Below are 72089 nucleotides of genomic sequence, written 5' to 3' on the forward strand. Positions count from 1 at the left end.
TCTTCAGGTGAGGGAAAAAAAGAAATGACAAATTGTAAGACTCTCTAGAACAGCAGTTCTCAACCTGTGGGTCGCGACCCCTTTGGGGTCGCCTAAGACCATCGGAAAACACATATATAATTACATATTGTTTTTGTGATTAATCACTATGCTTTAATTATGTTCAATTTGTAACAATGAAATTGGGGTCACCACAACATGAGGAACTGTATTAAAGGGTCGCAGCATTAGGAAGGTTGAGAACCACTGCTCTAGAAGATGTAGATGCACATGTGTATTATTATACATTCAGCTTACACTCTTAAATTTAGACAGGCTTTGGGCAATGCCAAGGTTATAAAAATAATGTATCACATGGGCTAAGAGAGACAAAGAGACATTTTTGCTAAAAAATATTAGGAAAAGGTGAAAAAAGAAGGTTACCGTGATACTTTTGGGGTCGGCCTATTAATCTCAGAAACTACTTCCCTATGACCGATTACAAGTGTTTTGTATTTTATAATGTGCAATATGGAATAATAGTAAACACACAAGTATTGTCAATTTTGTGACATACTTGCTCAGGAATAGCTGTGCTTATTATCTCAACAACCTTGTATTTGGAACAGACACATTATGCCTTTCATTTTAAGAGCAAAAAGTGTGAATTAGGAAGTGGTTCAGCAACAGGGCCGAGACTATAAATCAATGCTGCTCTCTTGGCTCTAATCTATTTGACCTGACAAACTGGAGATGGTTGTGAAAGCAGTCTCCAGTTTCCGGGTGAGTTATATTCTTGAGGATCACTTGTAGGTCAGTTGTTTTGAACTTCACATAGAAATCTTCCTGTAGAAATAGCACGATGAATAAAGGTTATGCCTCCAGTCCAGACTGCCAAAGCCTTTCACCTGTGATGCGTCCATACTTCAGCCTCTCACCATTAATTTCTACCGGAGAATTAGTTCAGGGATCCAATTTGGAATGTAGGGAGCACATTTTCCTGTGCCCTACCACCTTCCACTTCAGCCCCAGGGCTGAGAGTGGGGCACTCGTCACCTTTAGACAGCAGATGGTAGCTCTTCTCGTGGTGGGGTGTGGAGAGGCTCTCACATGGGCACTCGAGGACACTTGATGTAGGATTGCTGGAGAGAGCCCTCACACAGATGCCTGGGCAAAACAGAAACTGGAACTGCGTGGGGGTGAGTTTGAGGAGGGGATACTAAGGACCGGTGGAAGCCTGTGTGACAAAGGCAGACGGTTCTTAAAGTGATAGATCTCTGGCAATGGGAAGGCAGTCCCACTATGCAAGTCACGTAACAGCTTGTTAAATAAGATCCACAGAATAGATCTGCAGGCCCGGTGGTAAGAAAGAACAAAGTTGCTTTTTTGTTTTCTCCCTATCTCCTTTAGCTGACTCAATAAACTGGTTGCATCTCCTTAAATCTCATGTTGATTTTATAAAATGTACTGTCACTGAAATGGAAAATTAAACAGCACTGAAAAGTACAAAGAAAGATGTAAAAAAGTGCACAAATCCTTTTCATCCAGAGATAAGCACTATTAGTTGTTAGTTTAAAGGTTTCAATCCAAATTGGGGAAACTCTTTCAAGAAAGGACTCTAGAAACTATGTATTCCAGAAAATTTTTAACAAGGGAGTCTAATTAAATTTTAACATTCCTTCTCTATCAATATCCCAGATTAGGTAATGTTGCAGACTATTCCATCTTTACCTTCTCATCTAATACATTGGATCATGTAATGTATTTCCTGGACTTTCTTATCGTCTTGTCATCTTTTCTCAAAATGATATATGGAGCAGTGGAATAAGATTCAAAGTCAAAGAGTCTGAGGTAAATTGACAAAATACTGAGCAGTGAATGAGGGCTTGTGCATAATTATTCATGTCCTTGCCAACAGTAAGATTTGCTTTTATTTTTTTTTGTATATTGGCCCATCTGGTAAGGGGAATTATTTTTGATTGTTATTTCCAGTTGAATTTCTAATTAAGATTGAATAATTTTTCAATGTGTTTATAGGACATATTTGTGGGTGTGAAGCATGGCCAGGAATTGAGATTTGAAACCAGTGGTATGGAGGGTGTTTTGGGTGTGCAGGTAGCAGTGGATATTTTAAGGATTGATGGAAGCTCAGTTCATGATGGCATCATTAGCAAGGGTGTGTGTGTGTGTGTGTGTGTGTGTGTGTGTGTGTGTGTGTATACTGTAAGGGAGAGAATTCCTATGTAATCAGCATATATATAGAGTTCCTGAATCAGTGGGAAATCCCATGCAGTGGCTAGATATCAGGGGTCATCCATGTGAGTTCCATGTTTTCCCACACAAATTGGACAGGCAGGAGTTTTAATGAAAATGAAATCACCCTTTTGTAATTTCTAACCTTGGATCTATACTTAGTCTTAGTTTACTCATCTGTAAAACAAGGCTAATAACAGTGCTCATCTCATTGCGTTATGGAGAAGATTAATTGTGATAATACATGTGAAATAATAAGATCAGTGTTTAGAACATGGTGAACTCTCAATAAATGGTAACCATTGTTATACATTATTTTGTGTGTAAAACAAGGAAATGATCTAGGTCATCTCTAAGGCTTTTTCCAGAGCTACATATCCTTATGCATGATACTAAAAATGCATAGTTGTCCTTATTTGATCCATACTTTAAAGAAAAATTGAGGACACAGCAGCTTTAAAATGAGAAAAAATGAGAAAAAATGAGCTGGGTAATTGCTCTCAATTTAAGCTATATCTTCAGGAAAATGAATCGGGTAGATTGTAATACATATATAACAACCTGTAAGAAGGGGTTGTTCCACAGTCAACAGCACAATCAAGCCACCAGAATAGAACTGACAATACTTAAGGTCATCTATTTAGCTAAGCTTATATTTTTACTAAGGAAGATGGAAAAAATAGTTCAAAACTTTGCAAGCGGCCCACCTGGTGTGGCTCAGTGATTGATCATTGACCCATGGACCATGAGGTCACTGGTTTGATTCCCAGTCAGGGCACATGCCTAGATTGCAGGCTCAATCCCCAGTAGGAGATGTGTAGGAGAGCTGATCAATGTTTCTCTCTCATTGATATCTCTATCTCTCTATTCTTCTTCCTTTCTCTAGCTCTAAAATAAATAAGAACATATTTAAAATAAAAATTAAAAACACAAAAAAATCTTTGCAAGTGGATTCAGTAGAACAAGAACAGTTACCAATTGTCATTCTTTTTAGCCTCTACTGAAAATCAACAACTCTTATAAAAAGGTCAAATATTTGCAGAAATGTTTGGAAAAAAATAGCAACCTTATCAAACAGATTTAGAGCTGTTGACCTGTCAATATTTAGCCCTTCAAAACCAAGTCTTTGTAAGCTCAGCTCAGTACACTCAAATATTGAGCATAGCGATTTTCATACTTTAGGGAATTTCAACACCCAGAGTTATTTATTTGACCCTGGGAAACAAAATACCTGGTCTTAAAGGAGCTGCACGACAAGTTCGGAATCTAGAATTAGAGTTAATGTGACTGAGAGATTTAACCTTTTTTGTAATATTCTTAATGATGATTTGATCTCTGACGAAATGCTACTGAAAGTTACAAGCAACGACATCCCTCTCTTTCCAGACACTTGTGGGTATTGCATGCCCCCTTTTCCTTGAAATCAGACATGGCCATAGACTTGCTTTGGTCAGTGAAGTTAAAGTGGGAATGACGTGGATCACTTCTAGGCAGAAACATTTACGAGAAGCTTATGATTCTAACTCTGTTTCCCTGGTGTGTTGACCCCTGGAGATTTGTGTGCACATGGCAGTGTCATTGGATGGTGGAGTCTCTGTTATCTTGGGTGTCTGAGTGCTACATATATGAGCATGGCCTCTGGTAACCTATGTTGGACAGGCAGTATAAATAAGAAATAAACTTTTGTGTAATATGCCATTGAGATTTGGGGATTCTGTTTAGCTACTGGACAAATTAGACTAACTTGATCAATACTTTACAAAACTTTGTTTTTATGTAAGCCCCTTTTATGGCTGGGTAGGAGCATTATTTAATGTCATGTCTCATATGGAGCTAAGACATGACTCCACATAAGAGTAAATATTTAACCTTTTAATGCACTCTGAAGTAGAAGAGAATTGCCACTTTTGTTCTTCTACATGACAAGCCTTGAAATATCAGGACATGAATATTATGTTCATTCTAACTCATCTTCCTGCAAAAAAAAAAAAGAAAAATCCCCCCACACTATTTTCTATGGACACATGGTTTCTTGACTCTTTATCTTCCTGGTTACTCTCAAATAACTTGTTTTGATAATGTCCCACTCAAGTATAATGTATAGAACTGGATACAATTCTACCAAAATAGATACTGCAGGGAGAGGTCACTACTTTGGTGAGGTTTGTGATGATGGTGAATTATGGTTATTTATTAGAAGTACATTATTTCAGGTGATGTTTGGGGCTGACAGTTTTAGACAGGTTTTAACATTGGATTTGGTTCAGGAAGGGTCTACCTCACCTCTTTCCCATTGGAAAATGATAACCTTCAGAGAGCAACAACTTCAGGAACATAGTGTGGGCCACAGATGTTGTCTAGCTCTGGACAAAATAGGAGTCATTGAAGATTTTCAATGGTAGAGTGATAAGGACACATTTGCATTATGAACCCTGGAAAAAATAAAAAAGAATAATTAGTAGGTGATACATACTTGGAAGGGGTGAAACTAAATTCAGGGAGACAATTCAATTAATTAATTAAACAAACAACACAATGTATTGATTACCTACTAAGTATAACACATGGAGCTACATAGATTGGCCATTGGATAACAAACATACATATAGGGGACATCTGTAATACTTTCAATAATAAAGATAAATTAAAACATACATATGAACAGAAAGTAGATAAATAGTAAAGATGAATAGTAAAGATACATCTGAAGAGAAAGTAGATGAATAGTAAGGATGATCAATGATTTGTTATCCTGATCATATACTGTAAGTGTAAATGAATGGAGTGAAAAGGACAGAAGACTAATGTCTGAGGACAGGATTTCTAAAGTAGCAATTTAAGAAGCAGATGTGTCTAGTGATTAAAAAGTCTACCTCCAAAGGCTTAAAAAACAAACATAAATATCCAGAAATTGTTTGTGGAACTATTTGATCAGGACTTGTTTCCACTTCTTTTTCTATTTCTTTGGATCTTTACTTTATATGTTAGCCTTTCTTTTAGGCTGATTTTCCTCATGGTTACAAGATAACTATCAGTAGCAGTGAAGAACTCATACTTCCTAGTTTGCCTCTAGTGGGAGAAAAAAGTGCCCATTTTCTACAACTGACCAGAGTCATGAGCTTTGCTCTGATAGGTTTACTTTTGAATCAATCATTGTGGCAAGGTAAATGCACATATTTCTGGGCATAAATCTAGTGTCAGTTCATCAAAAGGCACACAGGATAAGTGGAGAATGGGTTATAAAAAATGAATTGGGTTATAATTAGCAAGGGCAGAGGGGGAATGAGTGCAGTGCAAACAACACACAAATGCCCTCTATAGGATGTACGTAAAAATTGACCAGACTCAGAGCGGTAGACATTTTTACACTCCTATGGGGTGATAATCATTGGGAAGGGACTTAGAGAAATGAAGAAGACATGGACATGAACTTCTTGCCATGAAATGTATGAAGTTGGAGAGAATGAGCAACCTCATTTTATATAAGGAGTGCAGGGAAGGCCGTTCAGTGGACAGAGCATTTTAGCTAGGGAGAAAAGTGGAGGTACAATCAGTGACAGTGGGTTTGAGAGGTTCAGGGAGAGTCTTGGGTTTAGAAATGGCTGCAGAGAAGTGATGATGCTGTTATTTCATATATGCGATGCAGCAGGAGAAGATCGTTTGAGGAGAAAATCTTTTAACATCTCTACCTGCAGATGGAGGGGTTAAGACATTTGAGCTGAAGCTCAGAAGAGAGTGAGTGATTAGGAGGATATTTATAATTTGGGGAAAATTAAAAAGCATCAGAGCAGTTTATTGGGATAAAGAAAATGGGAGAGAAGGCTCCATATGAAATCTTTTCTTGTTCTCTTCAGTTGGATGTGCTCTATTACATAGGTTGTTATCCACAACTGATAAAAATTTCAGTTAAGTGTAAACTAAGAGCAAGTGTACATTATGATCATATTGAAAAATTTGGGTGAAGAACCAATTAGCAACACTTTATTAGCATCCATAACCATTTTTACATAATTATCATTTGTTTTCTTGCATATCGGTGAGAGACAGTTTCTCCTTAAGTGGGACAATAGGTACCAAGTTGCCTTTGGTCCTTGGGCCACAAGAACACCTGCTCTTGCTCTGTATTTTGAGGACCCACAACTTGCTCTTCAATTCAGCTGAGAAGTGACATTAGGTTTGGACCTGAAAAGCTACCTCCTAGAAGCTGGAAAATCAGCTCCATTTTGCTGTATTCACTCAAGGTCTTCTCAGCTGCCATGAAAACCACTGTGTCCTCTTCTGTCCATTACCCACCACTCATCTTCCTCCCCCTATTAGTCTTCTTCAAGATGCGCACGCCTGGGCACATTCAGCATCAAGATGGGCATGCTGCCCATCATTCCATAAGCTCATGAAATGCTTAGTGCATGCCACTACTTCGTCTTCTCTCTATGTTCCTATTCACAACAGTATTGATGCATTTCTTCTCATGCTTTATTTGGTTTTCTTTACCATACCTTCTCACACTCTCATTCCTATGGTAGGTAAATTTATTTAACTATTATGTCTGAATATTTTATTCAGTGACACTCTACATTTTCTGACTCTGAGCTCTTATAGTAAATTTTTTTCAGTTATAGTGTTTTTCAGTTTCTGTCCTATGTAGCTGTTTGCATGTTTGTCCTGAGTTCACACATATAACACTCATAATACAATATCTATCATACTTCAGGTTTACTTTCTCTACTTGAGCACAAGATTATTTCCTCTATATTGTACTGTCTACAGTACTGACACAATCCCTTGCATTTAATTTTCACTCAAGCATTTGATGAAATAATTGTGGGCAAATGCATATCTAATTATTTTGTCAATTATAAGACATGGATAATGGAATTTAACTTATTTTTAAATGAAATATTATTTTATAGTGTTAGCAGTAAGCCAAGTGTTTTATATTCCTTTACTGCTAGGAACAAGGTAATGTATTTTATGCGCTGGCATTGCTTTTTGTAGCAGGGGAGCAAACTTGTAGGAGTGATGTCACCATTGTCCTGCTGTGGCCACACAAAATCTCAAGTACTCATCTATTAACCCTTCTTCATGCTATGTTATTGATAGCTACCAAAAGTATCTAATTTTACTAGATTCAATATTATGTTCCTATTATGTTTAATAACATTAAGCCCAGTAAAACATAAAATGGCTTATCAGACTAAGTGAGAATATTATACAATAATCCTTAATTAAATTATTAAAAAAGAAACTCCTTTCTATTCAAGTGACAACAAGTTCTTATGGGAGGAGTGAGTCTAATGTGGCCCGTGGAATTCATGAGAAAATAAGTATGGGAAGGTAAGATAATATAATATTATTTTTTGAAATCATGAACTATTGTAAACAGCATGTAAATAGTCCTCAATTGCAAACATAGACTATACCTACCTGAAGAGAAAATGCTATAAATTCTTATCCCTCATGTCCAGTAGTTATTCTAGAAATATGTTATAAACAATAATGTTAAAAGTTTTACTGTATGATGCAATTATATTCTTTGTGCTTTTTTTTTAAAAAGATGGAACTGCAATATTCCTAAGTGTATATTTTATTATTTTGTATATTAAAATGAAGGATAATGGTACTATGAACATAATGGCTGTTAATCTAATGGTACATTTTTTGATTTTACAGGGCTCTCCATGTAAACAATCATTAATCTTTGGAATATCAAGAAAAAGCCTTAGAGATGCTCTGTTATTAATTTTTAAAGATACTATAAAATTGAGCTGTAATGTCAGAAAATTTATAAAGCAAGTGTTGAAATCTTTGTCATGTTATGTATATGAAGAAGTAAGAATTTGGCTCAGATGTCTCTGTATTCTTTAGTTGTTTGTTCATACTCTCATTGCTAACCTAAATTTATAGATGCTTTAAATCGAATTTGAGAATAGTCAATCTCCTAAACTAAGAAAATATTTCCTTATGTAAACAAAAAGTAAATATTTTATTGGGAGAATATTTTATCTCAATTTTTACCACTCAGAAAATTTAATATTATTAAGAACATGTTTAAATAGGTCCACTAGATGCCCAGATTTTTCAAAAGGTCTTTCCCAATATTTCCTAGAAGAATAATTTTAAGGTTAAGATGATTATAATACAAAATGTTCCCCCTAGAGCAGTGGTTCTCAACCTGTGGGTCATGACCCCTTTGGAGGTCGAACGACCCTTTCACAGGGGTCGCCTAAGACCATCCTGCATATCAGATATTTACATTATGATTCATAACAGTAGCAACATTACAGTTATGAAGTAGCAACGAAAATAATTTTATGGTTGGGTCACAACATGAGGAACTGTATTTAAAGGGCCAGAAGGTTGAGAACCACTGCAGAGCAAACATTAAGAAAGTGCCTAATATTAAGACTTTAAGGAAATTTAATCCCAGAAACATTGAAGCATAAAATTGAAGGTATGAGAATAGGAACTGATTTGTTAAAATGGCCAAATCAATAAAGGTTAATGTTAAAGAACAAAACTACACATTCTGATGAATTCCCATGACCAAGCAAATTGATTTGGTGTTTCATTTCTTTATCATTTCATTTATTTTCAAGACTTAGAAATTGAACTGTGCTTCAACTGATGAAAATTATATTAACTTTGCAAGATATAAAATTCACAGACTTTTTACTTGGAGTGTTGAAAAAGTAATTCTATGTTTTTAAAGTAAATCTATTTTATGTAGACTCTTTAAAGATTTAAAATCCTACTAAAAGCTAAACAAACCAATGAGATTTTAAGAAAAGTGTTTTAAAGATATTTTAATGTACACTATACTGACTCTTAGAACAAAGGAAAAACTATTGACATTTTGTCATCTAACAATTTCCTTCTAAACATATTTCCAATTATTGTAGAACATAAACCAATATATTAACCTTCATTAGACTATTTTATCAAAATAAGATTGATGTAATTAGAAAACAGTAGAAATACTTAGTACCCTCTTATATCATACTAGAGGCCGGATGCACGAAATTCATGCAAGAGTAGGCCTTCCTTCCCTCGGCTGCTGGCACCGGCTTCTCTCTGGCACCCAGGACCTGGGCTTCCCTTCAGCTGCCAGCAGGCACCCAGGATCGGGGCTGCCCTCTCAGCCCCGGCTTTGTCGGGAAGGTAGTCTGGTCTAATTAGCATATTACACTTTTATAATTATAGACTAGAGGCTGGGTGCACAACAATTTGTGCACTTGAGGGGGCGGGGGGTCCCTCAGCCCAGCCTGTGCCCTCTCGCAGTCTGGGACCCCTCAGGGGATGACCACCTGCTAGCTTAGGCCCGCTCCCTGGGGGATTGGGTCTAAGCTGGTAATCAGACATCCCTTTGGCAGCCCGGCAGCCCTCGGGGGATGTCCACTTGCCAGCGGGGAGCAGGCCTAAACTGCAGTCGGACATCCTTAGCGCTGCTGAGGAGGCAGGAGAGGCTCCCACCACCACTGCTGTACTGGCAGCCATCAGCCTGGCTTGTAGCTGAGCAGAGCTCCTCCCATGTAAGAGCGCCCTGACCACCAGAGGGCAGCTCCTGCATTGAGCGTCTGCCCCCTGGTGGTCAGTGTGTGTCATAGTGACCAGTCATTCCCAGTCATTCTGCTGTTAGGCTCAGCTTGCATATTACCCTTTTACTATATAGGATAGAAGCCTGGTCCACGGGTGGAGGCCGGCTGGTTTGCCCTGAAGGGTGTCCTAGATCAGGGTGGGGGTCCCCACTGAGGTGCCTGGCCAGCCTGGGTGAGGGGATGATGGCTGTTTGCAGCTGGTCACACTCCCTTCAGGGTGGGGGTCCCCACTGGGGTGCCTGGCCAGACTGGGTGAGGGGATGAGGGCCGTTTTTAGGCTGGCGGGTGACTGAAGCTCCCAACCTCTCCTTTTTTTCTTTTTTCTTTTTTTAGTATGGGATTTATTTACTTTTTATGGCTGTCACTGGAACTGAGAGCTGGCTTTAGCTCTGAGGCTCCGCTCCAGCTCTGAGATCTTGGCTTCTGAAAGCAGGTATCTGGGTTTGTTTGGCTTCTATAATTGAAACACTGTTGCAGCTACAGCTGTGAGGCCTGGCTGGCTGAAAGCAGGTTTCTGGGGTTTGTTTAGCTTCTATAATTGCAACATTGTTTCTTGGAGTGCAGCTCAGAGGCCGTCAGTGGCAGGCAGGGAACCTTGGCTTCCTCCATCACTGGAGCAAGCAAGCCTCCTATTTGCTTCAGCTGCCTGGCTGCCGGCCGCCATCTTGGTTGGCAGTTAATTTGCATATTGCCCTGATTAGCCAATGGGAAGCGTGTCAGAGGTATGGTTAATTACCATGTTTGTCTATTATTAGATAGGATTGCCAAGGGAAGAAAGTTAATGAGGAAAATTTTAAGTAGAATTTAAAGAGTGAAATCATTCATAAAGCTTGTTTCATTTTTTATGGGATTATATTTATATGTATTTAATACAAAAAGAAACCGCAAATTATTTTTGGGAGATTAAAATTGGGTATCACTGTTTGGCAGGCAGACTAATGGCTTCCCCAAGTTGTCCTAAACCCCAGTATCTATAAATATGTTACAACACATGGCAAGAGTAAATAATATGGAAGATTGATTTAAGTTTGGTAATTGGCTGACTTTAAAATAGGGATATTTTTCTGTATGATTCAGGTGGACCCACTGTAATCACAGAGGTCCTGAAATGTGCAAGAGAAAAGCAGATGAGTCATTGACAGAATGAATACAACGTGAGAAAGACATTGCTGTTCACAGCCATTGCTAGCTTTAAAGCAGTCGGAAAACACAGGTGGCTTATAGAGGCTGGAAAAAGTAAGTAAACTAACTCTCCCTTGGAGTGTCCAGAAAGGAACACAGTGCTACTAACATCTTGATTTTAGTCCACCTTCTGAACTGCAAGATTGTAGATTTGTATCAAGATTGTAGATTTGTATTGTTTTGCACCACTAAGTATGTAGTAATTTGTTTCAACGATGAGAGGAAACAAACACAACTATAGTAATAATTTTTTTAGAAATCATAAATTTAAAATTTTGAGACCATTTGAAGGAGAAGTGCCTAGCAATAACAGTAGCCACAGTTACAATTAGCAGCATGCCTCTGCTAGAGCTCATAACGTTTGTATATGTGAGTATCTCCTGGGCTCTCCACTGTGACAGCCAGACAGGAGAGGCCACAGGGGTGCATATTTTACAGCTAAGGAAACTGAGCTTCAGAGAGATGATGTCACATAGACAGAGATGGAGTTCATCCTCCATCACCCTGTTGAATTCTTCGAGCTGGGCACTTTGGCCTGTGTGCCAGCCAGCAGTGATACACATAGAGAAGATTTTTAACAAACATGAGTTTTCTAATTCCAAGGGCTTAATTACAGTTTGGAGGGTTGGAAGCTACTTGGATTTCCCTATTCTATACAGCATGAGGAAAAAGAAACCATTTCCCAAAGTTGCCAACATATAGGCATTTTCACTAAAAACTTTGTCATAGCTTTATTTTTTCATCCATGTTATTTTTAAAATTGGTGACAATGTTTGTAAATAAGAAGAATCACTTTGCCGAACCGGTTTGGCTCGTGGATAGAGCGTCGGCCTGCGGATTCAAGGGTCCTGGGTTCGATTCCGGTCAAGGGCATGTACCTTGGTTGCAGGCACGTCCCCACTGTGGGGCGTGCAGGAGGCAGCTGATCGATCTCTCTCATCGATGTTTCTGACTTTCTATCCCTCTCCCTTCTTCTCTGTAAAAAATAAAATATATTTAAAAAAAAAAAAAAAAAGAAGAATCACTTTATGTAGCATGTGGCATTATACACACTAAAAACACACATACAACAACAATAACAAACAAAACCCTCAAAATAACAATGGAACAAATCTGCAATGAAAAACTTAGGTAAAAATAAATATTAGACTAAAAATGGGCAGCAATTTTATAGAACATGCCCAAATAATAAGCAAAAAATGTTATTTGATTAGATTAAAAATATACTTAGCTTTTAGGAAGGCAGTAATGGTTCTAAATCAGAGGGATAAGTATCAATAAAAAGGTGATTAATATACAGTCATATGTCATTATTAATTGGAGAAACTAGAATTCTTAATTTTAGCATTATTTAATTTGTGTGTAAAAAATGGAACCTCATTTTATTTCAACACTTGGACAGAATGTTATATTTAAGACATTTCCCCCATAAATAAATATTCATGTCATGTGTAGTGTAAAAATCAATGTAATCTCAGTTTTACAGAATTTGTAGCATAATAATTGCTGGTCTATCAGAATAGGCAAGAACCAACAATAGGAAAATTACCCACACCACCTCATTTTTACTGTGGCTTCACTTTGAATGATCATTTTTACAGGGTATGAATTTCTATATTGCCAATTATTTTTGCTAAGCACTTTGACTTGTGATTTTATATTGTTAAGACCTGAACCCTAGGACCTATAGTCTAGAAGAGCAATTTTCAAACTTTTTCTTCTCATACCACACATAACAAATTACTAAAATTTTGCAGCACACCAAAAAATATATTTCTTGCTAATCTGACAAAGAACAGATATAATTGATTTACAAAAAAATAATAATTACCTACCCTTTTTGCTTCAAAATGACCTTTTAAAAACCCAGGTGCCAATACTTGTATACAGTAAAACCTCGATATAATGGACTAATTCAGGTGAGGGGGTGTCTATAAAAGCTGGAAGTCTGTTATGTAATAAAGTAGGTTTTCCAAATGTGTATGTTAAAAAATTGAAAAAATAGTTAGTTTACCTGTATTTACTTATGTAGACACATTTATGTATTTAAAATTATGAATGAAAAGTTTAATTTCACAGAAAAGTTTTCTATATGTATTATTGCTTATGTATTCACTGTGGTTTTGAGACTATCATGAACAAGTATGTAATATAAATAGAAGTAAACAATTTCCAAAAATACACTTTAATTATATTTAACTAAACAAATGAACAATGTTCTAAAAACAAAACAAAATTTAAATTTTATAAAAACAAAAGTTCAAACAAAACTTGATAATTTCTTTAAAGCAGGATTACCTAAAGCAAGTGCCTTGACATCGAACAGTAATGTCACGCCAACGCTTGTTTGTTGATTTATTGATGATAGCCACTCTGACATGTGTGAGGTGATACTCATTGTGATTTTCATTTGCATCTCTCTGATGATTAGTGACATGAGCACTTTTTCCTATGTCTGTTTGTCATCTGAATGTCCTCTTTGCAGAAGTGTCTATTCAGGTCCTTTGTCCATTTTTAAATTGGATTGTTTGTCTTCCTGGTGTTGAGTTGTATGAGTTCTTTGTCTATTTTGGAAATTAACTCCTTATCAGATGTATCATTGGTGAAAGTGTCTTTCTATATAGTGGGTTCCCTTTTCATTCTATGCTGTGCAGAAGCTTTTTAGTTTGATGTAGTCCTATGTGCCTATTTTTTCTCCTTTGTTTCTCTTGCCCTAGAAGATGTATTAGCAAAAATACTGCTACATGAGCTGTCTGAGATTTTACTGCCTATGTTTTCTTCTAGGATATTTATGTTTTCATGACTAACATTCAAGTCTTTTAAAATTTTTATTTGACAATCTAAGGGAAAGAAGGTCAGTGCCCTGACTAAAAAGTCAGGTATTGCCTGTTTTAAAAGTTCTTGTGGCCCACAAGTTGATAATTGCTGATCTAGAATAAACTGTTATATTTATAGTTTGGAATTCCTGCTGATAAATTATGTTGAGAATATGACAAAATCAGATATTAAGCCAGGCTATATCAAATGTTGTTTGAAACATATAACTGATGAGGATTAGTATTTAAGAGAAATAAAGAGGAAATAAAACCATGTAAAAGAGGCACAATATATGAATAGAGATTTACAGAAAAGAAAAACTGAACCTCTAATAAACATTTGAAAAGTTATTAAATTCATTGGTAAAGAGGGATAGTCAAATGACATATTGCTACTTTACACATGTAAAATTGGCAAAAATGGAAAAGATCAATATTATGATGCATTGATAATTATGTTGAGGATTGAAAATTCTTGGATACTCTTAATGGGTATTATAAGTGAGTAATAATAATAATTAGACATTTTGTCTAAGAAAAAATGGTTTATGCATATATGCATATGTATTCTTTGGTTGATCTCTTCCCATCCTCTTCAACTTCTTCCCCTCTGAGATCTGTCAGTCTGTTCCATTTATCCATGCCTCTGGTCCTATTTTATTTGTCAGTTTATTTTTTTCTTTAGGGTCCATATATAAGTGAGATCATGTGATACTCATTTTTCTCTCACTGGCTTATTTTGCTTAGCATAATCTCCAGGTCCATCCATGCTGTCATAAAGAATAAGAGTTCCTTCTTTTTTTTTACAGCTGCATAGTATTCCATTGTATATACAGTAGGTCCTTGAGTTACATCGGAGATCCATTCCTACCGCATGACGTAACATGATTTTCGCTGTTAAGTTGGAACTCACCTACATAAGCACCTATGTCACTCACATGGAGCACATACACAGCAGTAATGAAGTGAAACAGTGAAAAAAAAAATTAAAAGAAGATAACAATTCCTGACCTTTACTGTGGTAAATAAATAATAAAAACCATAAAGCACATATGTACATATGTCAAAATGACGGAATTTTCTTTTTTTTATAAATATATGGGACATGGTGACGTAACCATGAAACAATGTACATCGACTCCGATGTAACTCAAGGACTGTCTGTATGTACCACATCTTTTTATTCCACACATATATTGATGGGCACTTCAGCTGTTTCCAGATCTTGGCTTTGTAAATAACACTGCTATGAACATTGGGGTACATATATTTTTTCTGATTGGTGTTTCAGGATTCCTAGAACATATACCCAGAAGTGGGATTACTGGGTCAAAAGGCAGGTCCATTTTTAATTTTTTGAAGAAACTCCATTCTGTTTCCCACAGTGGCTATACCAGTATTCACTCCCACCAACAGTGCACTAAGGTTCCCCTTTCTCCACATCCTCTCTAGAATTTGTTGTTTTGATTTGTAAGAAGCACTTTTGGTATAATGTACCTGAATAAATGTTATTTAATTATTGGAGAAAATTGTCTTTTTAGAAAATAGTTTTTAACTAGCACTATTTTATAAGGATGACACTATAACAAAACCAATTTGTTGTTCAATAAGCAAAAGCTTAAAATGATACAATGTTGGTTATTTTAAAAAAAGTTTTATTAAATTTATTGAAGTGACATCTATCTATATAAAACCCTAATATGCAAATTGATTGAACATCAAAAAGACCTCTGGAACAACAGGTCACTATGATGTGTACTGACCACCAGGGGGCAGACACTCAATGCAGGAGCTTCCCCCAGCCCACAGGCCCCAACCAGCAGCAGTGGGGGTTGTGGGGGCAGCGAGCGGGAAGCATCAGGCCAGCCAAGGCGGGTATGAGCAGGGTCCCTGATCACCCCGCTGGTCACCCCACAGATTGGCCCTGATTGCCAGCCAGGCCTAGGGACCCTACCCGTGCACAAATTTCATGCACTGGGCCTCTAGTTGGTTAATAAGATTATATAGGTTTCAAGTATACTTTCCTATGATACATAATCTGCATATTGCATTGTTTGTATACCACCCAAAGTTAAATAATCTTCTATCATCATATATTTGACCTTCTTTATACTTCACCACCTCCATTCCCCCTTCCCTCTGGTAACCACTATACTTTTGTATGTGTCCATGAGTTTTTATTTGTTTGTTCAATAGTGTTACCATATGATTCGGCAACCCCTCTTCTGGGAATCTACCTGAAAAATTTGGAAATAATTTTATTCTGAAAGGTATGTGTGCCCCTACATTCATTGCAGCATTATTCACAGTGGCCAAGACAGAGATATAATCAAAATGTCCTTTACTAGCTGATTGGACAAAGATGATGTGGTGCATATTTACAATGGTATACTTCTCAGCTATGAGAAAAGATGAATTACTGACATTTACAACATGGATGGGCCTTGAGAAATCATGCTAAGAAAAGTAAGCCAGACAGAAAAAGTTTAGAACCATATTATTTCACTTATATGTGGAATATTAAACTGTAAGCAGCTAATTTTTTAAAAAAAGAATAGTTTTATTAGAAAGAGAGGGAAGGGAGAGGGAGAGAGAGAGAAACATTGATGTGAGAGTGAAGCATTAATCAACTTCCTCCTGAATTTCCCCCACTAGGGATTCAGCCCCAAACCTGGATATGTGCCCTGCAACCTCTTGGTGCACAGGACAATGCCCGACAAACTGAGTTACACTGACCAGGGCTAATTTTTCATGACCCTTCTCATGATTAGTTGTGTCCCTATTTGTATAATAAATACTTTTACTTCAGTCATGTTTGGGAGGTCCATAAACATGCCATAAATGCTGCTATCAATTGACACTCCCAGGATTCTGCTGAACTTTCATTTTTTCGCCAGGGTCCAGCATTATTCCATCAGGCACTCACCTTGGCCAGGTGCTGCTCCTGCCTGGGAGAAACCATGCTGTTGTGGCATTGTGCGGCCAGGGGTTCACTCTAGCACAAACGAGGGTGCTCTTGGAGGTGAAGCACCACAGCACTGGGCTAAATAATCCCCAATTACATCCTTGAATTTGATAGATTTCATTGTCTTGACCATGCCAAAGCTGAACTTTGGGTCAGAGGGGAAGCTGGGGAGACATATTGTCTCCCCTTTGTCTTATGCACTCTTAGAGAATCTTAAAGTGGTGTGACTTATGCTTCTATGATTTGCACTGTTTTTAGTTAATTCACTTTATAAGGTTTTGTTTGGTGTCCATCTGTTTCTAGCATGTGTCCTAAGATGCTTGTGGGGATAGAGGAGACCACAGTGTACCCACAATCACCACTTTCCTCTGTCCTTTAGAGTCAGTCTTTCTTTTAATTAGTTTCCTCCAGGAGACACTTCTGGTCCCCTGCAAGCAATACCTGTCAGGCCATCCCTCACAGCTACCAGGCATTTTTAGATATGTCTCAGACTCAGAGGTGGCATAACTTGAGTTGTTTTCAGGAGGCTCTTCAGCTCCCTTGCAAATAGGCTTTGGTTTCTCACGAACATTTCTTAACAGCCAAAGTCTGAATCTGACAGCTGGACATAGCCTACACTCAAATTGAGAGTTCCAATATATGATGAATTTAACAAGTAACAAATGTTTAGAACAGTTCTCTACCTGGAGGACATTCAATAAGTATCTATCAGGGCTCTATAATGGACAGGCATTATGTCAGGTATACTAAGGCATATAAGTTACAGTCCTCATCTTAAAGAAATCCAGTCTACTAAATACATATCTTATTTAATAAAAGAATATTATGCAAATTAACTGTCACTCCAACACAAAGATGGTGGTGCCCATAGCCACACGATGGCAGCACCCAGTCCTCTCAGCCTCGCTGGAGTCCTCCAGTCCTGGGGGGTGACCTGAGAGCGGCCAAGTGGGCCCCGCAGACAGCGCACAGCAGGGCCTGCTTGGCCATCGCCAGCGGCAACCTAGGAGAGGCCAAGCGGGCCCTGCAGACAGCAGAGAACCAGGGGGAGTGGGCCTAAGCCATCAGTAAGACATCCCCTGAGGCCTCCCGGATTGGAGAGGGTGCAGGTTGGGCTGAGGGACCCTTCCCCTCTCCCCCATGCACAAATTTCATGCACCAGGCCTCTAGTTATTACATAATTACAATGAATTATGATAAGATATAATATCAGGATATTTGAAGCACAGTGATAACAGTATAAAACAAAGGAGGATATGCATATGCATAAAGAGATGACAATATGAAAGAGGAAAGTATGACTTAATGTTTCTGGATTATAGAGCAGCGGTTCTCAACCTGTGGGTCGCAACCCCTTTGGGGGTCGAACGACCCTTTCACAGGGCTCGCCTAAATACATCCTACATATCAGATATTTACATTACGATCCATAACAGTAGCAAAATTACAGTTATGAAGTAGCAACAAAAATAATTTTATGGTTGGGCGTCACCACAACATGAGGAGCTATATTAAAGGGTCGCGGCATTAGGAAGGTTGAAAACCACTGGTGTAGAGGTATATTTATAGTTGAGGAGGGTAGAGAGAAGGAGTTGAAGGCAATGGTGTAGAATGTACTAGTAAACTGAAGGGTGGGCATAGGCAAAATACTAACATTGTTTTTCATACTAAAGAACACCAACAATGTAGAATCACTGGAAGATTTTAAACATGGCAGATGCTTGATCTTATATGTGTTTTAGAGAAATGACTCTTGTTGAAGGGGATATGTATGGATTAGATAGTACTTGTTACCCAATAGAATGAAGACAGAAAGAGGAATGAAGAGTATTGCAATTGTCTAGGCAAGAGATGATTAATAATCCACAATGGGAGTGGAAAGGATATTTCAGGATAATATTTACGTTATTTAGGAAGCAGAATAAACAGGACTCAGTGACTGGACCTGGGCATTGTGTGTGAAAGAAGTAGGGGTCTATGAAGACTCCTGGATTTCTGATCTGACTATCTATATTATGATATATTTAAAACTACTTGAAAAAGGGAATACAGGAGAGGGAAAATTTTAGAAAGGAGAAATAGTGCATCCTGTTATAAATGACTAGTTAAAGGAGAGGGCAGGAATAGAAAAACGAAATAAAGTGCAGGGAAAATAGAAGAGACATGAAAAATAAACATGGACAGAGTCAGGCAAAGACAGAAAAACAATGTAAGAGAAAATCATAAAGAGTTGCAGAGTGATGCCTAAGTTTAATTTGAGAAGTAATTCCGTTTTTGGTTCTGGGTGGTGTGGCCTCTAACAGAATACTTATTTTAATTTTGCAATTATAGGCATTGCTGTTGTATTTTTTATTCATGATTATAAGTCAAATAAGATAAAGATTTGGTTGTTGAATTGGAGACAAATGAAGAATGGTGTGGGAAAATCAGAGAATAGAAAACAGAGTCCAACCTTGGTTATCCTGCAGTAAAACCTGTGCTTATCAATGATGTCAGTTCTTGAAAAAATAATTTATATCTTTAAGATTAATATTATAGAAAAACCAACTTACCTTTGTCACTGGATTCATATTCAACTAAGATATTAGAAGTGGAGGAACTAGAAAGATAGGATACATCTTATGACTATTTTTCAGTTTCTTTCATGGACTGGATAGCCATATCTATTTGTAAGAGCATAGATGAGATAGAGAAGCACAGGATTAGAAAGAATTCACATAGATGGTTTCCAATCACTGCATCCAAAAATTGTTTCCACATAAAAATAATAACACAAGCTTGCCTGGCCAAGTGTTCTCACATTCACAGAGTGTTTTCGTGGGATGGTAAGGTTGATTTGGGAGTAAATATAACATATCCAAGTCAATAAAAAAATAAATATTTATGAAGAACTGGATCTTCTTTTGTTCAGGGAATATAAACCTTGTCAAAGCTATGAACCTTACTACAATAAATATTTTAAAACTATTGAAGAAAGTTAAAGATTGTTTGAATTTTTGCATCATAAAATCACTATGTACCAAAAGTTTTCTCACAATTTTTTTTTGAAATTGCCAAGGGCAGATATATTTTGAAATATGATTTACATTAGAATATACAATCAACATTTAATTGATTTTCAGTTCTTGAAACTGTGGCTTCAAATGTGATCAATGTGGAGTAGAGGATCAGTAATTAAATAGTAATGACTTTTTCAAATGGAGGTAGCTAACATTATTGTAAATTGCTTTGCTGTGAGTGGGTTTGGATTCTTAATGATTTTGTAAATGATTTTGGGAATAAAACCAATCTTTCAATTACATTATTATTTCAGGCCTCAGTATAAGGATTTTAAATATATATATATTTAATATATTTAATATATATATTAAATATATATAATATATATATATTTAATATATATATATATATATATATATATATATATATATATATATATATATATAAAGTATGTGACAACCTGAGAATTATTTTACTAACTTGTGAAATACTCTCTTCAGATACATAACAACCCTTGATTATTTTGATCACTCACTCACCACTTCACATGAGATATGCATGGAAAGTAAATATGCTGGGCAGAAGAACAAAACAGACAAGAAATGAGCAAGACTTCAACCAGATTGCTCTTCAACACAGCATATGCTGGATTCCTATTCTAGTGGCTTGGAAACACTGGGGGACCATACCTATAGTCATAGTCATCAGAAAGTGAGGATTGCTTTCTTCATTTTGCGGCTACTTTGAGTTGTCTGCCTGAAAAATATAGGCTTTGGAACTATGATGTGGGCTTTAATGGTTTAGTGGTGGTCAAATTGCTTCAGAGGAAAGTCTGTTCATGACACACTGATCCATATGCCCTTTGAATCTTGTGCAGGACAATTTAAGCAAATCTTGGCAATTCAGCACAAGTGAACTCTGTTGACCACAAAGAGTGATGTGGTGAGTAATGGAAAAATCAGCAGAAGGGTTTGTTCCAGTAGCCCAAACTAAAGGATCTCTGGTGGTCTACACCATCTTTTCAGCCTGGCCACATACAAGTAAAGGATGGAGTCCAGGGGTGATAGTTCAGATAGTTTTTGTACACAAATTTCATGAACTTAAGAGTTCAGACATAATGTTTTCTGGTAGGTCATCCTATATAATAAAAGCCTAATATGCTAAGTGTCTGTTTGTCCGTTCAATCAACCAAAGTGTAATATGCTAATGATATGCTAAGGTCGCTCAACCATCGCTATGATGTGCACTGACCACCAGGGGGCAGACGCTCTGACTGGTATGTTAGCTTGCTGCTAGGGTCTGGCAGATTGGGACTGAGAAAGATGGGCCAGACAAGCCCTGGAGCCCTCCTGTGGTCCCTTTCTGGCTGGCCAACCTTGCACATCCCTCCCTGGGCCCGGCCTCAATCATGCACTGATGGGGTCCCTCGGCCTGGCCTGTGCCCTCTCGCAATCTGGAACCCCCTCAGGGGATGTCGGAGAGCCAGTTTTGGTGCGATCCCACAGGCCAGGCTGAAGGACCCCACTGGTGCACGAATTCCTGCACTGGGCTTCTAGTATATTATACACAACTATTACAGAACTAGTTATAGACCATTTAAACTTGGTATACCATGAACTACTTATTTATCACACCCAAACAGTGCTTTCTCTTGAGTGGTACTATACAATCTTATGGATTTTCAAATTTTAATTACTTTGTAATGGAATTTATTGCACAAGTGTTACCTGAATATACCTGGAGGATTTTATAGGAAATCCTGGATATCAAATAATTTTACACATTAATACTTAAGTATGTTTCATTGGTACACAATAATTTACAAAAACATAACTATAATAATATCAACATACCCAACATATTTAACATTTATTTCTCAATATCATCTAACACCTAGTCCATGTTCCATTTCCTTCATTTTCTCAAATATATATATATATATATATATATATATATATATATATATATATATATTTTACTGTGTTGGATCAGGATTTTAACAAGACCTACACATTGTATTTTTTTTTAAATTACGATAGAGGTTTGGATAAAGAAGATGTGGTACATATACACAATGCAATACTGCATTTTTAAAATCTTATTAGTTTCCTCTCTTTTTTATTTTCCTTTGACTCTAAATAGTTTTCTTCTTTTCATTTACTTGTTGAACATATTGGGTTATTTAAACTGTAGAATTTCTCAAGTTCTGGGTTTGGCTGATTGTTTCTTCTGAATGTGTCATTTGACTGAATGTGTTGTTTAACACATTCTTATTCCTATATTCCTTAAATTTTCTGTAAATGAGATTATTGCTGGAGGTTTGACTAAGTTAAGTGTCTTTTTTAAAAAAAGTATGGAGTACTTCTCACTGCACCACATGAGGAAGTACATATATCTTGTTGTTGCTCTTTAGTAATGTTAAGATTGATGAGTAGGTTCAGGTGGTATCAGCCTAATTCCTCAATTATAATTTCCCAAATATTTTTCACCTAATGGTTTTAGTAACCATGGGTAATTGTGTCTTTTTTTCTTTAAATCTCTATTGTTGAAGGTATTACATAGATCCTTCTTTTCTCCCCATAAACCTCTTCCAACTTGCTCCCATCCTTCCCACCCTCCCAAGGCCCTCACCACCTCATTGTTGGTGTCCATGGGTTATGCATATATGCATATAAGTTCATTGGTTGATCTCTTCCCATCCACCCTCCCCTGCCTTCCCTCTGAGGTTCAACAGTTTCTTAAATCCATGATCTCATTAGAAAGTGGATTCCAATGCTATAATTTCTCTTGCAATTATTAGTTCTGATTCTTCTATAAAGAAGATATTTCTCTAATCACCTTTAGTTACCCTAAAATATGATCTATGTGGGAAGACAGGATAATGCCAGATTATTTCCATTTATTTATCAATTATCAGCATATTGATTTGATGCCCTAGAAACATTTAAATTTTATTGTATTTATTATAATATAGCTTATTTATTTTATATATCATTATGAACTCATTGATTATATATATACAAGCATAATTTATTAATTATAAGTATATATGAAATGGTTGGTATGCTTCAGTTTACTGGAGTCATTGTTCTTTAAATTATCCCATCTTTGACCAGTGGGGACAACTACCTATGTTCTTTTAGCATGGCCCTAATTGTTTTTCATATTTCTTTACTCTCAGGTGCAAGCAACATATTAAAGGGATACTTTTAACAGTTCTTGTTCCAGACATGGCATTCTCCAGTTTCTTTAAGTGGTTAATGGTATTTAGAGACCACAATATGGAAAGTGAGGGTTTTCATTGCTATTGGGTTGCCATTGCTTATAGGCTTTTTTAGTGGAGAGAGTTAGGAAATAAACACATTAAAAATTAATTGTACGTACACTAATATTTTAAATTCCAATTTATTTAACATCATTTTTAGAATTGTATTTTAATTTATTGTGATTTTGACCATCTCTTTGTATAATGTTTTTCGTGGTTTCTCTAGGCCTTAAAAATACTTAATTTTCTGTCTACTTGGAATCAATCTCTACCCTTCCTATTGGAATGTAGATGACATACCCCTTTATAGATCCTTTACCTACCTGGTTTGTGCTACAGATATGTTCTATGTTATATGTACAAGCATTAAACATTATAAACGTTACTGTTATAGTTTTTGCTTTATTTACCCAAATATTTACCATTTTTGTTTTGGAAGTCCAAGTTTTTGTCTGGTATTATTTTCCTTCTCTCTGGAAAGTTTTCTTTAGCAATTATTTAAAGCAGGTAAAGTTTTCATTCATCTGAATATGTCATTATATTACCTTCATTTCTTAAGGATATCTTTTGCTAGATATAGATTCTGTGTTGACAGTTATTTCCCTTTAGCACTTTAAAAATATTGTGCCACTTACTTCTGATCTCCATATGGGTTATGGGAGAAATTAATAGTCATTCAAATAATATACCAGTTTTCTCTGACTACTTAAAATTTTCCTTCTGTTGATTGTGATGTATCTGGGCATGGATTTGTTTGAATTTATCTTCTTTGGAATTCACTTATTTTTTAAAAACTAGTTTTATCCTTCACCAAGATTAGAAACTTTAAAAGCCATTGTTCTTCAAAGATTTATTTCAGCATTTTATTTTTTATCAATTTTTTTCTGAGACTTTGATAACATGAATATTTGACCTTTCATATTTGTCTCATAGGCTTCTAAGGCTCTGTTCATTTTTTTTCCCAATCTTCATTCTTTCTCTTGTTCTGATTGGGTAACTTCTAATGATCTATCTTGCCTTCAAGTTTACTGTCTCTTTTCTCTGTAATATCCATCTGCTATGGGGTCCATCCAGCGAGTTTTTTACTTTGGTTATTTTATTATTCAGTTCTAAAATTTCTATTTGATTCTTTCCATTTCCATTTGGTTCTTCTTTATATCTTCTATTTATTTTCTGAGACTTTTTATTTTAACATATGTTGCAAAAATGTTTGCACTTGCTTGTTCCAGCTTGACATAACCAGTATGATTTGATGTCCTTTAAAATAGCTACTTTAGCCGAAACTGGTTTGGCTCAGTGGATAGAGCGTCGGCCTGCGGACTGAAAGGTCCCAGGTTTGATTCCGGTCAAGGGCATGTACCTGGGTTGCGGGCATATCCCCAGTAGGAGATGTGCAGGAGGCAGCTGATCGATGTTTCTCTCTCATCGATGTTTCTAACTATCTCTCTCCCTTCCTCTGTGTAAAAAATCAATAAAATATATTTTAAAAAAAGTAAAATAAAATAGCTACTTTAAAGTTTTTGTCAGATTATTCCAGCATCTATGTTAATAGTGTGAATGTTGGGTGTTTGTTGATTATCTTTTTCAATGTGACTTAAAAAATTGTGTGTCTTCATATGCCAAGTAATTTTGGAACATTTGGAACATTATGTTCTGAGCCTCTGTGCCTTGTTTAAATTCTATGGAAAATGTTGACATTTTGTTTTAGCAAGCAGACTTGGTTAGTTAGGTTCTGCTGCACGTTCCGACCTGACTTTTCTGGGTGACAATTCCAATATCAATTCAGTTTTTAAAGTCTTTATAGTGCTCTTTAGATCTGCCTTAGGTATGTGCCATCCACCAGTCAGTAGTCCAGGCATTAATATATCTGTTAGTTTCCTTCTCAGCATCACTGTTACGCTAATTATGATTAGATCCATGCCTCTTTAATCTTCCCCCTGAACTTTCTGATTTCTGAGAATCCTCTTTTGGTCTTTTGACCAGAAACTTGGAGTCTAGTTACCATGCTTTGCTGTATTTTATCACTCACTTCTATGACTGAGTCTGTGTCCTGGTGTAAGCAAAAGAGATTGGCTGCCTCCTGCACACCCCCTACTGGGGGATCGAGCCCACAACTCAAGCATGTGCTCTTGATAGGAATCAAACCCAGGACCCTTCAGTCCGCAGGCCCATGCTCTATCCACTGAGCCAAACCAGCCAGGGTTATTGATGTATTTTTAAACTTTATTTTTATTGTTGACAATATTACAGATGTCTCCATTCCCCTTAGCCTTGGCCTTTGCTAGCCTCCACCCAGCCTCCACCCATCTTCCCTCTGGCTATCACCACACTGTTGTTAATCTCTTCACCTTCTTTCATCCAGTCCCCCACTACCTCCTTTTCTCTGACAGCTGTCAGTCTATTCCATGTATCCATGCCTTACAACTGCAGCTCTACCTAGCAGACAGGAAGGCTGCCTTCTCAGTCCTGTGGGTTCATATGGCTCTGGTGGGTTTGGTAGTTGTTGCTGACTCCCTGCCACAGGATTGCCTGGAGTCTGGGGTGCTAGAGAAGGGGAAAAGAGAAAGAAAACCAGGAGATGTTCAGGAATACCTCTTCCTTCCTTCCTTCCTTCCTTCCTTCCTTCCTTCCTTCCTTCCTTCCTTCCTTCCTTCCTTCCTTCCTTTCTCTCTCTCTCTCTCTCTCTCTCTTTCTCTCTCTCTCTCTCTCTCTCTCTCTCTCTCTCTCTCTCTCTCTCCCTTTCTTTTAAATTTTATTTTATTACTATTTAATTTTTTTTTTCATAATTCAATGATGTACTTTTCTGTTCCTCAAGCCAGAGATAGTGGGTTTCTCCTGTCTGTGCTCACTTCTGGGTTTCTGGATGTGGTGAGTTCAAATAGGGAAATACCAGAGGTAAACATGGTAAACTCACTGCCAATTTAGTGATACTTAAATTATGGTCATACCTGCTCTTATTTACAAAGTCTTCAAATAAGTGCTCATTCATTAATTCCAGTTTTTACACTTTTATTCATGAGAGAAAAAGGTTGAATCATGCTTATTCTATTTCCCTGGAACCTGAATCTTTTACTTTTGTTTTAAATTGTGTGTAAAACATTATGTGTTTCCAAAGCCAAAACTATGAACAAGAGACACCTAACAGAAGTCAAGCTTTTATCCTGTTCTTTTTCTTCCCCAGAGATAACCAAATTTTTAAGGTTTTGATTATTCTTTTTTTAATATTAAAAAATAAGCATTCATATTTGTATTGCCTTTCCCACACTTCTTACACAAAGATAACATACTACAAACACTTTTCTGCATCCTCCTTTTTATTACTTAATTATGTATCTTGCAATTATTCTACAGCAGTATATGAAGTTTCCTCATAGTGTTCCCATATATGAACTTACCATGGTCTTTAACTAGTTCCGTATTGTGGAAATGTGCATTGTTTCTGGGTTCTGATTATTACTAATCAGTATGGACTTAAATTATGCATTTTATTTGGGAAAATGGAATATAGTGAGAAGGCTTCACCACGTTTTTTTTAAAAAAATATATTTTATTGATTTTTTACAGAGAGGAAGGGAGAGGGATAGAGAGTCAGAAACATCGATCAGCTGCCTCCTGTATACCCCCCCCCCCCACTAGGGATGTGCCCACAACCAAGGTACATGCCCTTGACTGGAATTGAACCTGGGACCCTTCAGTACGCAGGCCAACACTCTATCCACTGAGCTAGACCAGTTAGGGCACCGTGTTTTTTATAACCTCAATTATTTTGGCTTCCATATGTAGTTTATGGCCAATGCTGCAAATCTCTTAGTAATAATTCTTAAATTCATTACACATGCAATAACACTAAGATATCTGAAAGCTGGAGTTTGCTCATAGACATGATTTTTAATGGTAAGCCACTCCTGGTGATGATGATTTGTGAATAGCTTGATTTTCTTAAGCTGTTTCCCCACGGGTATTTTTGGAGAAGCAAGAAACTTTTAGTTTGTCAGCATTGAATTGGTAACAGAAAAATAGGAACTAGGGCATTTAAGAGATAAAATGTCAGAGGTAAGGGTGATGATTGGTAGCAGCGAGGTTGCTCCACAATGTAGAGTATAGTAATATAGATATTGGTTGGGAAGAAAACTGAAATTTAGTGCTTCTATTATAGGAAACACTTTAATCTGGGATTTTTAGGGACCTATGGTTCAGGGGTTTGACATTCAGTATTGCTCTCTTAGGGTATTAGACAAACATGTTGAAATAATATTTGAGCAGATGACTCCAGCATAGCCTACCTGATGACTTAATTAAGAATGTCCTGAGAAAGAAGGCCCCTAATAAACTTGTGATCAGCACACATTTTAAGTACTTAGCAACAGAGGTAGTTGTGGGACTTCTTGATTCCTGCAGTACCATAAGGGGTTCCACTGTAAATTTCTGCTGGATTCTGATTCTTAGGTAACAGCATTGTGGAGCCAGGTTTAGCCCCTCTCACTTTGGACTGTCACAGGAAGAACAGTTCTAATATTAAACTTGGAATATTTCTAATAATATTCTGATTTGTATTCATCATAAGGTTGTAGCTCGAGAACTGACACCTTTAATTGCTTCCCATTTGTAAGTGTCTTATGATTCTATTTTCTATCATGAAGTAATTCAGCCATGTCAGCCTTTGGGAAGGCTGATATGTCATCTAAGGGAAGCCTGAGAGTCCTGCTTTGCTGTTAGAGTAGAATAGTCATAGATGACATGTGTGGAATCTGGCCTGGGTAAATACTAGTAGTGCTAAGATGGTGGCACTGAAATGTCAATTTGGTAATTTTGCTTTTATTATTTGGATACCTCAATGTGTTCTTCTGGAAGTCATTCTTAATTTACCACTGTTGATCCTATGATGTCATATTTGTATTCTTAGAAATACAGGTTATTAGGAAGTATTGAGAAGTCCAGAGGGGCATAGAATTTTCAGTCTGAAGGTGATCAACTTGACATAACCAATAAGATTTGATGTCCTTTGGTAACATCCTCAAGCATCTGGTGTTGGTGGAGGGTGGGGGTGGAACGGAAATGAATATATATTGAACATGTGCTATATGGTAGGTAATGTTAAATGCTTCATATAAATATTTTACATAATCCTATATAATAAAAGGCTAATATGCAAATCGACCAAACGGCAGAACGACCAGTCGCCTTGATGGTCACTGACCACCAGGGGGCAGACGCTCAATGCAGGAGCTGGCCCTGGTGGTCACTGTGCTTTCACAGGGGGGGTGCCGCTCAGCCAGAAGCCGGGCTCATGGCTGGTGAGTGTAGCAGGGGTGGCGGGAGCCTCTCCCGCCTCTGCAGCAGCACTAAGGATGTCCGACTGACAACTTAGGCCTGCGGAGAATGGGCGCAGGCCTGGCTGAGGGACACCACCCCCACCCCCCCCCCCCCCGCCCCAAAGTGCACGAATTTCATGCAACAGGCCTCTAGTATTCATAATAAAACTTTATGGGTAGGTATTACTATAGTAATTTGTAAACCAGGAAAGTGGAGTTCCAAAAGTGTCAATAACTTGCTTAGTATTATACAACCTTCAGTGGTAGGATAAGTGTTTGTACTTAGATCTATTGGCTTGAGCTCCTCTCATCATGCCTCACTGAATTTCTTACTCAGGTAGGATTAGTCCTTGAAAGGCCCTGAAGGAGTGGTAAGATGCTACTGAATAGTGGCTGGATATGGGTTTTGTGTAAAGGTCTTATTAATGTACTAGTAGCCCATTGCCCGATATCGCGCACAGTAGGCCACCCGCCACTTCCGCGGGGGCCAGAGGGAACTGCAGCGTGCCTCCGGGAGCCGCGATGTTTCCACGGGAGCCATGTGGCTTCTGTAGGAGGCAGAAGCAAGCTGTCAGCACCCACAGGAGCGGGGAGGGAGCTGCACTGCTTCTGCCAGAGCCGGGAAGGACCCAAGCCGATTCCACAGGAGGTGGGAGGGAACCGCGCTGCTTCCGCAGGAGGCAGGCCTGCCGTCTCCTCTCTGGGCCTGCGGAGGCTGTGGGCTGGCCCCCTGTCCCTGTCTGTGTCCACTCCAGCTCCGGCTCCGTGGGGCTGGCCCTAGCCAGGGTGTGGCATCTCGCTGGCCTCCTGTCTCTGTCTCCCTCTCTGCTCCAGGCTTCACCTGTGCACGCAACCTCCTCCTGTCCAGTCGTGACCTGTTACAGAGTCCAGGCCTAATTTGCATATTTCCTCTTTATATATATCAGTAGTTCTCAACCTTCTGGCCCTTTAAATACAGTTCCTCATGTTGTGACCCAACCATAAAATTATTTTCGTTGCTACTTCATAACTGTAATGTTGCTACTGTTATGAATCATAATGTAAATATCTGATATGCAGGATGGTCTTAGGCGACCCCTGTGAAAGGGTCGTTCGACTGCCAAAGGGGTCATGACCCACAGGTTGAGAACTGCTGATATATATGGATTTACAGGTATAGTTGTAATATCCATAAGTCTCACCTTAACCAGTACATTTGATGTGTTTATTTAATATCCTTGGCTGATTGAAAGACATTGCTTGTTAGAATACTCAATATTTTTCTTAGAGTAAAATGCATATATTTAATTTTCTAGTGATTTTTTACAATAGCTAAATAAAGCAGAATAATATTGCTTTCTTTTCATAAATTTGAATTCTAAGATGTGAATGAAAACAAAAACTGATAAATTTTTGAACCCTAATCATGGCATCCTGATGACTGAGTATTCTATGACAGAAAAATGTATCCAGGTGTTGGTCCCTTGCTAATAAGACATCAGAATGATGGTCAGGTAGCAAGGAGGAGGGCTTTATGTTAGCCGAGGAAAGCTCTCAAAATCTTGACTAGAGTTTAAATAAGATAAACTAAGTAGGAGGCCACATGATTTATACACTAGTATATGAACTCTCCCCACTCTGGAACTCTGCTATCTTCGATAAAGAGAAGTAGAGTTCAAAGCTCCATGGGAAGCCAGGCAGGTGCGTCTGCTGTGATGGGTTCTTCTGAGCTTGCTTAAATATGCCTCAAGTGAGTGAATAACTATGGACACCCAGGAAGGCAAGGGGGCTAAAATTTCTATTAAGATATTTTATTATAACTTTTGGTTCTGAATCAAGGATGAGGCATCCAAAAAATCTGTGGAATCTAGGAATGCAAGGGAAGGTATGCAAAAAGAGTTTTCATTTTTGCCCACTGCATTCCAATAAATAGATATCTGTCTTCTTTTAAGCACCTGGATCTTGAGAGCTTAATATAATTGACCTCATGCAGGTTGTGAAGAAAATTAGAAATTCTGTCTCAAGCTGAGAGCTATAAGTTTTCATCAACAACTTGAATCTGGCCTGAGGATCAGCTCTTACTTCCTGAAAACATGCCTCTATTTATTTCTTAAAGTGCATTACTTAGAATACTAATGCCACAAAACATTTATAGGAAGAAATACAGTTAAATTTTTAGGTTTGGGAAACACTGTGTGATATATGTACCTATTAGATAATTACATTATACTTTAATGTATGAAATAAGGTTTCTGATAATTCAAATAGTAATTGAAAAATACAACAACAAGATCCTAATAGGATCTCTCCTTTTAAGATTTCATAGAACTATTAATGAGACATTGTGATTTTGGCATAAGGATAGACAGATGAATGGAATAGAATAGAATTCAGTAACAGAACATTATAATAATTTATGACAAAGATGATGCTGCAGTGCAACGACTGAAGTATGTTCTTTTCTTTCTTTTTAAAAATATATTTTTATTAATTTTAGAGAAATATATATATGTATATATATATATATATATATATATATATATATATATATATATATTGATAAGAGAGAAACATCGATTGGCTGCCTCTTGCATGCCCCCTATTGGGGATTGAGCCTGCAACCCTGGGATGTATCCTGACTGGGAATCAAATCAGTGACCTCTTTGCGCATGGGATGATGCTCAACCAACTGAGCCACACCAGCAGGGCAAAACTGTAGTCTTTTCAATAAAAGATACTGAGTCAATTAGATATGCACAGGAGGAAAAAAATGACCCTTCTGTCATATGTAAATTTGAATGATAAAACAATATGGCTTTAGGAGAAAATGTAGGAGATCATCTTCATGACATGGAGAAAAAAAATGAACAGGACACAAAAGAAAAAGAATGGTAAAATGTCCACATTTAAATTAAGAACTCAGCTCATCAAAGGACACTATTTAGAAATTAAAGAAACATGGGATGTAAAGTAGGTCATAGGAAATATAGTCAATAACATTGTAATAACTATGTATGGTGTCAGTTAGATACTAGACTTATGGGGGGATAATTTCAAAAGTTATATAAAGGGTACATATGGTTCAGGTAATTTTTTATTAAAGTAAGATCAGATAAAATGATATTCAAAGAAAAACATTAATGGACACTTTTTCTAATTAATGATCCAATTTATTATTATTTGTGTATTGAAGACAGTGCAGCATTGAGTGGTAAATTATGAAGGAATCATTTAATGAGTATTTGAAAAGCAATGAAGGAAAGAGAGGCATTTTAATTATATAAATATTAAACAAGATCAAACTGAGACTGCTTTTTAGTTTTGAGCAGTAAAGCCTTTTTAAAATGTCATAAAATATATAAACACTATTCTTTAGCAAATAGCAAGTTGTGTGTTTCTTATATAACCTAATCACTTTATACTTCAACACTTATCATTGAAATGTGAGTTAACTTGCACTTATACCAGTTTATAAAATGTTACCTCTTCCCCCTGTTCCCTAATATGTGTTTTCCTAGTAATTTTAAAGACATTGTTAATGACAGAATGTGTGCCCTGATCTTGGTGTCGCTGCCATTCTCTTATACTAATTAAATAATTAAACCACTGGTTCCAGAACATTGAGATGCAAAATTTCCAGTTTCTCTGCTTCTACAGACTTTATACTCTGACAGCCAACAACTGCTCCAAGTGTTGACATTCAGAAATTGGAGAGAATAGGTCAGGACTGTGGCAAGTTGGTTTGCATTTTGAGTAGCTGTGAGTGAAAGGAAGGAGATAGGTTCAATAGTAATTTCTGTTAGTTATTTTCTGTGGCTGTCTTAAGACCTTTTGGTTTTCAATAGAAAATAAACACTAGATTGGTTGTTCTTATTTCAACTTTACTTCTTTTGAAGTAATCCCTGTGGAAAATATAGGAATCTGAAAGTTAGGCTATTCAAAACTTATATATTGTATTTATAATATATTCAAATGCGATCATTATACTTATTGCATGATACACATTTTTAGGATAATTTGAATTATTGAGTATGACACTGAAATTTTATTCTGTGGCAACAGCTTTATAATATCCCTGCTTAAATTGCTTTTAAAATAGCAGATTTAAGCTTTGAAAATTCATTTCACATAAAAGTATTATTTATAGTTAGCCATTTTTATTTAGGTTTACAAGGGAAGGATTGCTTAGAATATTCAAATTATTAATTCAATTGCAAATCTTGTGTTAGCTAGTGGTTTTAATTTCCTCTTTAGTAGAAATGTTTGCCTTACACGTGTTTTGATGAATGCATTTGCTCAAATTTCATCATGTGTATTTCCTCCTCCTTACCTGTCATGGAAAGAGAAAATGATGCCTATAAAATGACCAACAGGGAGAGAAGGAAGAAGGAGTAACAGCAATAGCCATGACAGCAACAAGGGACTAGGCAAAATTAGCAAATTTAACAATTCATAAATAATCAAGTCACAGTTCAAATCTCACACAGCACCTCCATGGGTAATTACACTTTTGTTGATGAGCTGACATTTTATGATAATAAATATTATTAAAGATGGGAGAGTTTCCATGCCTTATCATTGACTTCCTGAGTTAGCAGCAGGTGATTTATGGAGTCCGAGTCTATGTGCTGACAACTTCATGTGGCATATGGGAAAATGATTCTGAGGTGATTACAGAGTAATATCCATGAGCTGGTGCTATTAGGGGATGTTTAATGGTGTCACTGTTAAAGGGTAAGTATCATGACTGTATGCAATGGAGGAGATATGTCTAGGTGTGTTTTTTTTTTTAATATATTTTATTGATTTTTTACAGAGAGGAAGGGAGAGGGATAGAGAGTTAGAAACATCGATGAGAGAGAAACATCGATCAGCTGCCTCCTGCACACTCCCTACTGGGGATGTGCCCGCAACCAAGGTGCATGCCCTTGACCAGAATCAATCCTGGGACCTTTCAGTCCGCAGGCCGATGCTCTATCCACTGAGCCAAACCGGTCAGGGCTGTCTAGGTGTTTTAGGATGGATGCAGTTTAGACCTCAATGGCTAAGATTCCTAACAAGTCCTTAGTGCATTTGGAACTTGATATCAGATTGTTATTGTAGAGTGTCTCTTATACTTATGTATTTGTAACTCAGCTAAAGCCACTTTATTTTTAATTTTAATTAATTAGTTAATTAATTTTTAATCTTCACCCAAGGATATTTTTTTTCATTGATCTTCAGAGAGAGTGGAAGAGAGAGGGAAAGACAGAGAGAAACATCAATGTGAGAGAAACACATTGATTGGTTGCTCCCTGCAGGCACCCCTACTAGGGCCCAGGCCTGGGAGGAGCCTGCAAGCTTCGGACCCTTCGGTTTGCAGGCTGATGCTCTGTCCACTGAGTAAATTGGCTAGGGTTTTACTTTTATTTTAAAGATAGTATTCAATTGTTTGCAAGCAAGCACATTTGTCTTTTTCATAAAGTCCCTTGGTAAAGGAACTCTCTAAACATTGTTACTTATTTATAAATGGTTGGATATTATAATAAAAATTCTGGTGTATGGATTGGGACAATCAGTTAAATAACTGTTCTTAAGAAACCATCTTCATTGAGATTTACATTCTAACTGAATGTTTGTTACATCACTTTAGTTATTTGGTAATCTTAAAAACATGTACTGAGCGTCATGATCCTGAATCATTGTGAACTATCTTTATAATAAAAATGTTATAATTAATATTTTCTCATTTGCTGCTACATATTTATTTACATGCTTTATTTTTTAAAATTTATTTTTAATTACAGTTGACATACAATATTACACTAGCTTCATGTGTATTACGCAGTGATTAAATATTTATATACCTTACACTGTGACAACCAGACACCATACTTAGTTATTGCAATATTATTGACTATATCTCCTATACTGTGACTATTTTTATAACTGGAAAATGCATTTCTTAATTTCTTTAACCTTTTTCACTCATCTCCCCAACCTTCCTCCCATCTGGTGACCACCAATTTGTTCTCTGTATCTATGAGATTGTTTGTTTTGTTTGTTCAATTAGTATTTTGTTAAAGGCCACGGTATAAGTTTTAACATCTCACACATTGACAATCTGTCAGGCTAATTGTCAACATTATATTGTTTCTAAAAATAGGTAGATGTTGATATGATGTGACAGCTAGCCTTGTCTATATTACAATTAGCCTGTAACTAATCATGGTGAGAGTATTTACACTATGGATTGTAAATGTCATAAATCACACCTCCCACCTCCCCACTTGCTGTTAAAACATTTATCAGCATACCATTGGGTGTAGCAGAGACAGTACAGCTTTGAGATTAATCAGATCTAGGATACAATTCTCCCTCTCCCTCTCTCATATTCTGGTAATTTATTAAACTTTCTTAAATGTCCTATTTTCTTATTACAAAAAGATAAGAGTGTTGTAAAAATTAAGTTAGCTAATATACAAAGTACCTGACACAGGTTTTTAGTGTATTTTTTAATCTTTTGTCTTTCTCCTGGTAGAACTGGTCCTAGAATATGGACTGAGAATGAACTGTAAAGGATGTCAAGATTCTGCAACTGTCAAGAAGGGCCAGAATCTGGACACAGGAAAGACGTTCTATATTAGGGATGGGTATCCCAAACAGTTACACCTAAGATCTTCCTGGAGAAAGTGAAGAAAAAACTCGTTGACAGTAGAAGCGTCTACATTTCAGTACAATATCTCCACAGAGGCAGGGATAGTCTGTCTTCCTATTTTAGAGGGCTGTACTGAATTGGGGTAGGGAGCCCCAGTCTGCGAAGTGGGACACCCATGGGTGGTTGGAGTGAACTCTGGGATTGTATATCAGGGTGCTAATGTTACATGAGGCAGCCTCAGTCTGAGCATTGGGCTGGCCGGCCACTTCAGAGGGGCTAGCTGCACATGGGCTGCACGGAAGGCACATTGTGCTGGGATCCAGAAGTGCCCTGGCAGACTCCAACCAGTTCCCCTGGATGTGAAGGTGCAGTGTTTAAAGTTGGGAGGCAGGCTGAAGTCTGCAGCATCTCCAGGCTTCCTAATGGTGGTCCTGCAGACTCCTCTCCCCCCTACAGAGAGTGCTGGAGGAGTGTCCTCATTGGCCAAGATGGTACAGGGGGAGGGTCTTACACCCAGTGTGTCAAAAGCTAGAAAGATGAATAGATACAGCCTGAGGCACCAAAGGCTAGAAAGATGAACGGGGCCCAAGCCTTCCAAAAGCAAGCAAGATAATTGGATAGAAAATATGCCCTCCCCTCCCTATCCCTAGAAGAACCTTGGGCTTGAGCAGGAAGTGGGGATGGTCTTTGAGAGGGGTGTCTACCATTCTCCCAGGTCATGGAATCTGAGTAAACTTGTTTTGCACCAGAACCTGTCTTACCAGTTTGGCTTTCATTGAGGCAGCCAGCCACACCTGCGTTTTTTGGTTCTAATAAGAGCCTGGATCTCCCAGCAAGGATTTCATTTGTACCTGGTCAAGACAACCCTGTCTCTAGTCCCATGATTTTAGGCAGTAGAGAAGTGGATAGTGCCTCCAAGACACACATCCCAGATTTAGTAGAAGGAAAATCAGGACAATTCACACACACACACACACACACACACACACACACACACACACACACAATGTCAGAGCAAATAAGGTTTGAACAGACCATCCCACATTAGGCACAAAGTAAAACCAACAAATAAATAAACAAAAATAATTGTGACTATGGCAAATAGCCAAAAACAAACATACAAAAACCTATGTATACATACCAAGGGGAAAAGAGAGAAGGAAATTAATATACAGAACACAGAAAGAACCCGGTCTAAGAGAAAACATTGCCCAGAAAGCACATTCCCGTTGATTCACTCTATAAAAAACTTACCAAAAACATGAATTTATCAAAACAAGGGCTCAAAGATAAGATGATAAAAAGCAGAATAGAATGAAAAGAGATGGCTAGACTAAGAATACAAGCAGAATCAAAACAGCACTATTAACTATTACAAATCTAATAAATAACTTAGAACCAGCAAGGAGTAGAAACAAACTTAAAATTGAATATAGGAGTCATGGAGTAAAGGTTTGAGGTAATTGCAGTGAATGTAAAAGAAAATAACTAAAGGGAAAAGCAATTACAAAGATTTCCTCAAAGAACAGTTCATATTTTTGATTTCATGTTTTTCCTTCCAAAGAGGAGGATAATTCTCTAGTCACATAATCATTTCCATTTGCTTTTACAAAGACTTGAACAACATGGAAAAGATAAAGGTGTGGCTCTTCACCAAAGTGACTCCTAACTGCCTGTGGTCTCCGAAATACCTTTTCCAATGCAGCTATGAAAGTGCTTTATAAATCTCTCCAGTTTTATAAAGAAAAATAGTAATTCTGGGATGAAGTCTGAAAAAATTACCATCTTCCCCAAATTTTTGGTTAACAGCATGTAACAGGATAGTGAATAGGACTTTTCTTTTTTTAATTTTTTGCTTGAACTCCAAGGCAGAAAACTGAGTGCATCCATATTTTACAGACAGCTATCAATAAGCCCAAAGATTCCCTTTTGTGTATCCTACTAAGAGATAACATAGACTAAAACTATTTTTAAGGAATAGAACAATTAAAAAAACAAAACAAATGACATGAAATCACATAAAATAGGTGAAGGGGGTCAAAAGGTACAAACTGCCAATTATAAAATAAATAATTTCTGGGGATGTAATGTACAGCATGGTGACTATAGTTAATAATACTGTACCGCATTTGTGAAAGTTGCTAAGACAGTAGATCTTAAAGTTTCTCATATGAAAAATCTTTTCAATGATGTATGGCGATGGATGTTAACTAGACTTACTGTGGTGATCACTTAGCAATATATGTAAATACTGAATCATGATGTTGTACACCTGAACTAATATAATGTTATATGTCAATTATACCTCAACAAAAAGAGTCACATGAAGAGAGAGCTGAATTGACTCTGCTACTCCAACCATTACTCCCTGCAGATATCAGCAAAAGCTATGGGCTTAAAGGATATTCATTGTGGTTTTCCAGTTCTTGACCTAGCAAGGAATGCTGTAGCTTTTCCCTCCTCATAGCCACTGTGGGGGTCAAGCAAGGATTTAGTCCATTTCCCACTCCCAGTCAGTGGAAAGGTGTTCCCCTGGCCCGTGGCTGCAAGGAACCAAGCAGCACAGACCCGAGTGTTTCCCACGTCCTCGACAGCTAAGCAGCTTCATCGGGCTCTGTTTGTCCTTGGCCAGTACGGCTCCCTCCCTGTCCCTTTTGCTAGTTAAAAACCTAGGGGACCCTGGCCAAGTGTGGAAACTCACTCAGCTGTCTGCCACGGGTCTTCCCTATTGTGTAAATAATAAAGCCCATGTCTTTCCCCTCTGGTCCCCCACCTGTTCTTTTTGGACTAGCAAAGAGCAGCAGTGTGCTCTTGGGATTGGAGCTTGCACAGTACAGCTATCCCCTCACAAATCAAGAAAAATGGGGTTGAACAGAATACCGCCTAGGAATTGGGGGCGGATGCCACTGGTATTTCAATCCCAGATTAGATGTTTGCCTTGCAGAGCTTCTCCACAATTACATAAGCAGTGGTATGGCGAACTGAGCAGCTACAGGGCAGAGAGGGAGCAATAGGTGAGGAGCTTGTGCATCCATGGCTCAGCACACAAGGAGGTGGAATTTCTACTGGATACAAAGGAACTGCGTGTGCTTGATCACTAGGTGATGGCATTTGAGGGAGGGTCAGAAGCACTGCCCCACAACAGGTTGCTTCATATGAAATTATGCAATGGGGAGGGATCCTCAGAGAGACACCCAAGAGATTTCACCTGTGCCCTTCTCACTAAAACAGTGGTTCGCAACCTTGGCTGCACATTAGAATCACCTGGCCCTCCTAGATGAGGCCCAGAAATCAGGATTTTAAAAAGATTCCCAGGTGATTCTAATGTGCAGCCAAGTTTGAGAACCACTGCACTAAAAGAAGGATTTCAACACTCACCATAGCGAGAACATTTTTGGCTGAGAGAAGACAACCACACAAAGTACAGTGGGGCCTTGACTTATGAGTGTCCCGACTAACGAGTTTTTTGAAATACCAACAGTCTCTCGGCCGACTTTTTGCATTGAGCTGATAGAGTAATTTGAGTTAAAGAGCTCCTTAACGAGCTTGGTCTCGGAACGAATTAAACTCATAAGTCAAGGCCCCACTGTAGGAACAATGTTTTTGACACTTTTGTCTAAGCTCTACCTTCTGCTTCAACAAAGACAAAACTACAACCACAAAAGGGAGGCAGGAAGGAGAAGTACAAGGAGCCCACATTATGAGAGGGTAGAGCTTATTGGATATGAAATTCAAGTGTTAAATTTGGGCAGGATTGGAAATTTATAGATTCTGCCTCAGATTTTTTTAAGAGATGGGAAACAGATTCAAAAGGGTGGTTATTGAAGACAAAACTATACCCTGTTTGGACCTCACTGACTGCAAATTTTTCAATTAAATCAGTCAATACCTGTATAACATGAAATGCTACCATAGGCATTTTATAGGCTGCTTTTACTTATGCTTTGGCTTGATTGATACATTTATGGTTAGAAACCATATGAGATTTTAAAAATAATCATGATTGTGTTAAACCTTAGGACAGAAATGATTGACCATATACTTTTTATGACACAAGGGAGCACTTAACCTCTTTAGTACTGATGATTACCTTTGAAATGAGTATAAATTTTTTTCACAATTCTTTGTTTAAGAATTATCACATCACTCATGTTTGACATGAATGTAATTCATATTTAAGCCCCTGATTTTCAAGCACATAGGAAAGTAAATATCAATCATGTTTTGGGATTTTTGTCTACATCCCCAGAATTTCCAAACATCCTATCCAGGCACACCTTGAAGATATTGCAGGTTTGGTTCCAGACCCCCACAATAAAGCAAGTATGGCAATAAAGTGAATTGTAATCTTTTTGCTGGTATAAGGTTTTGCCTTCACTTTGTAAAAAAAGTGTCACCTGTAAAACACAATAAAACGAGATGGGCCTGTACAGTGTCCCACTGTTTCCCAAGGCACTGACTCTTTCCAGAGCCGAAGCAGGCCGAGCCACACAGTACTTCGGGGCTCTGGGTTTTTGCTTGTTTTGAGCAAGGAAAGACTATGAAAAATGTGTACACAACATTTGCTTGATAGGCAGCAGGGCTTGGGCCCCTTTATGCACGACTGGCCTGGTCATTTGTCCTGGTTTCCCCCACTGTTCTCATCTCTGCTGGCAGAATGGAGGGCCTGACCCATGCACCCAGATTCTTCCTCCACCTCTCTGAGGCTTCTTTTCTATTTTCTCCCTTTTAGGAAAGATTTCACATGTTCTCTCCTATATGGGCCTTTCCCCTGTTTTAGTGAAGGGGATGTTAACACTACCAGCTTTTTCTTATTAATTCACCATGCTACACAAGCAGCACTCATTGAATCCTTGACAGAAATCATGAATGAGAGAGAGAAGAAAACAAGGGGGAGGAAAAACCGTGGCAATTAAAGTAGAATGAACAAAAAATAGGAAAAAAAAAAAAAGGTAAGGTAAAAACAGAAAATAAGGGGTGGTAGAGTGCCATGGGAAGCTACTTTCAGTTTCTCTCTGTGGAACTGGCATTTCTGGGCCACGCTGCTCTGCGGTTTTCTGGTTTGCATAATTGAAGGGAGGTAATTGAAAGGATGTATGAATGGCGTAACTATAATTATATAACAGAGTCTAAGCAGCTCACTGTTGTGTGAAAGTGAATGAGCACTAGATTTTACTAAACTGTTACCCTGCTTTGGCAGCTGTTACACGGTGATAAATGGTTGCAGAATTAATTAATTGAAGAGGTTATTATACTATTAAAATGTATTTCCACTGAGCAGTAATAATGAGAATTCATTGTTAGTCAATGAGTGTCTATCACTTTTGCTAATGGAAAAATTTTCTTCTAGTATTATATATATTGTTTTTGAAACACATCTTTATTAGACCACATATTAGAACTTTATTTGTTTGAAGAGGAGCCGACTTTTTATCTTTCCATTAAAGGACTACATTGTCATGAAAGGGTCAAGATATCCCCAATTCAAGCTTGCCTTCTTTTCCTTTAAGTACTCTCATACTATTTTGTTTCCCCCAATACTTTGTCAACTGAATCAGTTTGAGCTGAATTGAATCTCCCACTTCACTGTCTTTAAGTTTCACCAAGTATGTAGAACTATTCCTTATAAAAAAACTTAGAAACCAATTTCTATTGATAAAAAGGTATTATATTTCCTTTGTATAGTTGTTAAAAAAAATAAGTATTTCTATTAAACACTGTTCCATCAAGTATGTTTTCAACATTCACATGAGTTCATCTCTATTTCACAATATCTGGAAATTATAATAGCAGAAGAACTTGAGAACTTCCTCTCTTTTATATACTCCTTAATAAGAGAAATTGCAATATGTGGAATGCTTAAGCAAGAACCCTATAAACTCACTTTGGGTAGCTGTGACAATGAGCCAGTTTCCTCCATCACCCAGCAGGGGAGGCTATGCCCAAATTTAATATCCCAGGGTACCGGTGGTTTTCTTTCCCTTGTTAGTAGAAGCTGTCCCTGAAGACATAGTCTCCAGGTTGTGGGCAGCTTGCTTTCCTCAGGCAACTCCCGTCAGTAGCTGGCACTCCAAAAGATTGTTCTAGTGTTTGTCATGTAAGAAGAGAAATCTTAGGGGGGGGGGGTGGTCCTTCCCCTGAAATGTGAATCCATGCTGCATGTGTAAGAGAGCCCCTGGTCCTTGTCCACTTCTCTGGGGGATGATGGCAGGATGGGACACTGGGGTCTTCTCTTTCTGACACTTGTCTTCTAGGTTTCCTTGGAAAGCCTGTGTGGTGCTGGAGAATCGAGGGGCAGAAACCCACTGTACATGGGTCCTTGTGAACTGTGACATGAGGCACTAGTTTACTCTCCTGCTTTTTCTGAAGAGTAATTGCCCCTAAACATGCCTGGTCTTTTACTCTACTTATTCTTCCCAGTCAGCTTGATTGAATTGTCTGGCTGCAAGAAACACATTGATCTACGTTTATCAATTGTCAGAAGCTAACCTATCAATAGTCCTAAATGAAAGAAATTGGGATTTTCCTCCCATTCCCTCTCCAATCTGGATGAGAGGAAACAGTGACTAATGCAAATACTTTTCTCTACAGTCTCAAACTTTCTTGTGGGTAGTCAGTCAAAGGGCTGGATCTGGAGGGCAGGGAGTTTTCAGGTCTGATGGGTTCTCACACTAACACTATATTTTCCAACTCAGCCTTTACCAATAACAAGGAGGTACTTGGGATCAAATTTTTATTCTACATTTGTCTTATTTTTCAGTTGGTTCAGAACTTGGAGGAAAGGAGTGGCACTGATAAGGCCTCCTTGGAATCCAACTATTCCAATGTCTTCTCCAGCAGGGACCCATTTAGGACTGAAGCACTGCATGCAGGACTGTTCTGTAGCACAGATGCTCTTCCACCGATGGATTGATTTACTCTTAGTTAAAAGATTTCAAGTTCCAAGTGTTTGAAACTGAGCATTTGAATCTGGTGAATTTGAAGATGATACCCCACCACCCCAAGAGAAATTTTCTTTCCAGGCTCAGTAAATAAGCCAATAGATCTTATGCAGCCCAAATGCTTTGCTCAGCACCATTCTCACTGTGACAAATGTGTCTAGCTAGAATGGAATAACATTGTCTGTGAAATACACAATCAGGTATTTCATGATCAGTTAGCTTACCTCTATCCTGGCTATGAAGGAGTGCTTAAATGGTTTTAGAAGTCTCTATGGCAGGGGTCCTCAAACTATGGCCCGCGGGCCACATGCAAATACAAATATTGTATTTGTTCCTGTTCTGTTTTTTTTACTTCAAAATACGATATGTGCAGTGTGCATAGAAATTTGCTCATAGGTTTTTTTAAACCTATAGTCCGGCCCTCCAACAGTCAGAGACAGTGAACTGGCCCCCTGTTTAAAAAGTTTGAGGACCCCTGCTCTATGGAGATAGAGTTCATTTTAGAGAAGTGATCAAGCATGCAAATTCTAGCATTTAAATGTCTAAGTCAAAATTCTATGATACTAAAAATATGCCATAAATAAATGGTTTAATTACCAAGTTGGTTTGTTCGGGTAGAAGAATCTTTACATTCCCTGAAAGACAGAATGAATTCTAGTTAAGATAACTTGGTGTTGGAAATAGTTGCTTTAGATTGAAATCCCTTATGAGGCTAAGTCTGTAGTAGTCTGGACACAGCTTGATGCATTATTGGGTCCTGATGAATAATTATCTGTTGTCCAACTGTATTCTGAATTTTGAAAATGTATTTGGTGTTAGAAATAGACTGAATCAACAGGAAAACTTCTTTCAAAAATTAGAGCAAAGGTGTACAACATATGAATTTAAACTTAAGTGAATCAAACTATTCTCTTAGTGACTGAAAGTTCTCATTGAGTTCATCTTATTGGAAGGTTTCTCAGATAAAGGTAAAATCCTTTATGGCAAACTGATGATTTTCTTGTAGGTGAATTTGTTATTAAATTTGAATATACTGTTAGAAATCATATTGCCTGTCTAAAGGAAATGTGGATAAATTGAATTTTTCTAAGCTCTCTGTAGAGGATAAAATAAGTTTAAGAAAGTGATATGAGACTAGTAGGAGGAAAGAATCAACCTCCTTCTTTCCCTCCATCTTCATTTCTTTGCCCCAGGAATTCAATTCTTAAGCCTTAAGACTTCTCAGGTTTGCATTACACGGTATTACTTATATTATTTCTATCACTTTCCTTTTTGTTCTTTTTTTCCCCCCGATACTCTCATTTCCTTTAGTTACTAACATCAATGATTTTTATCCATCGCTCTATTGTGGTTATATATTTTCCTAGAGTATGACTCCTTAAAAGAAGGAGTAACAGTGTAATTGTTGTACCCATTGAACAATGCCTATATAGGATAGTACCCAATAAGTATTTTTAACAAAATAAATGAGCTATTAGAATATGAATACATAGTAATGTATTATTTCTTTGTGATTTTATATTTAAAAAGACTATTTTGCATATATTCTAAAGTAGAACAACTTTATCCTGATGTTCTTTCCACTCCAACAAAATAGGTTTAATTGCAAAATATGCTTCTTTGCAAAGTTGCAGTGATGATTCATTGTTTTTCATTATGGTACCGGCATCTAACTGTACTTGCTCCATTGCTCATGCCGTCACCGCTAATGAAGAAGTGCTTTCAGACAGTGGGAGGAACTATGTGCTCTATCTTGTCAGCCTAACTGGGAGACTTTTGGAAGAAAAGTGACTGTTTCCTGTAAGTTTACTAGAACTATTTTTTTTCTTGTGTCTGGGTGTAAAATATGGGTACATCTTGTTACTTAGAGTCCTTTTAAGGTTCTGGCTGAGTGTTTTCTATAAGGAATGCAACTTGCATATCTTAGAAATGACTCTTGCATGTCTTAGAAATAAGCCTAGTACTTACTGAAGGGATTCAAATATATCTGTTAAACAAATGAATGAAACAGCAAGCATAGGATAGGTTACAACCATATAGAAACCTGGTTTATCATTTCTAAGAGCTATGGAACTCAGGGCTTGTGATAAGAATGACATAAATATGCAAATTGAGTGTGGATGGACATGTAATCTGGAGAGAGAGGGACCTACTCACATCTATACTCCTCTCCCCACCAACTCTAGGCCATACTCTAGGCCAGTGGTTCGCAACCTTGGCTGCACATTAGAATCACCCGGGAATCGTTTTAAAATCCTGATTTCTGGGCCTCATCCTCCGGAAATTCTGTTTCTTTGTTACTAATGCTGTGGCCCCACCCCATAACAAAGAAACAGAATTTCCGGAGGATGAGGCCCAGAAATCAGGATTTTTAAAAAGATTCCCAGGTGATTCTAATGTGCAGCCAAGGTTGAGAGCCACTGCTCTAGGCATTGCTCTGTCTTACAAAATTTCATTACCATAACCTTTACATGTGAATTTCATGACCATAACCTTTACATTCACAACACGTGAGAAGCCTCAATGATATGAGAAAGGATGAGTATGTTTATTTGAGTTAAGAGCAAGCTACTTTACCAAGTGGTTTCATATATATAATTCTCAGAAGAAGTGATGGACTTTTATGCTTTGCTTCCTTTTCTATACCTCCTCATGCAGAATTCTGGGAGTCTTATTTCCTAGCTTAGGGAAGGTTTAATTCAGATGTGGGAAGAAACATTTAAATGTTAGTATCTTCCATTATTAGTAAATTGATATTTTGGTTTCTAAATAAACGGGGTTTCTAAGTACAGTGGGGCCTTGACTTATGAGTTTAATTTGTTCAGAGACCGAGCTTGTTAAGGAGCTCGTTAAGGAGCTGGTTAACTCAAATTACTCTGTCAACTCAATGCAAAATATCCGCGGAGAGACAGCTGGTATCTCAAAAAACTCGTTAGTCGGGACACTCGTAAGTCAAGGCTCCACTGTATCTATATATTTTTTTTAACTGAAAAATACTGTATTTGAGCTTTCTGTCAGGAAAAAGTTTTTGAGAAAATGCCAGGTGAATAAATGTCTGATGTTTTCCCATCTCTAATAATAAAAGTGTAATATGCTAATTAGACTGGACGTCCTTCCAGATGACCTTTCGGACGGACGAAGCCGGGGCTATAAGGGAAGCCCAGGTCCTGGGTGCCAGAGGGAAGCCGGTGTTGGCAGCCGGGGAAGAAGGCCTACTCTTGCACAAATTTCATGTATCGGAACTCTAGTTAAGTATATTTTATTATCTCCATGTTATGCTCTGACGTGCATGTGAGCATTCCTGTACATTTCCTTTCCAAGGTCTGAAAAATGTGCTGCAAAGAGGCTACTACTGGGCTATAAGAGCTGTTGAGTTTTTTTTTTTTTTTTTCATTTTCAAAGATGTTTAATAGCAGTGTTATTTTCTGAGCTATTGAGTGTTAAGATGCTTCAATGGAGCAATGCACGTCAAGTAAACAGGCTATGTATGCAGAGTCATGCAGAAAGGCTGCGTAATTTCTTTCTATGTGTGTGGTTTCTTCCAGTGTATGTACAGTTTGGGGGTATTGCAGTTCTTGATCTAAACTTCTAACTATAAAGGTTTATATTTCTGCTGTATCAAAATGATCTTTTAGGTAAGGAATATTTGGAAACTTTAGTTTCCCCAGTTTTTTTAAGCCTAGCCACTTAATCAATAATTTAAAGAATAAATTTGGTACTAGAATTCCTTAGTGGAAAACTATGATTTTTTTCAGCATGAAATTTACATTCCATTTGTAGAAGAGCTGTTTCCCAGAAAATGTAGTCTATAAATTTATCTCTGAAGGCACAAAGGTGTATACAAGGACCTTCAAACATCTGGGAGAGTGGTTTCTTTGAGAAAAGCCAAAATATAGTGCTTTGACATTGCTAGACTATGAGAAATCTCCTTTTGAAATGGAAATAAAATATTTTTGTTGTTACAGAGAAAAAAAGGTCTTCCAAATTTTGTTCTTTGAATACAAAAAGCAAGGTGTGGCGAAAGTAGGTTTATAGTTATGAGGATATGAAACACAAGAGTTTATTCTGGTGTTATTATGTATTAGCTAGTAGCCCAGCGCGTGATATCACATGCAGTGGGCTGCCCGCTGCTTCTGTGGGAGCGCAGGAACTGCACCGTGCCGCCGGAGCCGCCCTGCTTCCAAGGGAACCAGCAAGCCACCGGCACCTATGGGAGCCGGAGGGAGCTGCACTGATTCCGTGGGAGGAGGGAGGGAGCTGCACTGATTCCGTGGGAGGTGGGAGGGAGCTGCACTGATTCCGTGGGAGGTGGGAGGGAGCTGCGCTGCTTCCACGGGAGGCGGCCCGCCGTCTCCTCTCTGGGCCTATGCTCAGCCACGGAGGCTGAGGCCGGTCCCCCTGTCCCTGTCCATGTCCGCTCCGGCTCCAGGGCGGCCCCAGCCGGGGCGCAGTGGGTCGCTGGCCCCTGTCTTTGTCTCTGTCTCCACTCTGGGCCTCACCTTCCAGCGCAACCTCCTCCTGTGTGGTCCAGACCTGTTAGGAGTCCCAGCCTAATTTGCATATATCCTTTATCTATCTATCAATCAATCAATCAATCTATCTATCTAGTTGTATTATTTTCCATTTGAGCAATTGTAAACCTACTTTTGCCCTGTATCTCTTTCAAAAAGAAAATTTTTTTTTTTGCAAATCTGTTAAACTGGTTAACAGTCTATTTCAATTCCTGTATCTAAAGTTCTATGAATATAATTTTAAGGATTATGTACAATCTAGACTAATACATGTGACAGATTAAATGTTAACCTTGAAGAAGACTCATATATCTCTTTATCTCTCTCTATCTCTATCATCTATCTATCTATATCTGTCTCTATATATAGATATATATAATACTCAAAGATATGTTTCTATTGATTTACTGATTTTTTTTAAGAGAGAGAAGAAGGGAGGGATGGAGAGAGAGAGAAAGAGAGAGAGAGACAGAGGGAGAGAGAAAAACATTGACTGTCATGGAAGAGTTTTTATCAGAAAGAGTATATGACCTTATTTGAATTCTAGAAAGGTCTCTTTAGTGTGGAATTTCCTCCATCATGCTCTGAGAAACCATACTAAAAGCTGCTCTGGAAAATAAAGGTCCCAACAGCAAATCTTAGAAAATGCTCTATACTGTGTCCTCTTCATAGAGATTCACAAAGCACATTTGTGTATTATTGTATTAGAAGAATTGCAGAGAGCAGTTGTTGAACATTTTTGTTGTCAATGCAGTGTTCACATTTATTTATGGAAACTTCTATCTCAGTAATTCCAATAAATAATTCAAAATATAGCAATTAATTAGCATCTGTTAGTTTCTATACAGAAGGGAGAGATAACTGACCCTTTATTATGGAATTGTTTCAGAGAAGAGGTGTGTGGACATGCTTCTGTCTTTGCCCGCTTGCCCTGATGTCACAGGCTAGAAATATGTGAAGCAGCTAATTTAGAATCTATAAACTTAGTTGCACATTAATACTAGAACAATTACCCTGATTCATCAACCCCAGGTGAACAAGCACATCTGTTTCCTACTTCATCCTTAATGCAAAGCTCTGTAATATCTAGAAACGTTATGGAAGAGAAGTTAACAAGTAATTTTACGAAGGTACATTGGTATGCATAAATTACTTTCAGGATATGTTACAACCAAATGCTCAGTTGACTCCCTAACTCATCTACTAAGTGATTTACTACAGCACTAAAAAAAAGAATAGAAGTTTGATAAAACTTCCGAAGGGATTTCATTTTACCTTCTAATAGGTAAGCTAAAAAATATAAAAACCACAAAATTTGTAAAAAATGTATTTTAATGAACAGAATCCTACATTAACTACATAGATGATGGCAGTTTTAGAAACAGTAAATATACATTTCAAGATTAAATTTGAAGCAACACAAAAACATTTATCAAGTGCCCAGTATTTGTAGAGCATGCTCCTGGGTTTAGAAAGATGATCAATGTGAATTAGTAGATATGGATTTTGTTTAAAATTTTTAAAAATTGAATGAGAAGATTGTGTCTTTAAAGGATAAGCTACCTAGTGCAACTTCCAGGCTGGAGGAGTAGAAATAATGACTGATTGACTCCCTCTTTCTCTCTCCATTTCTTCTTTTTTCTTTCCCTACCCCTACCCCCACCTCCTTTCTTTCCTTGTGCCAGGCTCTGGGACAACCTGCTGGCCCATCTTTTGGTTGCACTACCACCCAGTCTAATCCCCAGAAATACGTCTTTCCACAAACTCTGCTTTTTTCTCCTTTTCTCCTACTGCTGCTCTCTGTGCTATAGGAGACCAGGCAGGGAATAATGCAAACAACAAACAGGGAGAAGTGAGGCATGTTCCAGAATTTTGGAAGACCTTACAAATTCTATTATAAAAGAGTGACTAGAAATCTTATTGAATGGCTGCTCTTTATTTATATTTCTGAATGAGGAGACTAAAGAACCCTTACTTTATTTCTCCTAATTTATAGTTAATACCTTTGGGGATTCAGGGATTGAGGGAAGAGATGACCTTTCCCTTTAACACAGAATTAAGCAAACATTCCATTACGGGACATTTTTCCTTTCTGAGGATTTTAGACTATGTGACCTTGCTTGCTGCCTATGCTTCACACAGAATTGGCAATTTTGAGAATTTCCTCACAGGACCGCCTTGCCAGATTTATGAGTACTTTGCCTTATTCAATAGCTTGGCTCAAAGTAGCTTTTGTGGTCTTTTTAAAATCCACATTTACATGATAGAGATTCATCCCAAAAATTTAAATAAAAGTGTGCTGTGCCTTTCAAAGTACACTTTGGGTTCTGAAGGTATTCCAGGAGAGTAGTTCCATGCCAGTCTTTGCTGTGGCAAGGGCATTGGAACTAATGCATCCTTCTCACCTGATTAGTGAGAGGAACAGCACTCCTTAGACTTGCCCACCGTATACCTGTCAAGCAAAAAAGACTCATAGATGATGACAGAGGTCCAGGATATAGGAAGTTCTCTCTGGCCAACACTGTGGCCAGGGCCCCTCTGAAAGATGGGCAGACATTGTGGATGGATGATGATTGTGTGGCCTCACATATATGCAACTTCATGTTGGGATCCAGAGTTTATAAAGATTTATATTTTTAAGGGTGGTTAATGCTTCCCGGAGCAGTGTGGGGAGATCTCAAATTTAGGAGATTCTCAAATTTAGAGCAGTGCTAGCTCATTTTAATTTATCTTCTCTTCTTAGAAAAAGGACTTTCTTAGATGACTCTGACTTTGGTTATTATGTAATTATTTGAAATTAATCAGCTAATCATACAAATAAAATAACCAGTCAATTCTGTCTTATAAATCATACTATTATCATTATTTTTGGCATACTGAGGTAGAAGTCAGAACACTAGCATTCAGAAAACCCACATTTTAGTCCTAACTATTCTCCCATAAATCCGGGCCACGTTTGTATTTTGCTAAAATGAGATGGCATATAAAAAAGTGAATAAAAATGATTCTTGCCCAGCTGTGGTGGCTCAGTGGTTGAGCATTAACTAATGTACCAGGAGGTAACAGTTTGATTCCCAGTCAGGGCACATGCCCGGATTGTGTGCTAGATCCTGAGTAGGGGGCCCGCAGGAGGCAGCCAATCAATGATTCTCTCTCATCATTGATGTTTCTATCTCTCTCTCCCTCTCCCTTCCTCTCTGAAATCAATAAATACATATTTAAAAAAATGATTCTTGTGTACTTGGGAAAGTAATTGAATTCCTTTGAAACTGAGTTTTATCATTTTTAAAGTGGGAATAATAAGAGCTCTATATCCCATCTCTTAGAATTGTGATGGGAACATGATGAAGTAACAAATGCTCTGTAAACTGTAAAATACAAACAGTATGGCATTGTGGTCATCAGGCTTTTGCCTCTGTTGCCAGAGGACCCTGAGGTGGAGATTCATGATCAGAGCTGTTGAATGCTCTTAGCTACAGGTCCTGTGAGAGAATAAGGAAGCCAGGATTGAGCAGAAGAAAAAATTGAATAATGATACAATTGTAGCAAAGTCATCAGCCAATTACTGGGGAGCACTGAATTCCGTTTTAGAGTTGTCCTGAACTGAGGCAGGGGGACCAGATTTTTGTACTCCTGAATCAACCTGTCATTAGATGTGGGCTGCCTTTGGGGGTTGGGTAATCTTGAGTGGGGCTGTTCTTTCAAGTACATAAAAAGCCCTAGGGAAGGACACGCTGGGAACCCTCAGTGGGAAACACTACCAGCTGGTGGGGAATGAGTGAGTCCTAAAGGGAGTACCTCCCTGGTGTACCATAGCATCCATCATAGCACACTGCTCACATCCATTTGATCTGTATAATAAGTTCATGCCATCTAAGATCAGCTCCTCCAGAATTCTAGTTGGTTTCTTTTACTTGAGAGAAATTTACAAAAGGAAGTTTAGAGGTGTATTATAGCTTCAGTTTACTACAGTTAGTTTCAGGACTATATTACACCCCCTACCCCCAAATCTTTATTTTCTACAATTCACTCTAGATTATTTATATCCTAACGAACACCTGTACTGGTCAGTTTGCTTACATGGTGGAGTAACCCAGACTATTCCTAGGGGTTCTTTTCTCAGAGAGTGCCTTGTTCACATGCCCTTTACTGTCAAAATTAGACAAGGAAGTACTGACAGGCATCCTAGTGGATTATCTGTGTGCAACATTGTTCCACTCTGTCTCTATTCTATAATCGCAGTCTTAATGATTAGAATAAATTATTCCCATCAGGATGGTGACTCCTTTCCTTGTTTGTTGGTCTTTTGGCACAAGAAACTCCAAAGACTGGGCAGCAGATATAGCTTAAGAATTAATGAAAGTCTCACTGTAGACCCTATAGATCCATAGAACCTAGAATTATAGCATTGAAAGCACAAATTTCTGCAAGCAACTCCCTGGGAATGATTGTAAGTGTGACCACTTCTGCTCTATCCCCTTGTTTCCAAGCCCATGTTTTCCAAGAGTTGGGAACACAGCACCATAGTGGTTATTGATTTATGGTATACTTGAATACTGGGTGATGGGTCCATGTCTTGTAGGATATCACTTCAGATACTCCTTCAAAAGGCTCTTTAGTTAGTTGTATTATCAAGCCAGCAATTTCTGGGTAGTATAGTATATGATAGTATTAGTGGATCTCTTGGCCCTATACCCATTATTTCCCCTCTTTTTTCATAAAGTGGATTCTTTGGTCTAAGGTGGGTATATGGGATAGTCTGTCAGAACAGACGTAGAAACCCTAGAATTGCCATGGTAAATGATAGAAAAGTCTCCAAGAAATAGGTATACTTTTCTTAAAAAAATATATTTTTTATTGATTTCAGAGAGGAAGGGAGAGGGAGAGAGAGATAGAAACATCAATTGGCTGCCTCCAGCCCCGACTGGGGATTGGGCCCCCAACCTAGGCATGTGCCCTTGGCCAGAATTGAACCTGGGACCCTTCAATCCACAGGCCAACACTCTTATCCACTGAGGCAAACCAGCCAGGGCAAGAAATAGGTATGCTTGTGTGACTATACTACATAAAGTAAAAAAACACCATCCAACTATGCTCCTATAAGAGACCCCAGAAGACACTCCATTTACCAAAGCAGTCAGGAAAGTTATGGTAAGAAAGGCATGAACGAGGACCCTTCTTATCTGTGGACCAGAATTGATGACAGTCAACCCTGTTATACCTTCTTGATAACAGTGGGGAAGAAAGGGTCCTGAAATAACAGAGGCTGAATAAATGGCAGTTGCTTTGGTGAGGTTGTGGATGCAAATTTGTCTCAGGGAAGGGGGCATATCCTTGGGCAAGAAAGCACTTTTTGGATGAGGGTAATTTCTAGAGAAAGACCATCTTGAGCTGTGAATAGTCAGGAGATGAATCTCCTAGCATGTGGATAAATAACTAATTTTTTATAAGTAAAATGTGATAATGGTACATGTAGTACTTAGATAACATAGACTATTTGATGCACTTAGGACAAAGATGAGAGCATTTAATATAATAAATTCTTGTATTGTCTCTTGGAAACATAATTAAAGCCTAAACCTAATTGCTTTGTGTATAATTTAAGTCAGAAAATGCAAGTTTTAAATAAAGGAAAACTATTACAAGTTTAATCTGAGCATTTACTTGTCTACCATGTTGGATAACACTGGTTAAAATGAGTTTAAATCAACTGACTTAAATGGGAAAGATGATTTAAGAAGATGTTTGCAGAAAAGTCAGGTGAAAAAAATAACTTTATTCATACAAAGTGATAGAGAGACACTTATTATATTCAGTGAGATACTAATCTAAGCAACAAATTAAGAATTAATGAAAGTCCCACTCAAGATTATTCTCTTTCCATCAATTACAGGGGAAGGATCATGAAGAATGGGTAGGATAGAGATGTATTGCTTGCAGGGTATTTGGTGAAATTACACTTAATTTTTAGGAAGCAGGTAATTTTCATTATCATAGATATTGTTTCTCTGTTAATTAATTTTTTTTCTAGGAAAATGCTTTAATTTTGTTCCTGCAAATTAAATGTTGATTGCCTAAGCATTTGCTTCCTCAGACTAGTGCGTTTCTTCTGAATACCCCTGTTTGCCAACTTTCTGTTGCCACTAAGAAAGGATTATTGGTTCCCCCTGCCCTGAGGTTTCTAAAGTCTGTCTCCACTAATAGAAGTTCAACGGTAAAATAGTGTGAGCAAAATATAGTCTCAAAGAAACAAGGTGCTGGTTTTAACTTGAAAAAATATTTAATTCCAAGTACTTGGAAGTATTTTACTTCTGACAGCATACCCATTTGACTCAAGTTTCAATATTTTTTGCTATTGATTTATTCACTCAACAAATATTAAAATACTAACCACTGGAGATGTGCCTGACAAAATCTTTTTTTTTTTAATATTCCCGTTTGATTTAAAATGAATACAATTTGAAAGTCTGCATAGATGATTTCATTGTATAACTTTAGAAATGCCTATATTTCTCCAAATATTCTGGTATTCACTCAGGGAACAAACTTTTGACAGCCTTTCCTGCTCTAATTTGATGCTTCTTTGGTGAGGGAATCTGACATTTTCTCATAGCTCTTGTTTAATACTGACACTGTGCTTTTAATTATTGGAGAAGCTGCAGGCAATGAAATGTAATTATAGTGAAGTGAATTACAGACCCTAGACCATTTCACCTTTTGCCTCCTGGTGAAGACTGAATAGTCTGGGCATCAAAGCATTTGATGCTTATTTCTAATCTTCCTATTTGAATGAGGTGAGGAGAAAATCTGGTTGAGAAATTACCTGTTGTGTTATCAGAAATGAATCTTTGAGACTGGCATTCTATATGCAAGATTCAGTGTGGCTTGTTATCCTGCTTACTTCAGATACAGCTACCTGCAGAGAAAGAGGTCTGCCTGGTTTTGAAAGTAGTATAGTCTTACCTTTTACTCAGTTTTTAAAAATAAATTTAAGAATAAAGTTGCTTATATTTTTCTAATAGCTTTGAATAAATTTTTTATCTTCGTTAACAAGTAGCTTTGGAAATTAGCAGTTGAATGTTGATAAAAAATTATGTTGTGGTAGCTAAATTTTTGTGTAAAATTCAACTGAATAGATAATTTGCACAAAACTGAGAGTTTAAAAAACCAATATTTTAAAATTTCTTAATATAACGAGCATTTACCTATTGTGACATAAGGTTGCATCTTGGGTGACAGAATTCTGGGAAATCACAGAACTTTTTACCTTCTCCAAATAATTCTCATTTGACAGGTTTTGGTGAGTGGAATTAGGCAGATACGGAAGCTAATTAATTGCCAACTTACTTAATAGTACAATTCTGGACCTGATTATTTTATAGTCACTAATTCACTATCACATTTTTTTATGAAGAAGCTGTTTAAAAGGTCTTGTCTTTTCAAGGACATTGAAATGTTCACATACTTATAGCACTTATGTTTCAACATTTTACTTTCTTATCTTGGGGCAGATTTTCTTGTGAAGTCATATTGTTACCAATAACAAGGGCCAAAGCTTCCATGTGAGAGGAAACTCCAAGAAAATAGGTGATGTTTATCCACTGATGAGATGACAAATTTCAATGGAGAAAAAGTAAGGAAGGTAGACAAAATATGAGATTACTTAAAAATCAAAATGAGAATTGGAGAAATTGAAGTAGAAAAAGGAAGAAGGTCTCTGGGGAAGTTGGAGGTGATAAATATGAAATCAGAAAGGGAGAAGAGAAGAAACACCTCCTGGGAGTAAGCACATAAACACTTTATTGCTGTGTCTTTGAATATTTTTGCTAGCTTTCCTTCTAAAATAATTTAAAAGCAAACAAAAAACTATGCATTGTTGCATACATTTTTAGGTTGACATGTAATTTTTTTTAAATCATGATTTTAAGTAGGTGCAGACAATTTTCAGAATATTGTAAATATTGATAATTCAAATGTAGCCAATAAATGTTTAAGTGTATCTGAGAAATTTAAATATAATAACATTGATAAATCATGTTTTAAAAAATATATGAACAGTAATATTTTTACTTCAGTAGTCAAAAGTTTTAATTTCTCTTCTTTTTGAACTTGTGTTCCATTCCATTTCTCCCACACATTTTTCCCTCAGATAATGTACTTTTATGTGTGGGAAACTTTCTTAGGTTTCTATTTCATACTTTCAACAATAAAATAAATTGAAAACAAATTTTCTGCAAACTAAATATGTATAGGTAATTTGAAATTAAATTTCCAGTGGCAATAGATTTTTAAATTTTCTTTGTTAATTAAGTAATCATTAAATTATTCACAATTGATCAAAGCAGCATAAGTAAGTAGCCAATTTTAGTAAATAATTCTTATTTAAAAATTTTTATTAGAAATGCATCTCTACCTAACCGGTTTGGCTCAGTGGATAGAGCATCAGCCTGTGGACTGAAGGGTCCCAGGTTTGATTCCAGTCAAGGGTATGTACCTTGGTTGCGGGCACATCCCCAGTAGGAGGTGTGCAGGAGGCAGCTGATTGATGTTTCTCTCTCATCGATGCTTCTAACTCTCTATCCCTCTCCCTTCCTCTCTGTAAAAAAAATCAATAAAATATATTTTTTTAAAAAGCATCTCTTAGTGAGATGAATCAATTTCCCTAATTCATTTGTATTCCTATGAATTAATATTACATTAGCACGAGGAACACTGATTTCTATTATTTTAAAATCTCTGTGTAAATGTGACAACTAAATACCTTGTTCATGTTAATAAGTAGATTGAAATAGTTTTGTTATAGCAGCAGGTGCTGTTTATTTACTGTTGTTTCTTATTCCTAAGCTCATTCTCCTCCATTATTGTGTGCAATGCAGGGTTTGGGATTCAGAGCTGTGCATTCCCAGACACCTCTGCCTACTGACTTTGGGAAGACTAGAAGGCAGGACTAGGTAAAAGAGGAATTTCTTTCTCTGCACTTGCCAGTGATACTTCAACTGCACTTGGTTGATCCTTTTAGTTCCATTCAGTACTCTCAGAACCAGACTACTCCACAGAAGTTGCCAAGTACCCCTCTTCCTCACAGGTATGTGCAGTCCCTCTACTGAGCCTCTAGGTTTGGTTAAATTTACCTCTTTTTTATTACCCCACCCTTGAGGTTATCATTGCTTCTTTCAATGAGTTACTTAAAGTTTATTTATTTTTCTCTAATAGCTTTAACAACAGTGAAATAAATTCCCCATATTAAATCTCTGAAATATCTGCTTTGGTTTCTCCTTTTTGACTGGACTCTGGCTGACATAGTAGGTCATCTGGTTCTCTGGCTCCTATGGGGAAGCCTGAGACTTGGTTGGGCAGTTTGTAAGGAGGATATTCCAAGAAAAAGGAAGTGTGTTGAAGACTTCCCACCATGTTTATCAGAATTCCAACTTAGGAGAGTGCCGAAGGCAGCGCCCCTAATAATTCCTTGACTTTTCCAAACAAGTCTGTGCACATGCAGACCCCTGGGTGTTTACTGGAATCCTTATGCTTAATCTTTGGGTGTCCTTGCTTATAGCACTCTACAAACACATGTGTCCTCCCAATATTACTTACCCTACTGATTGTATCTAAAAGATAAACTTTATCTCAAACTGCTGCTACAATAAAAGCCTAATGAGTCAGGCAATTGGGGCTGTCTGGTTCATTAGCCAGGCAGTCCCTTAGACTCTCTTTCATAGCAAATAGTTGTGTTGGAGTAATCCACTCATCTGTCGCTCAGGGTCTGCTGGTCAGCCCCGGGTCACTCCTTCCAAGTACTGTGGTAACAATCCCATGATGATAAATTATAAATTATTTTTAAATTGAAAATTGGCTGACAATTTGATTAGGTTCTGCTCCAGTTTTTTAAAAAAATATTTTTAAAAGCCAAGAATTGTGGGGGGAAAAAACTTTGGCTTATAAAACTATTTGTTACTCAGTTATTAAGACTATTAATTTTTCTCAATTTCTGGGAGTTTTTCTAAATATAACTTATCAAGGCTGATTAAGTAGATGTTAATAACTGTTACCAGTGGTGCCTTGTTTATTGTATACATTTAAAAAGCTTTGGGAACTACTATTAGTTTCAATACACCTTTGCCACTACCACATTTTTTATAAAATATTTTATTACATCGTGTACTCTAAATATAATTTTGACCTTAGATAAATAGATTTAAATTATAAATTTATAGAAAATGGTTGCCATTAACCTACTTGAAAAAGTCATTGTCTGCCACTACACTAAATCTGACTTATTTTGTGTCAGAAAATGACTTTTTTTCAATTTTTGTTGGTAAAAAGCTTGTTTTGAAATTCTCTGTCTATTTAGTAATACCAGGAACTACTTGCTTTTTCTAATATGTGGAATATTTACTATGTTTTGTTGGAAAATGTTCAAGGAACTTGAGTGAAAAGTGAAATTGACATATGTTCTGCATATAAGCATAACCAATGGATACAGACACTAGGCAGGGTGAGGGCATATGCTGGGGGGTGGTGGGAGGCCGGGAGAGGTCAATGGGGGAAAAAGGAGACATATGTAATTCTATATGTAATACTTTAAATAATAAAGCATTAAAAAATTTGCAGATGTTCTATTATCTATCTGCTATTTTCACATTGACCACTAAAATTATCAGAGAGGGTAGTGGAAGGAGGAGAGGCAGGACAACTACTTCAAGTTTCTTAAAGGGAGTAGAAAATTTTATATTTTCTCTCCATTTTCTGCTTCTAAGATACTTGTTAGGGAGGAATTTTTTTCCTCCTTGATTGGAAGGATAATTAATTTAAAAATTCTCAAAATATATAAGATTTTCACTTGGCAGTGGTGTTCTTCAGGTGTCACAACTACTTTATTCAAGAGGAGAAATGCCGGGAGCGGGTCCATGCTTGCTGTTTCAAGGGACCTGGCATATATGGCATACTGTTCTTAATATGTTTGCTCACCTTCTTGGCACTATGTGTTTTAACCAAGGTCTCTGAGAAAGGTTGTTTCCCCAGGTAGGGATTTTCCCCTGAAGCTAGGGAGGGAATAAAACCTCTTAACTAAGTGCCAGGCGGGTAATTAATCACTTTAACTATGAACAATCATGCTTAAGCTACATAATCTTTACTCCCTGGAATGGAGATAAGAAACGCCCTAACCTTTGTAATAGAGATTGATAGGATTGAATCAACTGGTATAAATACTGATGTAATAAGACAGCAAGAGACAGAACTTAGAACACAGAACTTAGAACACAGAACTTAGAACACAGAACTTAGAACACAGAACTTAGAATACAGAACTTAGAACACAGAACAGAGAGACAGAACCTAGGCACAGAACCTACACAGAACGTTCTCTAGAGACAGAAGAACTTCACTGGAGAGAACATGGCAAAAGATCCTGGACTGAACCTGACTACAGAAATTGGCAAGAGAACCTGACTAGAACCTGGTGACTGAACCTGGCTGGAGAACCTGGTGACTGAACCTGGCTGGAGAACCTAGTGAGGGATCATGGCTACAGAACCTGGCTGCAGAACCTGGCTGGAAACCCTGACAAGAGAACCCGGCTATGATGATCACCTGAACGCTGCCTCCTTGTCATTCCTTCTTCGCCGACTCCGTCCACACCTTTGGGGACCCCTGGACCCGCTGGGGTTGGACCCCGGCATCTGGCGCCCGAACAGGGACCCCTAGGTAAGCGCCCCCCTCTCGGGATGGATAGGACTCCACCGTAGGAGAGGGTGGATAGTCTTCGCCGACTCCGTCCACACCTTTGGGAACCCCTGGAACAGGATTCCCATAGGTAAGCCCCCCCCCATTGAGAACCCCCACATTCGGGATGGATAGGACTCCACCAGGGTGCTACATACCCCCCTATAAAGAATAAGTAGGGTAAGAAGGTGGATAGTACAGAACTTAGATTGAGAAGATGTGCCATGCTGAATCCAAAGAAAGAAGACTCTGTATTGATTCTCAGATTGAAAAGATGTGCCATACTGAGTCCAAAGAAAGAAGACTCTGTATTGATCTTTAGATTAAGAAGATGTGCCATACTGAGTCTAAAGAAAAAAGACTCCGTATTGATCTTTTAACACATATGCTTGCTAGCAGAGGAGTTAAGGTTACTCCCAGTCAGACAGAACGTTTTATACAAGAAGTATGTCCATGCTTTTCTGAGGAAGGAAAGGTAAATGTAAAGGCATGGGAGAAGGTAGGCCCAAGGAACCTTATCCTTAACCCCACTGAAGCCTTTCCACCCCGGGAAAGTGCAGGATTGGCAAGCTCTCCCTGGGGTGATAGATCAGGACTCAGGTAATAGCGGAAAGCACCAATCCTACTCTTAAAATGGATATAAGAGAGCATTTGAGGTTTTTCTTTTTAATGCCCGCTTTTAAAAAATAAAAAAGGGGGAATTTGCCGGGAGCGGGTCCATGCTTGCTGTTTCAAGGGACCTGGCATATATGGCATACTGTTCTTAATATGTTTGCTCACCTTCTTGGCACTATGTGTTTTAACCAAGGTCTCTGAGAAAGGTTGTTTCCCCAGGTAGGGATTTTCCCCTGAAGCTAGGGAGGGAATAAAACCTCTTAACTAAGTGCCAGGCGGGTAATTAATCACTTTAACTATGAACAATCATGCTTAAGCTACATAATCTTTACTCCCTGGAATGGAGATAAGAAACGCCCTAACCTTTGTAATAGAGATTGATAGGATTGAATCAACTGGTATAAATACTGATGTAATAAGACAGCAAGAGACAGAACTTAGAACACAGAACTTAGAACACAGAACTTAGAACACAGAACTTAGAACACAGAACTTAGAATACAGAACTTAGAACACAGAACAGAGAGACAGAACCTAGGCACAGAACCTACACAGAACGTTCTCTAGAGACAGAAGAACTTCGCTGGAGAGAACATGGCAAAAGATCCTGGACTGAACCTGACTACAGAAATTGGCAAGAGAACCTGACTAGAACCTGGTAACTGAACCTGGCTGGAGAACCTGGACAGAACCTGGCTGGAGAACCTAGCGAGAGAACATGGACACAGACCCTGGCAGGAGATCCTAACCAGAACTTCGCTGGAGATCCAGACCAGAACTTGGCTGGAGATCTTGGCTGGAGATCCTGGCTAGGCTGCTGATCAACTGAACACTGTCTTCCTGTCATTCCTTCTTCGCCGACTCCGTCCACACCTTTGGGGACCCCTGGACCTGCTGGGGTTGGGCCCCGGCATATGGCGCCCGAACAGGGACCCCTAGGTAAGCGCCCCGCACTCGGGGCAGATAGGACTCCACCGTAGGAAGAGGGTGGATAGTCTTTGCCCCACAATCGGGACGGATCAGACTCCACCATAGGAAGAGGGTGGATAGTCTTCGCCGACTCCGTCCACACCTTTGGGAACCCCTGGAACAGGATTCCCCTAGGTAAGCCCCCCCCCCATTGAGAACCCCCACATTCGGGACGGATAGGACTCCACCAGGGTATTGCAGACCCCCCTATAGAGGATAAGTAGGGTAAGAAGGTGGATAGTACAGAACTTAGATTGAGAAGATGTACCATACTGAGTCCAAAGAAAGAAGACTCTGTATTGATTCTTAGATTGAGAAGATGTGCCATACTGAGTCCAAAGAAAGAAGACTCTGTATTGATCTTTAGATTAAGAAGATGTGCCATACTGAGTCTAAAGAAATAAGACTCTGTATTGATCTTTTAACATATATGCTTGCTAGCAGAGGAATTAAGGTTACTCCCAGTCAGACAGAACGTTTTATACAAGAAATATGTCCATGCTTTTCTGAGGAAGGAAAGGTAAATGTAATGGCATGGGAGAAGGTAGGCCCAAGGAGCCTTATCCTTAACCCCACTGCAGCCTTTCTACCCCGGGAAAGTGCAGGATTGGCAAGCTCTCCCTGGGGTGATAGATCAGGACTCAGGTAATAGCAGAAAGTGCCAATCCTACTCTTAAAATGGATATAAGAGAGCATTTGAGGTTTTTCTTTTTAATGCCCGCTTTTAAAAAATAAAAAAGGGGGAATTTGCCGGGAGCGGGTCCATGCTTGCTGTTTCAAGGGACCTGGCATATATGGCATACTGTTCTTAATATGTTTGCTCACCTTCTTGGCACTATGTGTTTTAACCAAGGTCTCTGAGAAAGGTTGTTTCCCCAGGTAGGGATTTTCCCCTGAAGCTAGGGAGGGAATAAAACCTCTTAACTAAGTGCCAGGCGGGTAATTAATCACTTTAACTATGAACAATCATGCTTAAGCTACATAATCTTTACTCCCTGGAATGGAGATAAGAAACGCCCTAACCTTTGTAATAGAGATTGATAGGATTGAATCAACTGGTATAAATACAGATGTAATAAGACAGCAAGAGACAGAACTTAGAACACAGAACTTAGAACACAGAACTTAGAACACAGAACTTAGAATACAGAACTTAGAACACAGAACAGAGAGACAGAACCTAGGCACAGAACCTACACAGAACGTTCTCTAGAGACAGAAGAACTTCGCTGGAGAGAACATGGCAAAAGATCCTGGACTGAACCTGACTACAGAAATTGGCAAGAGAACCTGACTAGAACCTGGTAACTGAACCTGGCTGGAGAACCTGGACAGAACCTGGCTGGAGAACCTAGCGAGAGAACATGGACACAGACCCTGGCAGGAGATCCTAACCAGAACTTCGCTGGAGATCCAGACCAGAACTTGGCTGGAGATCCTGGCTGGAGATCCTGGCTAGGCTGCTGATCAACTGAACATTGTCTTCCTGTCATTCCTTCTTCGCCGACTCCGTCCACACCTTTGGGGACCCCTGGACCTGCTGGGGTTGGGCCCCGGCATATCCCTACCTGGGGAAACAACCTTTCTCAGAGACCTTGGTTAAAACACATAGTGCCAAGAAGGTGAGCAAACATATTAAGAACAGTATGCCATATATGCCAGGTCCCTTGAAACAGCAAGCATGGACCCGCTCCCGGCAGAGAAATATGGTTCATGAATTTTAAAATGTGGAACTGTAACATGTGGCATGACTATACAGACAAAATGTGATCATGCTAGTCTCTAAAAAGTAGTATGATCTTCTTGGATACCCAGGCTGTTGAAGTCCATTTGAAACACTGTATAAATGATGCTAGCATCAATTGATGGGAAATTCCTTCAGTGTCTTTATAAAATAAGCTAATAACGTCTATGTTGCAGGGTAATTTTGAGGATCAAATAAATAGCTGCATATAAAGCACTTAGGACACTAGCACATGATAGGCATCTACAAGAGGTGGCTATTATTAAAGGCTACTTGAGTTTTCGCACTGTGGACATGAAATATGGATGACAATAGCCTGGTAGGGTGCTCCCCATTTATCTTGAATGTCATGCTAACCGTCTTCCTGGTGTCTTTTCTGTGTTGTTATGCTTTGCGATATATTTCATTTCTAATCTTTATACAGTTGTCTTTTGATGGAAGTTTTGTTTCTCTCCAACACACTTAAATTGTGTATTTTCCACATTGTGTGCTTCTGCCCGCTTCTCCAGTGATTGTTTATTTCTTGTTTTGGTTCCTGTATCATCTTCATGGATGCTGTTATACTTTCTATGTTTTACTGTTTAACCATTTTAAGCCCAGTGACCACTATGAAGTATAGATATCACTAGACTCTCTAATTTTAGGGCTTATATAATATGGCATAGAGAATTGCTTCGATATAACCATGTCCTTTCCCTCTTAAAAGAAGTGATTTGCTCATGGTCTCTTATGCAATAAAATATCTGTGGATCTTTACTTGCTATATTATCATTCTTTCCAAATGAGAAGAAGAAAAAAAAATTAAAATGTGAATGTGAATATTTAGTGCCTAAAGACAATTATATTATTTTAAAATACAGTTAGAAATGACTACATTTTTTCAACTCAAATTGCCTTCCTGTGTAGGGCATAGAGTGGCTTTTAGCTCCCTTTTAATAGCATTTCAAAAGTTGTTATTTTGGGAATTCAAAAAACTAGTACTTTGGATATACAAAACCCTTAATACTTTCAAGCTTGGTGATGTTAATGTCACAAATGACATTATCCTTTTGCTCCTTCACAAATCCCAAATTTGTATTGTCATCCTCATGGTTCTTTTTGACAAAAGAATTCTTCTGATCTCCTTCTCTCTAGTCAGACCTCTTCCAAAATGGACTGGGAGAATGGACAGTGAAAAGCCTCACTTCATGTCTCCTCTTCAAGTTAAAACAGCAACCACACCAGAGAATAACCCTGATACTTGCCTGTGACTGTGGTAGCCCAGTAGACTCAGTTGCTTTGAAGGAAAAAAAAAAAATCCTTAAGAGCATTGCCAAGAAATAAAAAGGGGGAAAGGAAGAAAATTTTGGATGTATTATGTAAGCATCTATCTCTGTTAGGAACCTAGGATTTTTTAAAATTTAAAGTAAACCTACTTTAGAATTACATTTTCAGGGACTCCAAGAAAGCATATCTTCCTGTTCTTGAAATAGCTCATGTGAATTTCTCTAGTGCCTTTCAAACTTGCACACTGATTCCCCTTCTCTCACATCTGCTAGGTGTATAGATAATGTTTTCTCTTAAAAATGCAGTACATTAAAAGTGAAAATAATTACTATGAAAAACCCTTCTTCTGTTTCAGTAGGATTACAAGTTTTGCATCTCCATGGTTTCTATTTCAATTTATCTTTTGAAATAAAATTAAATCTTTTTCTTTCTTTGAAATGCCAGGCTCCATTTGTGGTAATAGTTTCTGACAGTTCTAAGCTTTTACCAAAACTTCTCAGTGAAAAATGTGTTAGATGATTTCTTTGTTCTTTATATTGTTATTTCAAAATGAAAAACAGAGACAAGATTACTTTTTCTTTTTATGAGAAACTCTAACAGAGCATTGGCTTTTCCTAGTAATGAGACTATAGTATCTATCTTATGAATTTAATGAAGTTGGAAAACTTAAGTCTAAATAAGTTGTTGGTTATACTGCAAAAGATAAAATTTAGTTATTATTATAATCACACTGAAAATTTATAATGAAAGTTAAATGTGAATGATCACAAATTAATTACAAGCCTGTGTATTTTTTTAAAAAAGGATTAGAAAGTGAATGTTTTAATGTAAACAATTGTTATAGTCATGCACAGTTATTTTTCCTCTATTTGTTAAAATGTTGTTATGTCTAGTTAATCTTCTAATGAATACACACACACACATATACACACCTATATACATGCACACATTTGGTTATGTTTACATGCATTTCTTACATAATTAAATAAAAAGCTATTTTTTATTGGGCATTTCCTATTTTAATTGAAGAAAGATTGCAAGTAATTTTATAAAACATAATATTTGAGTTTGAAATGTAGTTGGAACTACTTTGACATTCATGGAGAATTTATCCTTATCTAGTGTGACTTAGAGATCATGAACATTTTAAAGTTTGAGAAATGTAGCTTCATTTAGGCAGCCAAACTATTTTACCAATTTCTCTTTGTTCTCTAGCCTACACTTCATTTCTCGCTGCTTATTTGGCCCATAGTGGGACTACTGGTGGTTCTGACATAGCTAGCAAGTCTCTTAGAGAAGGGAGCCAAAGACTTCATATATAGAGCTTAGGATTAATAATAAAGTTGTTAGTGTTCAAAGTTCACCTTTCTAGATCTTTGTGTTTGAGAAAGTGAAATGGACGGCTATAATTCTTTCAGTTACTTCTGAACACATTTTTTATTCTATAATGCATGCTTAAATACTTTTGATCAAATGTTAGCATTAGACAATGCTAAGTGCTTGCTCAGACATTCCTAGAGAAAAATGGAGAAGGGAGTTACTCTATAATGTACCAGAACAATTGTAAATAAAGTCCAAGATAGTTACAGTATGAAGGAGTTAAAAGAGAAAATAAAATTTTCTCGTTCATGTGGATTAGAATTCCAAAGAAATGAAAGTTTCATGCTTTCCATTTTCTTATTTGATCAGTCTTAGCTGAGGGGTTAGATAGCTAGGAAGACTTTACATTCTTTAGTAGTTATAGGCCAAACTGTCTTCTACTTGGCTGGGTGCAGCTTTTTCAGAACTTCAGAAGCGGAGCCATTCTCTCCCATGTGTCACTTTGAAAGAGATCAAACATTCAACAAAACTATAAGATTGTATCATTTACATGATGCAATGAACAGAACTTCTTGAATCACAAGTTAGCTCGGACTGGGCCCCTTTCTCCTCATGGGAGACACAAAACTCTTGATGGTGTGACTTTTTCATTATGCAGAGCGTTCCATTTTAAATTCCATTTCAAAAAAATGGTCTATTTCTCATTTCTCTTCCCAATGCACTTATTTCTCTGGGATTAACTTTCTGAGCTTAATTTATGGACTTTAGCAGCTGATTCCCTAGATTTGGACAGGCTTTATTTCTATGTGTATTATGGCAATGTAGAGTAAGCCTTCTAAAAGTTAACCCATCGTTGGCTTGAATATTAAGTTAGGAACTGAGTTGGGGGAGGAACTCTTTTAATTAGTGTTTACATTCTGCAGTTGTCTGACCAGACCTGAGATGGAGTGATGAGTTAGTGCAGAGAAGTTTGACATCAACAAATGACTGCCATAATAGTTGCCTACATTTTCATGCTATATCTCAAAAAATGGACATGTATTCTTTTTTTTTTTTAATATATTTTATTGATTTTTTACAGAGAGGAAGGGAGAGAGATAGAGAGTTAGAAATATCGATGAAAGAGAAACATCGATCAGCTGCCTCCTGCACATCTCCCACTGGGGATGTGCCCGCAACCCAGGTACATGCCCTTGACCGGAATCGAACCTGGGACCCTTCAGTCCGCAGGCCGATGCTCTATCCACTGAGCCAAACCGGTTTCGGCGACATGTATTCTTTTCGTGCAATGCAACAAAAAGTTAATGTTGCAGTAATGATCTGTTTCTAGATTGTGATTATATCTTCCCTATAAAATTACAAAGAAATTATATTTTGCTGTATGTTAACTTAATAAATGCTTAATGTACAACCACTATGAATATGTGCACATCATTTTTTTTTCTACTCGGGAACTTTTAACTGGGGTGGCCAAAATATATTTTCTATTTTGCTTTAGTCTAGAATCCTATCTATCCTCTGCCAAAGTTTCAGATCCTAAACCTTTATTTGTTTTTATACTCTAGTATTTTGTCTCCAATATTCTCTACAACTTACCCAACTTCATGCTTTATTTTTTTTTATTTAATAGCTCTGTTTAGTTTTTGTTCTGACTTTTACAAAAATCTGCAAGCTTTGAGTCTGTTTTCTGGTCCCAAGATATTGCTGTGATGATGAGTGGTATTTCAAATAGATTTTGGTGGGAAAGGTCATTGTGTTCTGAGCTGAGAAAAGATTTCCCATTGGAGAGGAGGATGACAAATATGATATTTTCACTACATCATCAAGCAAAGTATTTTGATAATAACTTGGGGGTTTGCTTCTTTGCTCATCCTTTTATTCATTCAATACATATTTATGGGATGTCAACTAGTGCCAGACATTGTTCTAAGCACTTGGTATTCAGCAATGACCAAATAAATTTCTGCTTGTTCTAGTTCAATGGCTCTCAAACTTTGCTGAGAAGGCTAACCCCTATTTTGTAAAACTACTGTTTAGAATTCTCTGCTATTCTATAGATGGCCTCTTATTCTAAAAAAAAAAAAAAAAATTATAACTTTGCTTTCTAGCCTGTTTTAGCCTGCTTGAATAATGAGGAAGATAATCTTAGCTGTCTGACCTTGTAGGCCAGAGACTAGATTATGTCCATACTCTCAGTGCCATGCCAGGTGCATTTTTTAATTGGAGAGAACTGTGTAGTTTTCAACGCTACCAGTGAGATAACCACTAAGCGCACATAGGGCTGGCTCTTTCATAAAAAGGGAATTTCTGCTAGTAACTCTGCTTAGAATTTGAATTCATTTTCTCTAAGCCCACTGCGGTGAATAAAGTGTAACTCCAAACTCTCTGAGCATTGCTTGATTAATTCTGGTTCTCTGTAACATTGCTACATATTAGATAACCTGGGGGAGATTTAAAAGCTCTTAGGTTTTTCCCCATATCAATTAAATCAGAATCTTGGGAGTGAGGGGGAGAATGGAGGTAGGTATTACTTTTTTAAACTTTCCGGGTGATTCCAATATGCAACTAAATTTGAGAAATATCAGTCTACAGCAGGAATTATTACATTGCAGCATATACCAGAATGACCAGAAGGGCTTGTTACAATTCAGCAGTCTGGGCTGTGCCTAGGAATCTGCATTTCTAACAAGTTTTCTGGTGATGCTGCTGGTTTGGGAACTAAACTTTGAGAATAACTGGTATAGATCCTCGACACTCAATGCATAGTAGTAGATCAGAAGCATGGGCTTTGCCTGAAAGCTTGTCAGAAGTGCAGAATCTCAGACCCCATCCTAGACCTAATGAGTCAGGATCTGTGTTTTAACAAGATCTCCAGGTGATTCAAATGCACATTAAAATTTGAGAAGATTTGCTTCAGTGGACTTTATCACCTGCATGTCATGTAAACAAAAGATTTATTTCTTGACTCTGGAATATATTCTTTCACATAAGCTAATATCATATATTTTGGAAATGAAGTACTATAGTTGTGATTTATAATGAAATGATCTATCATTTCTTATGTTTTTTTTTTTCTACTGCAAGGGCTTGTAGTGACAAATAGAAATGGAATAAAACAAAACACAGGCTTAATTCTCCCTTTAGAAAATAAGGGAAGACACCTCCCCACCCCACTTTTTAAGAACATTTACTTTAGAAAACTTGTAACTTCATTCTTTGTCTCTTTGAAATGTAGGCAAACCTGTATTGATCTGGTGAGCATGACTCCCCTCCTGTACCTAGTGACTCACGGGAAACCTACCTCATGAAACTGAAGTACCACCAGCAGCTCATTGAGTGACTTAGCCTCACAGGGAGCTGGCAGACACAGGCAGGCACCGTGCATCTCGGCGGCCTTGGGAGTTTTGCTGCCTGCCCCTGGGAGTGGTGCTGGTAAAAACCATCCTTGGTGAACCGCTTGGTCCTTCCTGTGCATACCCAGACCCCGCAGGGGTGTGGGTGCCCAGGGCCAGTCACAGGCAGCGTCTGACACTGGCTAGTGCCAGATTCCTTCCCCTGAGGCGCCACAACAAACACACCCAGAAGCCAGCTACAGACAGCATCAGAGCAGGATCCATGTAGCTTTACAAGTGGCATAGACAAGGGGAGATCTCGGCGGCACCAGACCCTGCTGAGGCGAATTTCGCTTTGTGTGGTCAGCACCTGCACAGCAGCTTGTACACTGTGGTTGGGATGGTCTTCACAGTCAGCCAGCCTGAGGGTTGACCCCACTCACAAATGGGCCAATAGCATCAAGACTCGATTACATTTATGGTTTCACATTTTACATTTAAGTCCTTTATCCATTTTGAGTTTATTCTTGTGTCTGGTGTAAGTTGGTGGTCTAGTTTCATTTTTGTGCACATATCTGTCCAACTTTCCCCACACCATTTATTGAAGAGACTGTCTCTGCTCCAATGTATGCCCTTGCCTCCTTTGTCAAATATTAATTGAGCATAGTGGCTTGGGTCGATTTCTGGGTTCTCTGTTCCGTTCCATTGATCTATATGTCTGCTCTTGCAATCGGTTTATGTGATGTTTCACAATTATTAATTTGCAAATATTGTACCTGCCTTGTATCCCCTAAGAATAGGAACAAGACAGTGATGTCTGCTTTTACCACTTTTATTCAACATAGTACCTCAATGTAAGAAAGGCCATTTATGACAAACCCACTGCCAACATCATACTCAATGGGCAAAAGCTACAAGCGTTTCACATAAACCTGGGAACAAGACAGGGTTGTTCGCTTTCACCACTCTTATTCAACATATTATTAGAAGTCCTAGCCACAGCAATCAGACAAGAATGAAGAAATAAAAAGCATACAAATTGGACAAAAAGTAAAACTGTCATTACTGGCAGGTGACATGATACTGTATGTAGATAGACCTAAAGTTTCCACCAAAAAACTACTAGAACTGAGAAATGAATTCAGTAAAGTAGCAGGATACAAAATAATTATCCAGAAATCAGTTGAATTTTTAGACAGCAACTAGAGGCCTGATGCATGAAATTCATGTGGGGGTGGGGGTGGGCGGGGTGGGAAGTCTCTCAACTTGGCCTGCACCCTCTCCAATCTGGAACCCCTTTGGGAATGTCCAACTGCTGGTTTAGACCTGATCCCTCTCACAATCTGGGATCGCTGGCTCCTAACCACTCGACTGCCTGCCTGATTGACGCCTAACTGCTCCCCCACTGGCCTGATCCCCCCCAACTGCCCTCCCCTGCTGCGACCCACCTCCTCCACTGGGACCTGCTTCTTCCATGCGAGGCAGCAGAGACACCGGGACCGGCTTCCTCCATACTGCGCAGAGCCGCAGGACCCCCAGGCCTCACTGTGTGGAGTGGCCACCGGGCCCCTCCTCCACTGTGTACGTGGCCATCTTGTGGTGGCCATCTTCTGGTGGCCATCTTGTGATGATGTCACACAAGGGCGTAACGCCACCTAGGCTTTTATTATATAGGATAATGAACTATTAGAAAATGAATCTAAAAAAAAAATCCCATTTATAATTGCATTAAAAATAATAAAATATTTAGTAATCAATTTAACCTAGGAGGTAAAAGACTTATCCATGGAAAATTATGACTCTAAGGAATGAAACTGAAGGAAATACAAATAAGTAGAAGAATATACCTAGTTCATAGATGGGAAAAATTAACATCATTAAAATGTCCATACTACCCAAAGCAATCTATAGATTCAATGCAGTTCCTCTCAAGAAGAACAAAGTTGGAGGAATCATGTTATGTGATATCAAACTATACTACAAGGCCATGGTAATCACAACAGCATAGTACTGGCATAAAGATAGATATATACATCAATAGAACAGAATAAAGAGAACAAAAAATAAACCCATGACTTTATAGTCAATTAATATTTAATAAAGGAGATACAAACTTAATTATTTTTTTTTTTTACTTTCAAGCCCAGTGTCCTTTTGAACACACACACACACAACACACATACACAAAATCAGATAGATGAAGAAATTCACTTACTTAGCAACTGAGGCTAAGCATAACTTCCCAAGCAATAAACTGATAAGCTCTATGCAATAGAAGATATTGAATATAGTGTGAAACCTCTGAGAGTTTACAATACAAAGACATATGCTCTATTCTCAGCTCTTCTGTTTACTATTTTTGGGGCCTTGGATAATGACTTGACCTAGTTGAGCTTTAATTTTCTTACCTTGTTGTGAGATAAAATTATATGGTATAGTGAAGCCGCCAATATAACTAAAATACTTTACAAATATAACACTCTTTGATTGATTACAAGATGTTGATTTGATATTTACAAAATTATAATATTTGAGAATTTTCATGATTTTCTGTATATTTCATTTAAAATATTTAATGATGTAGGATAGATTAAACATTTTTGTATAAAATGGTTTTGCCACTACTATGGTATGCAGATGGCTCATTTTAAGGAGCATTAGTGGACCTATTGTTTATCCAAATCTATATAATCAAAAGGCATTTTACAGTTCTACCATACCTCATTGTTATTCTTTCTTTTTTTAATTGTTGACACTGTTACAGATGTTCCTTTTCCCCCCTCTTTGCCACCCTCCATGGGTTATGCATATACATTCTTTGGCGAATCCCTTCACGTTCTTTCATCCAGTCCTCCTACCCTCTTCCCATGGTGTATGATATTTTTAATTGATATAATTGCTGGACCATATGTTATTCTTTAAAAAACTTTAGAATATGTCTGAAGAAACTCGAAACACTAATGTGAAAGAATATATGCACCTCTGTGTTCATTGCAGCATTATTTACTACTAGAGGCCCGGTGCATGAAATTCGTGCATGGAGGGGCTGTCCCTCAGCCTGGCCTGTACCCTCTCACAATCCGGGACCCTTAGACCTGGCCGGCGATCAGGCCTATTGGGGTTTTCATTCCCCCGGCTGCTGGCAGCTGGCTCTGCCCCTGCCTCTGCCACTGCTTGCCATCTGTGCAGCACTGTCTCCTCCTCCCCGGCCACCAGTCACCTCCCTCTGTGGGTGACAGGCATGGGGTTCGATCACTTGACTGGCCTGGGCCTCCCTCTGTAGGGTGATGAATCGTGGGCCTCCCAGATCAATCGCCCCACAGAGTGAGGCCCCACCCACCTGGCTGCTGCTCCTCAATTGATTGCTGCACAGAGGGTGACCTGGGCCTCCCTCTGCAGGGCAATCGTGGGGTGCGACCAATCGCATTGCACCTGCCTTGGCTTGCCTAGCGCCAGTGCGTGTCATAGTGTAGTTGTCTGGAAGGTCGTCTGGAAGGTTGTTCTGCTGTTCGGTCGTTCAGTCGATTTGCATATTATGCTTTTATTATTATAGATATCCAAGATTTAGAAGCAGCCCAAGTGCCCATCCAGTAGATGAATGCATAAGAATGCTGTGGTACATTTATACAAAGAGCTACTACTTGGCCCTAAAAAACAAGGAAATCTTACCTTTTGCGAAAGCATGAATGGACCTGGAGAACATTATGCTAAATGAAATAAGCCTGTGAGAGAAAGACAAAAATCACATGATTTCCGTTACATGTGGAATCTAATGAACAAAATAAACTATTCAACAAAATAGAAACAGACTTATAGATACAGAGAAAGGACTGACAGCTGTCAGAGGGGCAGGGTAGGGGGAGCTGGGTAAAAAATGTGAAGGGATTAAGCAAAAAGAAAAAACCCAAAACTTTATAGACAGACAAAAGTATGGTGATTACCAGAGGGAAAGGGGGGTGGGGTTAGATAAAAGAGGGTAACGAGGGGATAAATGGTAAAAGGAGATTTGACTTTGGGTGGTGAATACACAGTATGATATACAGATGATGTGTTATAGAATTGTCAACTTGAAACCTGTATGATTTTATTAATCAATGTCACCCCAATAAATTCAATTAAAAAAACTTTAAAAAACTACTCTTACCTCTTAATATGTAAGTTCCTCAATATGCTAAATATTTTTAAAAGACTATTTTTTCTTAGGTTCTCAAACACTTGTAATGAAGTGTTATTCCTCTCTACCATTCGAGTACTTTGGTGGCCAGAAACAGTCAATGTACTTCTAAAAGTGCTGATTAGGAAATATCCTGCCAATTGCTTTTGATCTACCTTAAAGAGAGCAATTAGTGGCAGGCAACTCAAACTTTATCTTTGGGATTGTGGACATTTTCATGACCAAACTTGAGTTTTTGGTCCTAAAGTTCATCATAGAGAAAATAATGCTTTTAATCCCATGAACATGTCTGAAAAGTTAGGCTGATGTTTTTATCAGATCTTTTTTCCTTTGAGACACACAGGTAGAGAGCTTTGTCCCTGGTAGGTACTCATTTAGAAGATTTATTGATTAATAGTTTACCCACTAAGGTCATATCTTACCATAGAAAGAGAAATACAAAAATCCGAATGTTATCTACTTCATTGACTAAGAATTCACATTCAAAATTCATTCTTACACAGAAAGTTT

The sequence above is a fragment of the Myotis myotis genome, unplaced genomic scaffold (genome assembly GCF_014108235.1).
Source record: "Myotis myotis isolate mMyoMyo1 unplaced genomic scaffold, mMyoMyo1.p scaffold_m19_p_1, whole genome shotgun sequence".
NCBI lineage: Eukaryota > Metazoa > Chordata > Mammalia > Chiroptera > Vespertilionidae > Myotis > Myotis myotis.